The following is a 60,948-nucleotide window of genomic DNA, read 5'->3' on the forward strand; positions in this document are numbered from 1 at the left end:
CTCTGCAAGAAGAGTGGTAGCGAATGAGATGTGATTGGGTCATAACCATTCAACTTGTAGCCTCAAGCTAGGGTTTCAACATATCAGTGATTTCCATTTGGGATCCACCAGTCCACCAGTCAGTCACTCTGCTGCTTCTCTATGATTCTCTATGATGCTCTGATGGAGGGCTGTGTGGTCTAGGAGACAAGCTATCATGTTGCTCGGCTCCCAATGAAATGGGGTCAGATGAGTGATGACAGACACATTGAGGAAACAAGTGTGTGACAGGCTTTGATACTATCATCTCTACTGACAATTACCCTGCGACCAGACATGGCTGTCTGTGTGTGTGTGTGTGTGTGTGTGTGAGTGAGAAATATACTGCACCCTCTGTCACAAAGGTCACTGAGGTGATTCAAGTCTTTAAAGGATAATTCAAGTGTTTGAAAGCTTTTGTTTTATTTAGTAGCTTTGGCCATTATTACCATTGGTAATAATGACATTACTTTATGCTCATCTAGTTAATCGCTTATATCTGGGAAGCAGTAACATCATTAAAAAGAGAACACAGAGCAACAAACACAAGTAGTCAGACAGATGTTAGTGACGTATTTGACATGCTAACGTTAAAATACACTGGTTTGGTTAACGTGGCTACATTTAGCCTTTTTTTATTTTATAACCTGTCTGATTGCCAGACTGAACAAGTGTTTCTTCCCCGTTGGACCATTTTTCAGAAGGTCAGAGGCTCTATGATATTACTCATCTTCATGGCCAAAATATACGCTTTCTAGGCTCAAACTGTATGTTTGGATCGATCAGAAATTGATCAACATGGAGACTCACACTGAATAAAACTCCTGATCGTCCAGTTCGAGGAAGATGACTGCATTATCGAAAAGGTGAACCAAAAAGAGAAAGGCAATGCTACTTTTTGCAATTCTACCTTGAACAGAAATCAAGAAGGGGGCGGGGGGGGGGGGGGGGGAGAATATGGACCTGCAGATGGCTGGGAAGATGCAGACAATATGGTCTTTTCTGAGTTCAGTTTTATCTCTAACTCAGCACAGTCTCAGTCAAAGACTACATTAAGGCACAGCATGTAAAACACTTCTCCAAAAATATTAAAACAAGCTCACAGTTTGTAACAAATCTTTTGACAGCAGCCATGAGGGAAATCGGATTACAGAGCAGCTCAAACAGCAAGACAGCCAACAAAACTTCAACAAACATGCCAGAAATCCATCTGATCATCGAAGAACCACGCTGCTGATTGCACAGAGAATAAACCAGGCGTTACGACCCCCAAGGCTGGATTACCAACTGGGCAAAGTAAGTGAAATCGGCAAAGTTTGGTACCCTGAACCCCAGATTCTCTGCAAGTCATTTTCCTGTTTTTGGATTTGTTTGAGAATGTGCACCACTAACATACAATATCAACTAATGAGCATTAGCTAGTTTTGTGGCCATGTGTTGTAGAGGGACCCTGTGTTAAATCTAGTTTTTAGAGGTGTAGGGTCATAAAGGAATCAAACAACAACCAATCTGGTGGAAACTGACGAGCAATTCAGGGTTCAACAGGCCTTGCTTAATTCCTCCAGTGTCTGCTTGGCATTAGGGATATTGCCTGGCTCCCACACCACAGCAAACATTTTGGTTTGTACAATATTATTATGACCAAAAGAAATGATGGCCAGGACTATAAAAATAAAACCCAAGTTGAATGAACAACCGTTCTCTCTCCTGGCAGACTTCAGAGTCAGACAAGACTACTGGTCCAGGCTACTTAGCATTTGTAACCGCAGCCATGAGTTAATGTTATTACACTCAAAATTGTGTATTTCCCTGCAAGGCAATAGATGGCTGAACACAGTTCTTTGCCTTGAGCTAATGAGGTCCCACCAGAGTCGGTGTGATCAACATTAAGACATAAAGCAGCTGCATTACAATGCTCTCAGAGGAAGCATGAGCTCTCTTCTCTGCTTTCACTTTCTTCTTCTTCTCATTCCAGCTCAGCACTGATACTCCCTCCTCCCTCCCTCTGTTTTTCTTGTGTCCTCCTTATTTTTATTTTTTTTTGGTTAGCTCTTAATCAGCAAGCCTTGTTTAGCTCCACTTGTCACTGTTACACTCTGTCTTTGTCATGGGATGCATTTGATGTAGTTAGGCACAATGAGATTCCACTACATCTGGGTCAATTTTCTGTCTGAAGATTAATTTTACATGAACCTATTTCTAGGGCTTCCCAACACACTCGTACACACACGCGAGCACATGCATGCACAGACACACACACACACACATTGCACACACACCTATTCATCACCCAGCCAATCCAACCATCCCCCTATCAAGAAAAATGAAACAAGATGTATATGTGGAGAGCCACACACACACACACACACACACACAGACACACAAAGAGGACATCAGTATTTTACTGTTTTACCATGCAGGCAAGGAAAGAGGCGAAAGGCATCATGGTTATTATCCTTCAGGAGCAGAATAATCTGCTGAGAAGGGGGAAGCGGGCGATTTGGATGTGTAGATAATTAAATCCTGGCCTGTGAGAGGACTAATGATGAGATTTTCTCAAAGCTGCCCTACCTTATCGTTTTCATCTGAGGCATGAAAACAGCATTGCGAATCACGCTCACGCTTTTATTCATCACTCAGCAGTTCACTCCCTAGGAGGAACTCTTCTGGGTCCAGGCAAAGTCTAGATGTAACCCAGGATGAACCTGATGCTCTGTCCCAGAGTGAAGGATAAAGACAAACCAGCCGGAACTGCCCCAATCAAAATCAGACTCCATGTCTAATTATGTGGGCTTGTGGCTTGTGGGCATATTTGATGGATTCCTTCAGATTATGATGGGGTCGGAGGAGGGATGTTGCAAAATTTAGAGTTGGTTTAGAGTTGGGCTTTTTTTTTGTACCTTTGATACAGAGTCAAGAGGTTGCATTTGCAAGTATCTGATTTTCATCCACATACAAATGAGGTACAAAGACTTGGTCCTCTGTGCAAGGTTTACATCTAACGAGAGGAATTGATATTTTCAGTTTTTGGCCTCGAAGCAGCTTTTGTTCAAGATTTCCCATCTACCACAAAGCATCTCATATTCTTTTAATGAATGGGTTATGGATTATGCAATTTAAGTAAAGATAAAAACACCATTTTCCTTCAAACGAACTTTAATAGTGATCAGATCAAACATGCTGCCTCCACTACACTGACATTTCTTTTAAAACAAGATCCAAAGCCTCTCTGATAGACTGCTCCAAAGCAGTTGTCTTTTTGTGGCTCAGTGGAGGATTAGGTTTCTTTTTCCTTTATTTCAGCTACAGGGAATGCCCTTTCGCTATTTCCGCACAACATTTTTAGATTGTGCTTGGTTCGGCAATGTGATAGTTCGGGCTATCTTTATCTTGTTCCTCAGCGCTATTGATCTGCAGCTTTGCAGAGGTAGAGGGGTGGCGAAGTGGTAATCTTGGACAGGCTGATCGATACAACAGCATTACATGATTCTTGGGGAAATTGTTTGTGGAAATGTCTTCTGCTTCCCCTACTTTTACAGTCATTAGAGTACACAGGTGTCACACTAAGGAGCAGAAGTAATAATTTTACACAACAATTTCTTATACAGCTATAATTTCTTGGATTATAAGTCACAAAGCTACGCTGATATTTTCTGAAACAAGACAAACAGTCTACATGCATGCTAACATTTGCTTATCAGTGCTAAACACAAAGCACAGCTGAGCCATCTGGGAATATTATTAGTTTTGCAGATATTTTGTCATAAAGGCCAAAGTATCAGACAAGCTGAAATTTGACCTTGATGGTCCCAATTATTGAGATATTTCCGTCTGAACCAAGAGCCATGCCACTAATGTGGCTAAACATATTAATAATTCAAATGCATTGATTGGAGTTACATCTCTGGATAATAATATCCAAATCTCATCAATGAGTTTTGTGTCGATACATTAAATTGCATGAGTGATGGAGCTAATTAATGAGAAAAAACTCAATAACAGAGTAAATGAGAAAAATCAGAAAAGTATTTGTTCGACAGAGACATCAATGAGTGATGTGATGTTCATTAACCCCAAACCTGCAACAAATGTGGGTTTGAAAAATTATGGCATCCAAATATTACACTTCAGTTTGCACGCCACTCCATCTGTCTGCTTGATTGTTGACTAAATAACTTCACCTTGTGGTTGACCTATAAAATGGTGTTTATGATAGACCTTATAGGTTATAAAGCACCGGGTTTTTGCCTGGCGATAGATCTGTAAGGCACATATGGAATCTGGCATCTCAAAATGGGAGCTCAGAATGCAAAATGGCATGGCAGAAACTTCACAGTGGAAAAAAAAAATTATGAAATTCAAAACTCTCTGCTCTTGTCTGCATGACTATAATTTAAGTCGTTTATGGGCACTCTGCTCTCTGCTACGAGAGATGAGTCCAATGCTGCCTGGTGAAATGAGCGCAGAGGGTACACTGTTAAACCTGATGACAACTGGCCTGTCAGACGCAACTGTGAGAGGCAGTGCTCACACTAATGGCAGCGAAACCTGTATGTCTCATAATAATCACCCACCACTCCACACTGATTAACTTAAAAGACATAGGATCAGATCTCTTGTGCAGTCAGGGGTGTTATTTATACAGTGAAACTGAGGCTGTGGTGGCATTTATATTTTGTCACCTCACTCTTTGGTGAAAATAGATGGTGCAGTAAAATAACACAAAGTAGAAAGAATCTGCTTTAACAGAGAAATGGTAGAACATTCCCCCCATGCTTCATATTTCAAACAAACACAACCAGAAACAGAAAACATGAAATTATGCAAGCAGGCAAAACTCATTATCTTCCATCGGGCCTCTATGAATTGTGGTGTATTTGTACTTGGTGGCACAGTTGCAGGACTCAGCCTTGAATCCTTCTTGTTTCAAAGGAAGATTTGTTTTGCAAAACTAAGATTTATTTTCTCTTTATGTATTGTCTTTATGTCCAGATGGTCAAAACTAATTGCGTATAGTTTGATTTTAGTAAAGTCACTAAATCCAGCAGTGTTCAATATGTAGGAGACAGTTTGAATGCTTCAGATCTAATGGTACAGACTGTAGAATATATAATGTGTACTGTGTATGATTGTAAAATAGAATGAAAAAGCTAGCTTCATATTACAGTTTAAGACATACTGGTTGGTGGATTTTCTAAACTTTTGACAGGGCCAGGCTAAATGTTTGCCCCTGCCTCCAGTGTTTATGACAAATAACGCTAATCATCTCCAAGTTGTTGTTTCTTTGAGAATAAACCAAGAAATTGAGAATAAGAAGCAAACAATCACTCAAGCACATCTTTCAGAGTGAACTATTCTTTTAATATTGATCCAACCTGTATAACAAAGTTTGAATTCTTTAATTATGATTTATAATTATGTTTATGTATGTACACCGACATGCAATTTACATCAATTGAATTAGTTGCAGGAAACCATATTGCAGTTATGTCAACCAAATTAGTTTGAAACTTTGTTGATGAGGGAAAATTAAGTTTTCAGGAAATCAAGCAAAACTATTTTAATGCTCAAATTGGTAAATTGTGACCTCAGGATAAATTCTTCCCCTGCTGTGATATTCTGGCTAGTATTCACTATACTATGGCCGTTTAAAGGGTATTAATAGAAAAAGGACACACAAATGCCAGCTAGGTTTCCGATTACTAACAAATTGGCTGGTTGACATGGGCTTCAGACAAGGGAAAGGTTTGTAATTTCATGACACATATCCCTTTCAGAAATAACCTTCACAGAGGGTGAGGCTGCACTATTACGCTAATTACTGCCCAGACGCTGTCAGTCGGGATACTCATTATGTCTTCTGCAGAGAAGGGGGGTGTTGGGGGGGTGGTGTGAGGGGGAGTCAAGAGATAAACAGTGGTGCTAAGGAGGTTGCAGCATGGGAAATGAAAAACCTCACAACTCAATATCTGTAGCACTTTCATTAAGAGAAACAAATCAAATGGACTGACAAATGTTTAATATGCTCTGGTCATGTGTTACAGCTGAGGGTTGCTCTGTGGGGCTGGCTGGGACGGCCATCAGTTCATGATTAGCATGTGAAGGGCGGTGGTAGATAATGTCACCGGCGTTGGCACTATATAAGTGTGATACTGCATATTATTACAGTAACTTTATCGCAGAGGTCTCGTCCTAGATTCCATCCTCATATATATTTCTCCTTAATCTATCTTATTAAGATGAAGTGAGAATTAATTTGGAGCAGGGAGGGGAGCGCGGTAATGCATGCAGTGAATGGGCGAGGTGGGTAAAAAAAGGGCAGGTGAGTACTGCGCGTGAGATGAAGTAGAACTGCTTTAACAAGAAGAGGACACATTTTCAGGGGCAAATGACAAAAGGGAGAGAAATGAGACAGAACTTTAAATAGAGGCAGAAGAGGGTGCGAGGGAGAAAGAGAGGAGACGATTAGAGGCGATGTGATTTGCACCAGCTGCACATGATCAATCCATTCAAATAGCCAGGTGTCTGTGTGCAAGCACGCATGTTTAACCACTGCAGGGCCATCTTGCTGCTCTCTCTGCTCGCCTGCAAAATGCGAAAATGCCCAATCAGTGTGTCTCTGCTCTCACATGCCCTGGAGCCTTGGATATAGTTACTTTGAACTACCCCAAGGATCTTGTGTGCATCATCTGAAATTAATGCTTTGTGCCTGCAAGATTACATAATTAAATTAACAAGCATCAACAACATTGGCAAAAAGTTTTGAAGAGAAACTGTAACGGGGCTGCTGCTGCTCTTCTGAATGATCTCAACATTGGTCTGTCCAAGTACCCACACTGGAGATTTTTACAAGTAGTCAGAGCCTACTTGCTTCTACCCCCTAGTGGATGTATTTTTTAAAAGGGAACTGTCCAATCAGTGTTTTTGGTTAGTGTAATCATCAGTTGTGTTCAGGTTCAGAGTTCTGCTGTACTTCCTGCTCATCAGCGCTGTCATTTGAGTGATTGGTGACCAGGAAGAACTACAGGCTCTGTCATCTCGGCCAATCAGCCTGCGCTGCAGTGAATTTCAGCACGGACAGTTTCTGTTCACTCTTGTTCTTGTCATTTCTGAAATGTCTTCGGCAAAAACTTAAAAGAAAGAGTGGATTAGAGAGAATTTGGGGGTTGGGAGTCAACAAGCTAATTTGCAATGCATTGTGGTAAATGTAGATAAATCTGGTAAATGAATCTACTATTTGATGAGACACTTCTATGGGTATTTTTTAAAGGGCTTTGTCACCTGTATGTCCCATTGTTTTGGGTTACTTGCCTTGGACGGATGCTGTTGTTGAGCTGCAAATTACTGAATATGAAATATATGACAATTGACTGGTGGAGCAGGACGATGGCTTCAGTGTGGTGATTCACTGTGGTTTCCGGGTACTGCAGACCCCCTGGGGAGGGTAAGAGATTAAAGAGGGAGCAAGGGTGAGGCACAGAAACTGACAACAGGGATGCACAGCTAAAAGGTGTTTATATACATGTGACAGTAAGAGGAGTTTTTGAGATGTGGTCCTGCTCCTAAAATCAGCTAAATTATCTCTATTTAATGTGCCTTATGTCTCCCTAATGTGTCTGTGTGCATTCCAGCAAATGTGCATGTCCATGCGCACCACACAAGGTGTGCTCCTGCACAATTCTGTGCCACTCAGCCATTTTAGCAGTGCTTTTTCACTCCTTTAGTATTACGTTTTTGAGTGTGATTCATTTTCTCTCCAAATGTTATTTATCATCATTGCTTTCTGGAGCAGAATAAAACACAGTTTGACTTTCATGTATTGTAATTGACCTTACAGTAGGTCCCAGTTGGTAAGAAGTGTTGGATTGTGGCTTTGTACTTTCTTGCCAGCTTTTGAAAACACATTACTAGAGATTTTGCCCAGGAGCCAGCTCCGCAGAAATTGTTGTTTTGCTGTCTTAGAGAAGCAAATGGAGATGAGAGAACTGTACATTATGTCGGTCTATGAAAATATGTTATGTAAGCAATGTCATATTTTAAAATGAAGTATATGGAAAAGCTCAACTCATCAGAACATAGATTGTGATTTTGGACAGGTAATATAGATGAAAAGCGGTTTTCCTGCAATAGCAGCGGCTTCATAATGTGCTTGGCGTATTGCATTGAGTTTAGTATCAGCTTTTTTCATGTGTCCAGTGGCTGTTTGCAGTATTAAAACATGCCAAAAAAAACACTCAGTCTCAATAAGTAATTAAAGCCAACTCATTCATCAGCTGCATAAACAAGCAGGTATTTCTGATTGGACATTTATCATAATTACAACAAAGTAATGTGGCTGTGGCTGTCGCAGGCTGATATCTCATCACTTCTCAGTAGTCCTGAACATTTTTTCCCATCAGCACACAAATTAGGTCTGCAGAGGACCAATGTGTGTGCTGATAGCAGTGGTGTACATGTACGTGATCGTTGCTAGTGCAGAGCTCATACTTCATCTATTAAATGAGTGATTTGCACACCTACATGTTAGGAGAATATGGCTTTTGGGGAGTAACTACAAAATAGCTCAGAAGCAACGTCTGCGCTTTCATAAAAATGAGGATTTTCAGTCATTCAGAACCGAAGTTCCACATCTTCCCTTTTTCGATTCCCCACTGCCAGCAACACATCTCTCATGTACCGTATCGCTGTAGCAATAAAACAAAATGTGATGCATAGGATTTACAGCCTACTGAGGTGTTGCTGTGAGGAGGTCTTGCTGTATCAGCTTTTTTGGACCAATAAGAAGGAGAGTACAATCAGACGCACACTCATCTCCTGAGCCCAGGATTTATGTTGATCACATTCTTTGCTTATATCATAACTGCATTTCATGACTTACAATCCACTGTAGATTTATGGATAACAGCCGCTCTTAACCTCTTGACCCCTCAAACAAGCAGCCCTTTAAGGGGGGGGGCACTGAAGAGATACAGCTGGATCATTGCATTGCCCACGGCACTCTCTGCATCGATCAGAGAACAACTATAATAACCTTTCAAAAGCATGCTCTTGGCAAGGGGGAGTGTGGAAAAAAAAACACCTGCCCGATCCTGTCAATAGGCACCTAAATTATGTTGTAGCAGCTATGAATAGGCACACTCTTTAGGTTGTTTTATTGGTTTGGTTTTAGAGCATTTTTCTAGTGAGAGGAGATAAATCTCTAATCTGTGTAGGTGACACATGTATCTGCAAAATGAGTTACAGAGAAAGAAACAAACAAGAGAGGAAACAAATTGAAAACTCACATTAAAATTGATTAACAAAACCTATGTGACATCAGAACACATGGTGGGAATATGTAAAAACAACAACAAGATGTGTAAAATGACATGGGCAATAGATTCGAACATAGTTCAGACGCAGCGGCTGATTTATAAGCGCATTATGAAGGACTGTGCTTCACATCCATCTTTGTTGCTTCGATATGCACGAACTGTTGCTCGCCTCCATATGCGCTTTCGATCAGGGCTCGCTGCTCCAGCATGTGGCTCGTCAGGATATTTACAGATGGTGTCAAAGTAGGGAAGGAGAGCAGTAGAAACGGAGAGAGAGAGGAGAGGAGAGAGAAGAGATATGCTGAGGGCGATGCGAAACACAAAGATGATGTTAGAGGAACAAAGAGGATTTGAAGCAAACACAAATTCATCAAAGCAGTGCATCAAAACAGTACAAAATCAAAATGAATAGGTAATGAAGTAGTCTCTGTCCTGATATTACACAGCTCATCACCGAGATAAATAAATATAAGTAGCTTGGAAAGCTTCAATAGTAGTGTGATTTATTGAATATTAAAGAATGTAATCTCTTTTATAATCACCCTGTAGTTCTAATCATGAGCAAAAAGAAAACAAAAGAAAAGAGTCACAGTATGTAAATAGAGCATGAAGCACTGGCAGAAACTGGTCAAACGGTTGGGTAGATTCCAGGAACAACCATTATTTTCCATTTAGAGGAAACTAATGGTCAACTGCTCATTTACTAATGGACCCTGCCAGCACACAAAGACAGAGGAGGGTGGGGAAGCACATTTTCGCTTGTTTCAGTGCTTTTCCACTGGCCAACCAAACCTTTTGAAGACACACAAGAGCCGTTTGGCAGGTCTCAACTCCCACTAGAGACAAAATAACCCAGGATGTTGTTGCATGTGCAGTTTTGATTTCCAAACCGTAAAGGAAAGCTTCTCTGGGCATATATAAATATCACAGTGTGGAGAAGGCAGCATGAACATTGTGAGACTTGATGCTGTTCTTGGCCAAAGCTCACACGAGACGCAATGCACACGAGAAATAAGAAAAGAGAGAAATAAGGCAGTAAACTGCATTACAGGGAATCAATTTCTCTTACGTCAGCAGATCTCTCTTTTCTTTTTTTTTACGTCTCTCCCTTACTCACGCAGTGTCTAAACAGCCAATTTTCTAATCTAAGCAGTTTGCCGTGTGATTAAATATGAAATGCGATTAAGATGCTGCTGAGAAAATGATGTGTTTGTGAATGCATGCATACACACACACCCTGCGTGAGCATGTGCTTGCTTAGATATGCTCTCTTTTTATCAGCAGCTGTCCTCATTAAGATGATGATTTGAAAGAGATCAATAACCAATTGTAGCTACAGTATGTGTGTGTGTGTGTGTGTGTGTGTGGGCGATATGAACTGGTCAGGGTCATGGTTGAGAGCTGCAGCAGTCCACTAGTCTCCTGTCTCTGTGTGTTCAGTCCTGAGGCTGCTTGAAAAACATATTGAATTTGAATGTTTCCAATGACAGTGATGACAAACAGAAGGTGAAGCAGAGTCAATAAATTGAGTTGCTGCATGTGCCACTATGTTTCCAGGCAGGTTACTGGACTGGATACGACAGAATGCTCTTTGTTTTGCTTCTGTGTTGATGAGAGACATTGAAAGAGGCTAAATTCTATCATGTCTGGACAGTCCCCCACTTCAGTGGTACAACATTTGAATAGATTTTCAAAGACACAGACAGAGAAGATGCAGAGTTGGCGGCTGTGGCCCCGGCTGTGTTCCGCCTCTCCTCTAAACATGAGTTGTCTCGTTGGCCAGCAGGTGGTCTGATGGTATGGCAGGGTCTACTGAGGACTAATGAACACTGACAGGCTGGCACCTCCAGATGGAAGTGACATCTAACAGTCCTTGGTTGATTTGCTTTCATCTTCTGAACTCATCTATCTTTTCTTTTGCACCCAGTGTCTCTCCATTTACTCTAGGTGATCTCCTGGCTTCAGCTTCATATCCGTAGTGTGATGCCCATTATGGATATGAGAGCAGCACCCACCTTCTCAGCCTATACAATAAAGTAACTTGGTAACTTGGGGCAGCATAATAACCTGTAAACACAACACATGTTAACATATGTTACTTAATGTTTTTAAGCTTTTAAGTTGACAAAATAGTTGGCAAACAGTTGCCTGTAAAACATCTAGCAGACACAAAACAACACTAGCATTCACTGGCGTTTGTTACCATCTGCTGAATATAAATCAAATGTTAACATTCTTTTTAGCTCTGTTTTTGGTCTCCACTGGCTCCTTTACCAGCCACATCCTGCATTAGGTTAACCAGTTTTCTGCTAACTTCGTTGTTTGGTACTGGGATAGTGGTATGCAATGGGTTTATTTGAGTTTTTGTCATGCTAACAACTGCAGCCTAATATAGCTGGAAGCAAGGTCACGATAGATGCGGGCCATGAAAACCAAAACAGTCAGATGAAAGATGCAGAAACTCACTATGAGTGCCTTTTTCACAATACACAGTCATCCACCCATTCATCCGTCCATCCATCCATCCATCCCACATATCTCAAGGACAGGTCGACAACTGATTTTTCCATTGTTTATGTAAAACTATTCATTACTGCAGCTTTAAAGCTATTGTCTTTTTACTTAGTCAGGATAACAGTGAATGTAACAGATATCCAAAACACATCTGTCTATTCAGGGCTGACCAAGCACATCAGTGACAAAGGGAAGCTTATCGTGCCCCACCCCCCTCATACCATAGTCATTATTATGGGATCATTTTTCACATATGTTTGAGTTTTTTATGTCAAAATCCAAATAATAATTTTTTTTTTTTTTTCTGAACACAATTCTGGTGCTGCTTTCTGCGTGGCAGCATAGACAGCCGTCCATGCTGCCTGTTGGGAGTGGCCCCAGGTGTCTCTATAAGAGACAGAAAGACAAAATCACACTTAAGGCAAGCTACAGATTGCTTTTTGTTTTCTGTTTGTTTTGTAAGGCAATCTTGAAGAAACATGTTGGCGAATATAAAGCAGTGTGGTAAATTTGCATAGTATGTCTTCCTCACCACCTCGCCACTATTATGGAAATCCCACAACATTTGTTCAAATGTTACACCTCCATACCCATCCCCTCTTCTTCTTTAGGTTTGAGCATTTTCACTCTCTTCTTTCCATTCCTCCTCCTTCTCTCATCTCTCTCCCTCTGTTTCTCCAAAACAAAATCAGTATTTTTATTCTCCTCCAGTGGCGTTACTGCACTCCTCAAGGGACTGCATATTAAACCTCGCCTCACGATCGATCTCAGATAAACACATTATGTTCCAACTCCAGCCCAAAATGCATTACTGATCCCACTATAATGACATGGTACACAAGCACAAAGCAAAATAAGCACAGCTAACAAACCGTGTGTCTGTTATACTCAAAAGGTTTACCATTCAGGTCATAGCTGTTAACATACTGTAGCTGGTGTTTTGCTTCAAAGAGCAGAACACACTGAAATAACGATGCTCATGTAGATGCCAGTCCTAGTTTCACGTATTTTATTTTCTATTTTTCCCGCATCTAAGGTGACGTGATCTAGAAGGTGCTTCATGTTAATTACTGAGCATGTGGCTTTAAAGGTTGGCCAAGAAGAGGGAGACCTCCATCCTCAAAGCCAGCTGGAACCTTGGAGCCAGATCAAACGCTTACTGGTTGCAGACGGTGGAAACATGGTCTTAGCTTGCCAACATTAAGTCATTCCCAAATACATACAAATATCCATTATGAGCTTGTGTGTATAGTGCACATGCATTTTTATGTACACTCTCAGCCAAATGTGATCATTGGACAGCTCAGTGAATATCCCATTTTGATAAAATTCACTTCCATCGGAGAGACAGTGTGGCGCCTGGGGTGTTGGAGACGTGTGTATATGCACAGTATTTCGACATCATGCCTGTTTGTTTGCAGACATGCGTACATGTTGTTTTGGTGGGCTTGTGAGCTTGAGGGCTGCAGCCATGTTCCATAGCCTGCCTGCAAGTGTTTGATCTGAGTCCAAGGTTGTGGGCTTCACTAGTGGCCGTGAGGATGAAAGCCCATGACAATCAATATATCTTGCCCTTACTGAAGGAGCTAAAACAGAAATGGAAAAATAGATATGGGGTGTGTTTGTGGCATCAGGGGGACAAGTTTAGAAAGACAGAGATGTTGAAATTCGAGGTGGGCTGAGACTTCTGGAAAGCCAATGTCTTCTGTTAGTCACCTTCTCCCTCCTCCTCTCGGTGATGCTGAACTGGATGGAGTTGATGTGCACATGCTGATGATGAAGTACATCCATGTAGAGCATATCCATAATCTGTTTACCCCGTGGACATTTATGGATTACAGCACTGATATTACAATACAGGGCTGCAGAACACTCACAATAGAAACATGGTAATGCCATAATAATGATGTGATGCTGAATACAAGGGATTCAACAACATGTCATATATTTCAGGAGAGCCATCAGTGATGCATTGCAATTTCTATTTCAAGAATATGTATTCATTTTAAGTTAATTCAACTTAAAGTTTCTTTTTTTAAATTTCAGAACTCATAAAACCAAGTTCTTCTGCCTCTATCTAGGACTGTTGACTTGAAATGAGAAGTTAAATGAATGTCCTGCTCAAACTTATCTGCACGCATCAAATTAGATTTTCTAAATAAATATGATTAGCATATCAGCAGACCCTCCAGCATGCATTGTTTAAATGGTTCAGCTCTCCAGAGACGCTTCATTTTTGTAGTTATGTATTTTGTAGTTATATTTATGATAAAAACATGCTGCCTGTCTCCAGTTGTAAGTTATTTGTCAAACCGAGAAAATGTAGAAATGTTAAGTTATATCTGACTGTAATGAGTGTCAATGTAACTAAACAGTTAAGTTGATTCAACTTAATATCTTATTATCAATTAACTTGCTTTCCCAGACTGAGTGAAATTAAATCAGCTAGTTTCATACTTCCACAGTAAATAGGATGAATTTTAACTAAATTCCATAGTTGAACCATCTGCGAATATTTCACAGTGTATTCATTGTGCATATTAATCATGAAAATAGTCTCCTCCAGACAAACTGTTTACTCCAGTTTGACCAGCGTTTGCTAATAAACTACAGCTGTTTAGGGAAATGACATAGCCAATTTTAAAACTGAAACCATAAATTGTCTTTTTTAAGAAAATGAGTTTGGGGCTGGGCGCCACAGACAGGGTAGAGAAGTATGGATGTGATCAGCCCATTAAATGACCCATTATCAGACATCAGTACCATCAGAATGCTATAAATGGGGTCAGCTGGACTTACCAGTGGGCCAAAAGGTCGATATCATCGAATATTATAAACATGTCGTCATGGTAACAATAATAAACATATGGTTAATGTTGGTTAACTTTAAACACCAAAACTACTTGGGTAGGTGTAGAGAATAAGACTTTTGGTACTTTTTGTTGATAATATTTCAATACTTTCTTCCATAGAAAGATTTTGCCACCTCCTAATTGCAGCCTGGCCTCTTCGCATACAGTAACATGGCTTGCTGAACACCAGCAGATACAAAGCGACCACAAGGTGACCCTGCTGAGACTGCTCTTTACCTCCCACTCCCGTCCTCAGGGACTTCATGGTTCTAATGCCACGGAGCAGGCTTAATGTATAGACCACAGTGAGAGAGAGTGAAAGATGGCGTTACCCCACAATTTCCTGCTGCTCTTATTTGTTGAGGATTGAACCAAGGCCAGCTGCGAGAGGAGGGAGGTAATTTAAGCACCTGTGGTGGATTGAGGACCTTTTGTTTCTCCTCCATCATCCTCTCTTCTCTTGTGTTATTGCTCTCTCTCTCTCTCTCTCTCTCTCTCTGTTCTATTTCCTCTGCAGTGGTTATTCCTGTCTGCCTCTCTTGCAACAATCCCCATCTCATGAGCTGAAATGATATGTACCATCATATATATATAGCAGAGCAGAAGTAAATAGAAGCTCAGTCCCATTGTGGAGAAATGCTTCAGCGTGCGGCAGACAGATCTTCTGCTGTTGTCCGTGGGGAGGAGGGGAATATGAAATGTTTGAGATAAGATCCTTAGCTTTTTGCTGACTGGATTTCATTTCTCGCCCAAATTTCTGCTTCACTGTCTGTGTGTCAGACGATGGAGAGGAAAGTGTGAACGTCTGTGAGAGGCTTAAGTGACTGACACGGGGAGAGTGCTGCAGAGTGCTAACACTTTGAGGGTGATATTGAGAATGTGGGAGTATGAAAGATAGATTAAAGGCGACTGGAGTAATAGAGAGGGAAACTGACAGAGGAAGAAAGAGCAAGAAATAATTAGGAGAGAACTGTCTCTTTTTAAATTAGCCCTCTCTGTATTTTCATGTGTGTGTGCTTGAGCATGTACTGTATGTGTGTGTTAATGTGCCTGTATGCACATGCATGCCTAAGTAAGCCTGTACATGATTAATGATGAATGCAATATGCATTTACAGGGCAACTTCTTTTAAATATAATATTCCAGAAGATAAATGAGGTATTCTCTTCTATTGTGCACAAATCCTCTCAAGAAAGGAAGCTTAAAGTATGGATTAAGGCTTTTAAAGGAATATAAAGAAAAAATAGGCTTTCTGGTTGATACACAAAAGAAAAGGAGGTAATACCGATTATATTGTATGTGCCTGAAATAAGAGTTTTATCGCATTTCATAAGCGTGCGCTGTATTTTAGTCCCCTTTATACATTCATAATTCATATTCAGCCCAGAAGTTAGAGAAATAAATGATTAGGTCTATGCGTCATCTCTGCCAGACAGCACCCATCTGTGCTTCGCTGGGTAACATTACATTAGTGAGTGTGTGTTAGTGTGGGCTGGTGTGTCTGTATTTGTGCAAGAGGAAGAAAGAAAGAGCAAAAGGAAAGGAAAGCAAGAGGGAACATACTGCCAGTGAGCATGCACAGCTTGAGTATATTTTTACAGGCTTCCTGTAACAGGGAAGAGAGTCTGGATGCTGCCGGGTGTAAGGCGTGTTATTAAAAGTTTCACAGGCACACTGGATAGCTGTCAGAGCCCATGCCAATTAGTGCCACTTTAGGTGTCAGTCTGGTAGGCAGGAGAGACGAAAGGCGTGGAGGCTGAGAGGAGCGCTAGGAGAACCCTGCTGACTGAGCCTTCCTGCTCAGCTGAGCATCCTACAAAACATCGGCTCAGCTTGATACAAATAGAAGCAGAAGCCTTTGTTTCATCTACATGGCGTATTCCATTTTCATCTACATGGGCTATATCTATACGTCTGAGAGGAGAGGACACCCCATTACGTCAACTCTAAACAAATTTTCTGCTCTACAGCTCTGAATTGTTGCCATTTTCTCTCCGGCATGCATTCAGTTTAATTGAAATGGGGCAAAAGCATTACTGACAACATCCAAGAGTCAAAGAAGATACAGAAGTGTTGTGCTTCTGATTTATTGGCTCATATTACCTTTGCCAACTTTTTTCAATTTTCTTGGTCTGGTAAAGTCACCCTGTGGAGTTTTTGACCTCTAGTTGTGCCGCTCAGAGATGCTTTGATCAGCAGGTGCCTTTAGTGTTTGTACTGTGCTTTACGATTATGTGCACAAGGCCGCACATGCACATCACCTGAATGGGGGTGAAACCCATTTCCACAGTAAGCTGTCACTGGTAATGTGCTGTAAAAGATAGTAATAATAATAAAGGCGGAGAGTCAGAGTAAACAATGTGGGCTTTTAAATATTCAGGAAAAGGCTTTGAAAATATTTTATTATGCCTTCCGGGCAAACTAAACGTGTTTTGGTAAGAAACAAGAGTAATATAAAGCTTTGTTTGTTTACAATGAAAACTCCGCATGGTACCTTTAAATCTGTCTTAATCTGTTAAAAGGACAGATCACAGACAGGATTATAAGAGTAATAAAAGCAAGAGAAAAATGTGAGTGACTAGTATGTGCCAATAAAATCAAATACCATTGGCTACCATTGATCTAAAAACTAATGCTTCTGCTTTTTGGTCAGAACGCAACAAAACGTTAAAAAGAAATAAGAGCAGGATGAGTAATGGCAAGGATAACAAACACGTTGGAGCAGACTGTGGGGTCAAGCACGGTTTGGTAATGAGGGTGGACAGACAGCAGAATGCACAGCTGCAAGTAGCAAAATGTTGTTTCACAGTATTTTAATCCCTGTTGACATTGTACTGAAGAAAAGCACTGCCAGGGTCATGAGACTTTAGGGGCAAACATTCTTCAACAGTGCAGCCCGACAAGAGCACCAGCTGGAGGGCAATTCAGAGCAAGGCCACAATATTGTCTAGTCTAAATGCTATGTTGAAACCTAACTCTGCACTGACATCCATTATGTATACCTTACCTATTCATATTAAGGGCAATGGGAGAGGGGAATCGCACATATCCCACCATGCGCTGGGCTAAAGCTAAGACAGTGTGACTATAGGGAGCGTAATGTGGATCGGTCAGTTGGTGCAGCCACTTCTTTGGCGTAGACTGAAATATGAATGGATTGCCATGGAAATTTGTGAATGGTTTTGAGTGAAATATGTCAACAACTATTGGATGGTTGCCATTAAATTAGGTACAGACAGTCATGTCCCTGACAGGATGAATTGCAATAACTTTGATACTCTGACTTTTTATCTCGTTCTATCGTCAGGTCCACCTACATAAGGACATTCCTACGAGCCTGTGCTGTACTTTGTGTAGCTAACATGCCAAACTTAGATGAGTTACATGCTAAAGATGGTGCCGACTACACATCAGGATGTTTCCACTGTCACCGTCAGCATATTAGCACAATTTTTGCATTTAAGTATTGTAGTTAAGAATTTTCACACAATTTCAGAAAACATGAACAATTCATGAAAAGTGCATTTAAATTACACAACAACAACCTGTAAGAGAATCTTTAAAAAGTGTAGATGGTGTGTGCATGTGTGTGTTTTTAAGTTCAGGTTTGCATCATTTCACCCATATTTTGAAAACAGAAAACTTTTGAAGGGATTTTTTTGTATCTACAGTATTAATAATTTGGGTTTGGGAGCTTTTACAGAAATATTTGGGAAAAGCAAATTCACTGAAACTCACAGATAACTTTCACAGAGCATCATCAATTATAAACAGGTTTCTCCCAGAGTATTGATGGAGAGATCGTCTTCAACTGATGAAAGGTTATGAGACAGAGACACTACTGGAATCAATTCAGCGTTGTGTTTGCTCCAATTATGCCAAGCCTTCTGGAGGTGTCGCACAGATTTGTCTGCAGGCTGTGTTAGTTATTTTGTGCGTTACAGTTTGTAATACAATAAGAGACAAACTGAAACTGTGAGAGGTCTCATTAACTAAACTTTCCAGCTGTCAATGTCCCTAAGAAAAGTTTCTTTGTTTGATGTGTTGCAAGAGTACAGCAATTTCACTCAAAATCCAAGGACACAACAAGATGAATCCTTCTGAGATTACCAATTTTCTGATTGTTCCCTTAGCACCACCATGAGGTTTGCATTTGTGGATTTTAGTGAAATATCTTGACAGTTATCATATGGAATGCTATGAAATTAGCTTTGGTTATCCCCTTACTTTTCCTCTACAGTTCCACATCCATCAAGTTTTCACTTATCCTGTAAAATATCTCAACATCTACTGAAAGGACTGGCACCAAATTCAGCTATAGTGCTAATTATCGAATGTTAGCATGCTAACATTTGAAAGGTGAACACAGTAAACAGAGTGCCTGCAGGACATCAGCATGCTAGTGTTGGCACTGTCACTATTTGAACGATCTTCTGCAGCTACTGCAAGTTTAGATAGAAATATTCAGAGAGTTTTGAATTTTTCAACAGTGAGGTCATATTGCCTGAGGCAAAACCATCATCATCTCAGTCACTCATTTTAGTTTCACCTGTTCTTTTGGACATATTGGCCAACAGCTGCATCTCACTGTTTGACAAACTGTAGCATGCAAGCAGGCAGAGTATTGATTTCGAATATTAATGAATATGAGGACCATAAAACATATTGGACAGTTGATTTGCTGTGTGTGATTTTCACATTGAGCAGCAATCAGATACCTCTGCAGCTACATTTCATATTTGGATACATGCAAGTAGCAGACTGTGATGGTAATAGTGAATTTCTTTATTTAACATCATCATTCCATGCTTTTTTTTTGTCTTCTTTTTTTTTCAAATAAAGCAATTATTATATGTCAGTTCAGTCACTCACAGGACCCTGGACCTCTATTAAAAAACTAAATGACACTGAATTATACATAACCACAAGTTCATTACCATAAATATTGCTGAAAGTAATTATCTCCAGGCCGCTCAAGATGGAATTTAGTTTTTTTTTTCTTGTGTCCAATGCCATGTTCATTATTTGTACATTTGAAAATTACAAGGGTGTAAACATGACATAGAAATTGACAACATCCCTCATCCAACCATAGTGAAGTAACTTCTTACAGTGTGTTTATCCTCACATTTCCGACATCAGTACACAGACTCTCATATGTGTATCCCCTGTGAATCCTCTTATGGCAATCCATCTTGCATTTTAGATGGAACAAAAGGGAAAATGAAAGCAGTTATTTTAAGTTTAAAAGTAAGAACGATGCATTGTATGCACCAAACATGCTGTACATTAATGCAGACGTGCATGCTTGCAAATGGCACTGGCTTACTGAGCATTATACATCAATAAAGAAAACTACGCCTATGACTATGACTCTGACTCCGATGATCTGAAGATTGTTCAATGCCTTTGAAGTTGGCATTTTATTTGAATAATTTTTTCCTACTGTACCCTTGTCATTATCTATACCTTAAAAATGCTATGCTCTTGTTGGCTGCAGGGTCTTAACTGTAGACTTTATATAAAAAGAGGATGTTGCCATGGTGACATCAACCATTTGTTTGAGGACTGATGTTCTGAAGCCGGGAGTTTGCCAATAAGTACATTCATTCCGCGGCGACCCTACTTCTGATTGGTTAGTCACAAGGTAATCCCACCCTAAAGCATATCCTGCTTTGTTGTCACTTTTACTCTAAACAGGACTATAATACTAACTATAATATAACAATTTACAAAATGAACATCATTCTGTATTCAAGAAGACTCAAAACTGACTCAATAGTAAACCTAAACCGTGGCCATTAGATGCCAGGAGGCCCCTCTTTCCAACCAAGAAATAGTCAAAAAGCTATGCTAAGTTAAGATGGCAGTCTCCTGGCTATAACTTCATATTTACAGAATAGACATGGGTGGTATAGATGAACATTTTGAATCATTGATTTAAATCCAGGCTTAAACAGTTTCCAGTCAGTACAGGCTGCCTTTTTTGCGGTAGAAGTAAAATTCTTTGCCAGGGTCTTGAGATTGTGCAGCAATGTACAGATATTTTGGCACTAGAGACATATAAACCAATTATATCAAAACCAGTTCACAATGTTATTGAGGTAGTTTGCTGAGGGCTATGATAGTCAAGGGTATCACTCTCCTGCTGAGGTTATCTCTGTAAGATCAGATATATCTACAGCTGGAGGAGAGAATGGGGAAACAAGGGCTGAGGGGGCGTTCAGGTTCGAGCTTTACATGTTTCATGCTTACTGAAGCATTGATTTCTGCCATTGATCTAAGTTTTAAGTGGAAAATAATTTTTTTTTAGTTTAGGTTCATTCTCATTATTTGGGATTTACTTCTGAATATATTACAACAGAGCAGAGTGTGTGCTTATTTATTTTATTTTTATTTGTCTTTGAGATTTATTTCAGGATTGACATTACAACCCACAAACTCTCTCTTTTAAGTCCACAGTACATAATCGCTGTGAAACCTATGTTAAATCGCCTTAGTTTATTTATTGCTATCTTTTAAATTGTGCTGTTGACCTGGCAGAGATGGAGACAAACTCTGCAGACAAACATGTTCTTAGACATGATTTGCGCCATCTATTGTTGGATAAAGAAAACTAATGTATTTGATTCACTGTGACAGAATGAAATGCACACTAGGAGGAGGGATTAGGCTGATCCCCACCAACAAGAAAATGTAATGATCACAGGCATGGAAATCAAATACAGAACAGAAATCCCTTTTTTTCCAAAGGCAAATCCCACACACATACCACAAAACTTCTGGCTTATTGGATACAACTATTATGGACCTCAATGCACCTGGAGCTAGATTTGCTGTACTCTGAGAGCAACAGCGCCCTGTCAAAAGAGGCCATTTTCCTGCTGCCTCCTGGTCATCTTTGCAGTTTCAGCTCATCCTCCCCCAGACACAGTAGCCCTAATAACCTCTTAGATGCTATGTAACAGCTCCTCCCATGAGAAATGGCTGCCAGTTCGACTCGTGTGTGTGGGGGAGAGGGGAAAGGCCAGGGAATGTGTACCGAGCAGAGAAGCACATATCGCTATTACAGAAGCACACTCCTTTTCAAGGCATTTGACATTAACTTTTATTTTACTCTATGTATCTAGGTATTTATCTTTCTATCTATCGCTGTAATTTGCAAATTATAGTTATTAGAAGTCATTCCCATCTTTAGATGCACATTGATCATAATGATACAGAGATGCCATACTCCACCTAATGCATATACTTCACCACCACTTCATACTTCAAAGAGAACAGCTTCACACCCCATACAACCTCTCAATAATGGACCGGGGCCCCTTAAGTGATCTCTAATGGATGCTCTTAGGGGAGGAGGCACTCATTCATATTCCATATTTCATCCTGCAATACCACCACCACTGCTGCAAATGGGTCAAAGAAAATGCCATTGCACACAGGCTTTTGACTCTCCAGGGAATTGCCATGGCCAGAGGGGATGAGGCTGCTGGTAATCCAGATTATATTGGGATTTTTTTTCCCCCCTTTCCTAATCTGTATTAATCCAAAACAAGCAGTGTGTGGCGTAAGAACATGCCAGGGCATATGTGATAGTGTTGACAAATATAGTTTATGCATCATGCTCAGGCAGGCTGGGAAAATCTGAATAGTTTGACATTTGGAAATATGTTTCAATCGTATCTCATGTTCATTCATAGCCACTTGCACTGCCAACTTGAATCCATTCATCTGGGTGACTCAAAAAGCGCTCTACAATTTGTGTATTATGCAAATGCTTTCCTCGCAACCTCCACTGTAATTTCTGATGAAATTAATCAACACTGTTAGGGTGTAGTTAAAAGGAACTCATTGAGAATTATGACACGCTGGAACGAGGGATCGGGGAAAAAAACGAGCAAGCCTTGCTAATTAGCCACCTGCAAACCGACACACTGATCTTCCTGCTATCGTTAGCACAATGTTGTGATTTGTTTTCTCCATTAACCAGCACGTAGAACACGGCTCAAACCTAATGCTTCATAATAGACAAAACCACAGTGGCTGTTAAGCCAACATGAATGCCGTCGCCAATGTCACCGGAATACAAAATATCAGAAAGGGAGACAGAGAGTGCATCAAATATTGATGCGCTTTACAACAACATCTGCTGTGTGGCATTTATGAAATATTCAGGGGTACACACAGAGAGAGGGAGATACATGGTGGTTTGTCATGATCTGGGTGCTCCATATTTTACAGTATATGTGCTGAGCTGTGGTGCAGAGCATGAACACAGAGCTGCTGGAGCATGAGAAAAAGAGGAGGAGTTGGGGGGGGTGGGGTCCTCTTATGACACACTAAACGCCTTTTGTGAGAGTAGAGCAGCAACAAACACATCAACAGTAAACTCTCAGAGGTAATTTAGGCCAAGAGTGTTCATCTGCACTTTTATGTTGACTAATGACAGTGCCATAACAGTATCTATCTATCTATCTATCTATCTATGTTCTACCATTTCTCTTAATCACCTTTCAATCCCTTGTGCCCACTCCCTGCCCACCCCACATCTCCCCCCCCTTCCCCCCCGAGTGTATTCTGGGACCCGTTAATTCAAAGACCTAGCGCCACCTCATATCTGCGATCAGTCGGGTTTAACCAAACTCCCTTAGCCTGTCGACACATCCCGAGTTCAAAGAAGACAAAAGGAAGAGTGGCTGTGGGAAGAGTCAGCCCCCCTCCCCCTCAACTCCCATAAATCTTTTAATCATGACACTGACAGAAACTATTTTTTTCCCTTCCATCTCCCTTGATATGCCAGTATTTTCTGTTCTCCTTCTCTTTCTTCTCATGTATTTAACATCCCCCTTGCTCTCTCTCCTTCCATCTCCTCACGGCAGTCTCACCAAATAGCCGATCCTCCTTCGTCTCTCCCTCTCCATTTGACAGCACGCTACCTTCCCCTCTTCTCCCCTCCCCCTCCCCTCCTCGTTGTCTGCCTACTGTAGAGCCTTAATGAGTACACTGGCAAGGTCTGTAAATTATTCAATAACTGGGAGAAGAATCTCTGATTCTTTCCCCCCTCCCCTTTGTTAGTCCAAAAATAGACCTTCTTATGTTGGGAGTGAATCATTCACAGCTATCAGAAATTGAGATTCTGATTGTGCCCTTCTGGTGGAGAGGTGAGCAGCAGCTTTAACACCACGTTATGAAATATTGGGACAATTATGATTTTATTACTTTGCATTGCTGACATTGCTATGCAGTATGAAAATATTTTGTGGCATTAGATTAGGTAAACCCTAATACGTCATGTTATGTTGTTCAGTTTGCATGTTACAATATAAACCAACAGTCAGTCCTGACTCAAATCTTAACAGTCATTGGATAGACTGGAATTACGTTTTGCACGGACAGTCATGATCCCCTCAGGATGACCTCTATTAACTTTGGTAATCACCTGACTTTTCCTGTTACACCGCCTGCAGGTTTTTTGTAGTTTTTTAGTGAATTGCCTCAAAAACTATTGGATGGATTGCCACAAAACAATCAAAATGAATGACTCTGATGATCCCTGGACCATTAGGTTCACATTTGTGGTTTTGATTGACTCTCATCAACTTTTGGATTGATTGCTACGAAATTTGGTGGACATCCGTGTCCCCCTCAAGGTAAATTGCATTCACTTCGGTGAATCCTTAACTTTTCATCCATTGCCATCAATGGCAAACTTGTCCATTACTTCAGTTCATTATCAAATTCTAGAAAAACTATTTTCATCGGCCTCAGCTGTACTAATTAGCAAATGTTAGCATGCTAACATCTCAAACTCAGATGGTGAACATGGAACATTATACTTGCTAAACATCAACACGTTAGCATTGTCAGTGTGAACATGTTTGCATGCTCACATTAGCATTAAATGCTAATGTGCTGTATCTAACTACAACCTGAATCTTCTTTGAACAGGAAGCCATAGAGACATATTTACCCGGGTCATATTTATTCATGCATGCAAATACGATTGCTGTTGACAGGGGTCACATTTTTAGCTTCAAAGCTTAACACATGATTCCTTAACCCAACCCAACAATGATAATAATAATATGAAATAACACTGTATTTTTCTATTAAATGCTTGATAAATTGCACCAATTTCAAAAGGTAATGTTTTTAATGGTCAGTGTTTGTAATGTTGACTTTGTGGGAATACATAATCAGTTATAAGCTCTGCTAAAATCTCTGTAATAAAAGCTGGGCTAAAGCTATTACTTTAAAATCAATCAATAAAACCCTCTAAACATAATGGGTAGACGGTGTAAGGCAGTCTAAGTGGGAGATATCTGATCCCTTCATTTAGTTATAGATAAAAGCCTCGTTGATACAAAAGTTGAAAAGAGCTTCAGGGTCTAAGCAAAAGTCAAAGTAGTGTAGTTAACACCGTATGCAGGAAACATGTGAATAACTTTTCCATAGTTTACAGGTTCTACTTCATCGTGCCAAGGAACCATGTAAAGTGCAACACCATTCTTGACTCCCCAAGCTTTTTTTTAAACAATAAACTTAGATATTTTCTCTTTACCAGCATCAAAACATCTTCAACAACAACATGTTTGGGAAAAAATTATCTACAACTACACATTTGAGCTTTTCTGGGAGTAGGGAAAAGGAGAGTGACTTGCATTTAATTTGAATGACATTTGCTTACAGAAAATGGTGCACAGTGCTTGAACAACATTGCTCATAAAAAGCCACAGTGCAGGCATTGACTCTTATCAGTAAACATGACTCTGCACCTACGCGCTGATTTTTGGCAGATAACATAGAATTCAAAAAAGAGAGTGAATTACATTTACATGTAAGTTGCGCTGTAGCTGCTGTCCTGCATAGGTAATAGAGGTCAGGCACAAAGGCCTAATCCTCATCTGTGCAGCACAAGTACACCAGTCTACTTCCACATTCAAAAACACCTGCAATTTGGACACTTATAATTGGCCTCTTTGGAGAATTCCTGTCTCATTTTCTTTGAAAACTGACATAACAAAGCTCCCATTTCCAGATCTCTTTTGTGGCTCCCCAATTCTGCTAATTGGGATTCAACCTGTAGATTCAAGATTCAAGATGTTTATTTGTCATGTGCACAGTAAAAAACACGGTGGTAACACTGAGCAATGAAAATCTTACTTTGCTGTAGTCATTCAGTATGTCCCAATCTAGTTTCATTTGTCTACATTCTATCTATCTATATAAGTGGTTATCTATTCAATAACAGAATTTTAAACCACAGGTATTTAAAGTTATACTCCTTCAGATTTCCCTCCTGGTTGAAGTGGTGACTCCTGTGGTTGCTGGTAACAGTAAGTGCAGGTTAATATTACAGGTCCCACAATGCTATGGGCAGCAAAACATTCCTCAAACCACTACTTTGTTGGAATTACGACCTTTTCCATCATTCTGTGAGCAATTGTGATCTGATTTTATGTGGCACATTGAAAAGAGTTGGTTGCTTTGGAGAGAAGTTGGCGGTGAGCAGTCTGTCGCCTGCAGCTCTGCATCTGCAGCTCACTGTGGCTGCTCCTTCTTGTTCCATTATTGCCTGCAATTTTTCAAACTGATCTGCTGTCAAAAAATGCCAAAAATGGTCATTATCTTGTTTTTTAGATGCATTTTTGATAAATGAAAGTGGACAGTGCTACTACCCACTGACAAACACACTGCATTTCCTGTGAAAAGGTAAAAGTTAAGTTATGTTTTGCCAGTTGAGTGCTTTTAATTTGAAGCTGCATTACTAGTAAATATTCGGTTTGATTTAACAGTAACTTAATGAGGTTGATATTACACTGTAACTGAACTGTAATGCTGAATTACATACATGCATCATTCCCTGGAAATTGCTTGTGCATTCAAAGGCAATTTGATTTTAGCGAGGCAATGGTGGACTCTGCCACTATAATTACTGTAGATACATTGAATTGCTGTTGCAGAAAAATGCTGCTGTTAAAGAGTATCAAATGGAGTAGGATTTCATGCATATTTTAAGGATTATAATTATCACTTGACTATAACTTTTGTTGTATTCTAACATTATGTCACCTGGTGTAAAACTGCAGTTATAGGAAACAAATCATTGCACTGCCATCAGACAGAAATGCCTCCCAGAAATCAAGCTATCAAAGATCACCAAAGGAATTGACATTTGTATGGGCTCAGCGTTATCATCTCAACCATCCACCAATCATTGTACATACACACACACACACACACACACACACACATATTCACCTCCCCCACAGCCAAACACTCCATCATATGAGGTGTCAGAAGAGGATCAAGAGATGATGAAACATCTTCATGTGCTTCATAAGACACCATGCTTTTGATCAGATCCCCAACCCCCACCTCCTCTTTCTCTCCTGCTGCTTCTCTCCTATTTCCCAGTTGATGTGGGGAGGAAATGTGCCTCCTTGAAAATGAAACAGAACAAACAAATGAGATTGGGTGTGTTGACCTCACTTTGTAATCCCCCATGAAACATGACTTCTGATGCAGGCATCAGGGTGAAGTAAATATACGATGTTTTTGCTTTGTGAAAAGGCATATTTTGTTGAAAGAGAGGACAGAAAGAAATTCATAATTCATGATTGTGGGATAAAATGTATGACCTGATTAATTAGTGGAAATGGTGAGACCTCAGAGGGGAGGAGATGAAGACAGAGAAGTAGTAGGAGGGAGCCAGAATGTGATAACAAAGAAGATGGATGATACCTGGATGTGTGCAGAAGGTGAAAGATTTATTGTCTGTTCTTTTCTCTTCATTTTACACGTATATTTGCACATTTTCTAGCTCAAGTATACATCACCAGCTTTATGCATCAAAGCCTTCCCAGAAAACATCAATCACTCTATATAAACACTGTGATAACTAGGTCTACTTTTCTACTTCTCTACTTTCCTAAAACAAATCTCCGTGTACTATCTCAAATGATCTCAAATAACATCTGATATTCTTATATGTTTAATGTCTCAACATAATGTACGTCTCTTACATATAAAACTAAAAACTATATCTGCATATTGACATACCACTAGAGGCACAGAGCATGAAAACTTATTTTCCAAATCATTTGACGGCATCTGATGCAAAAATAAAATTTTTGCCAAGGTTCTGTAACATTTGAGATTTGTTTTCTGGTTTGAAGTGGAAAAAGTAAACCCTTTAGTGCAGCAAGCAGAATTAAGTTAAATTCTAATCAAAGTGATGAGAGTTCAGTATGGTCAAACCATAGTAACATCGTTCTGATGGAGTAGATACATGAGTTTTCCACCGTTAACAAATGACTCTTAAATCAATAACTTTTTACTTTTACTGTTGTATATTAAATCAAGATTAAAAAAATTGTTTGACTGCTCGTGAAGACATGAATATTTAATACTTAAAAGCCAAGTTTGCAGGGGGTTTGCAGGTCAGACAGCAGGGAATGAATGTAATCAGTGGTGGGTTCCTGTAAAGATAAAAGTTGTTGCTTTATGGATTCACTCTCAGTTTCAGTGGTATTAGTTCTTTTCTGTGACCACTCACTTTGATCACCTTCACTCTTCTAACTGCCATGAATTTGACATTTATTACTTACCCACCGTTGATTAATATCACTGTAAAATAAAGTGCAAAACTCTGCTCTGCTCCAAGCCACAGTGTCCCAGATGAGACAGACAATCAGTATAACCGACCATGTCCTGGACACCTTTTCTTTGTGTAAAGAGACAGAGACGTTCTATTTCCAGACAGAAAACATGACCTTGCCTCACCATCACTCTTTATTTGTCAGCTGCTTTGTGTATATATCATTCTGTCGTTCCAGGTCCCTGACTCAGAAATCCATACCCTGATGCTGCAGCAATATGACTCCACAGAGTATAAAATAGTAGTGAGGCCTGATTTCTGTCACTGTGAAGATTTTCTACTACCTGTTATAAAATCTCACAAAACACGTTTTTTCCAAGAAGCAGGGCAGAGATAGTTGGGAAGTGAAGCGAGAACCTTTTGCATCTGCTGCTCTGTTTGTGAATTTCAACAACTCGCCCCTTTCATGCGAGAAATCTCATAATAAATGGGCAATTTAGATTATCCAAAGCTCTTTATGAATTAGCATACTAGAGCGGTGTTGCCATCTATTAATGGCAAGATGAAATGTAGATTCCAGGATTTCTGTGCTGCTGATAAAAGAGGACGAAATGAAAGGATGAAATGAGGTAAAAACGAGGAAATTATGATTGTTCCCCTTTGCATAAGCCTGATTCTGGCAAAAAATTGCCTATTGTGCTCATTTTGCTTTGTTCATCTTTGAATGGTGCTTAGAAGAAAAAAAACAGATGCTACAAAAATAATGCATGCATATCTGTGGAGGCAACAAAGTCACTGAGCTTGCACCTGTGTTTTTAAAACTCTAGCACATATAGCAAAGCTGTCTTTTTAAACAGTCTGTACTGCATTTGCAGGTATTTGGCTGTGAGCTACATTATCTTGACTTGTGGGAGAAACCTATTTCAATTAAATTCAGTGGCTGTTTTTTTTTTTTTTTTTTGAGAGAGAATGTTTAGAGTATATTGCCATTGGTTTAAAGCCTGATCTAGGCCATAAAAAGCTGCTGCCAATTTCCTGCCAAGGGTCATTGGTTTCAGTTTCAGTGGAGACCTTGGCTCCAAGCTATATCGCACATTAATGTGTTTCTTTCTTTGAGATTAGACGAGTTTCTGGCCCCGGGTCTCTAAAGACCGTAAGAGAAGGGCAAATGTAGATCACTGATTACAGATGCTGGGATGAAATTGGAAAATACAGAGCCACCAAATAACACCCATGGTCTGGTGCCCATGAAAACCTAAACCCATCGCTCTTCTAGGATTAAATTTGCACCATAGCATTCATGGATAGTGGGAGCTAATCGAAAAGCAGCCAAATGTTATAGTTACAGAAGATCTCATCAGCTCATTTCCTGTGTGAGTTCTCTGAGTGTTGTCTCAGTTTTCACACATCAGTCTGCAGCTCTTCACGCTCACTAGTGCTTCTCTTTCTTTCCACTGTTCCTGTGGCACATTGTAAATTTTAAATTTGAGGTGTCTGAACAGATGAATCCTTAAATATCTTCTATTAGAAACAGTAAAAATATATCAAAAATATATTGTATTCATTTATTTCCACTCAGAATTGCAGAGAACTAATTCTGTGGATGAAGATAAAGAAAAATCTACACACACACACACAAATACAGTATGATATACCCTTTACATCACACTGATGTCAGTCAACTGTTGTTTTATTCATTCATCTAAAAGTGTTAGATTTTCCCATAACATCTATGTAGCTTTCAGTGATGTCAGTGTTCAGTGTGTATGCAACATCTTCAGTGGTAGCACACTGTACCTCCTGTACATTTGCTGTTTTCTCAACATATGTGACTGTAAAGTAGTTGCTTCCAACTTGACGCTTGATAATAGAAGTGTGTAAAAAAGCAAACTAAAGAAGATGGACCACAATGTTATGGATGCAAAGTGTGATATCGTTAATGCACACCATATTAACACACACAGCCATCTCTGGGGTCACACAGTTGTCCATTCTGTGAACATGAACATGTTGTAAATATGGGATTCTTTCCCACCTCCAGCATCCTCCTACAACTTGAACTGTCTGTACCAAGAGCAGCCAGTGGCTATCTGAGAGTATACTGTTGTGTGGGTGATATGGAGTCAAGTCCTGCAGCTCTGGTTGGGTACTGTTCCAAAGTTAGGGAAACAGAATGCACTCACAAGGGACAAGCAGGAACATGTGGCAAACTGCATGGTGAAGTGAAAACATTTCTGTCCATTTTAAGTGCAAACATTGAGTCTGTTTGTGCTGCTTAAGTATAGCAGCTGGTGGCACTGACTGCTTAGTTTCATTGAACATTGTCGTTTTGAAAGAGGCACCCCAGGTACACCAGGACAGAGGGGTTCCAACCTTGAGTTTGATCTTTTTTTTATTTTCTGAAAAACATCGATTCCCTCTGCTACCCATCTAATTAAAAGCAACCTACTACCCGGTTGCCATCCTTTCCCTCCTTATACAGAGAGGTCAGCCACAGTGGCAGCTCTCAGCCCAGGGAGCCGTGGGGGGTGTCCCTTAACTTGCCTTAATTAAACAAGGATAAAAGTGCACCAACTGCGAGGGAATGTGGAACAGGAAGTTAAAAAGCAGCGTATATATTCATGTCATGGTGAACAGAAAGAAATGGTTGTTCTGTTTTGATTCTTAGGCTGCGAGAGGTTGCTGTGACTAAAAGTAAAAACACCATTGTCTGATAAATGTATCATGTGGATGTAATTACCAACATTACATCACAAAGGGTGATTGTGTTGTAGTGTTTGTAAAGCTGGTGGCATCTGCATCGCTTCTTCCCATAGAGGACATGAGCAATCAGATGGCGAGGGAGCTGGAAATCCTCCTCTCGTAATCTCAAGCCAAGAACCACAAGCTGAAATCATTTCAGACCAATGGGACATTTGGGATTAACGAAACACAAAGGACTGTTTTTCTTCTCCTGTCTTCCAGCCATATTTAGTTTGCGTGTGCCAGCCATTGAGGGGCTGCATGCCAGATCAGTCTGCACAGGCCAATGGAGGCACAACTCAACAGCTCACCCCAGTGAATTTTGGGGCAAGACAAGTCCCTCCTGGTGTTTTCTGGGAGTTCTGTCTTACAAAAGAGAAGTCCCAGGAGGTCACACCGGGTGATGTTCATTGTTCCTTAGCTGCAATAAAGCCATGTTCTGTCTTTTACAGTTGGCTACATTTACAGCACTGTCACACATTTGAATCCTGCTGACACTTGCTATAAATGTTTATATTCTATTTGGGATTCCAACAACTGATCACCCTGTGTGACTTATTTTCTCCTGCATTCCCTTTTATGCCATTGTGTTTACAGACACTCACAAAACAGAGTCAAGGTTCATTTATAGGCCAGTTTTTATATTTGGCTGCTATCACTGTTAGCACCACTGGACAGCTAGGAAATGACTATTCAATTGTGTTCAGTCATTCAGGAAATTAATTAAAGGCAAAGCCTTTTCTCTCTGGGAGAGTACCTGGCACTCAACAGAAGACCAGCATGCAGTAGCTGCTGTTCAAAACACAAAAGGACGGGTTTGTCATGAGAATTACACGTTCAAATGCTGCTTTAAGCCTGCCTATTAGTTGTAAGTCATCCGGTGAATTATGAAACCAAGCTCTTGGTCCAAAAGAAAAAAGAAAACTACCCAGCAAACTGTTCAACAGCTTTTAATGTAGTAGGTTTAATAAAAACAATCTAGGCTAAGAACACTGAGGTAAAACCTGTTTGTGTATGCCAGTCCTGCCGTCATTACTGGGAGCAAAAGGTGCTTTTTTACTGTTGTTGCTCACCTTGACACTGATTTGGGTGTAGCAGCTTGGATTTGACATGAAGATACATCCTATACAAATAACTTGATGTTTACTGTAATCCTGGCACGAAGAAGATAGCGAAGTTGTTGTTCATTTTCAGCAAGATAGCACATCAGGTCCTGGGTCATGAAAGAAACAAGAAGGCAGTGAAATGGGGGAAACGCCCTTAAATCCAAGCCTTAATGATTTAAAGAAAATGCTTTACAAGAAGCAAATGCAATTGGATTTGTTTGTTATTACTAAATTGGCACATTCTTGGCAATTGCTTTTTTGTGACTACTCAAGTAACTTCTTCAATAAGGGTCTATCTGATCATATCAAGTCTCCCTCTCTTTTCAACAAGCCAGAAACATGAATAATGCAGATTGCTTTTACACCTGTTTTGTGCCTTTTATTTGCATGCTGACTTGATGAACTATCACAACATTCTCAGTGCTCTCTTCTGTAGCTGGCAGAGTTCTCCCTGCAGCCCTGGGGCTAATGAAGCCTTTGCTTGCCTTCCCACATTTTGCACATCTTTCAATTTGGGAGACTGATCATTCCAACTGGGCTACTATCTCTGGCCAACCCTAATTCTCTTTTTCTTATTTGTATGCTTATGCACCTTTCCCTAAGTGGTTTCCATCCCCTATTTTGTAGCTTTTCTTGAACAAATAAAGCCTTAACAAATTTAAATGGCTCTTTGTAGAACACGTTGTGCAACAAAATAAGCTTAAACCGTAAGGTGCCATAACTACAGCTGAAGCGGATGATAGCTCACCTACGAATTGGAGTGTTGAAGTGTTTATGGAAGGCTACTATCTTACAAAAATAAAAACACTCAGTGGCATCTCTGCTTAAGAAAACACTTACAGCTTTAATTAAAACAGCCCCTGTGTTATGGTATGTATACAGCACAAACAAAATTGATGAAATGCCAAAAGAAAAATCTAATTAATACCAAGAAAAAAACTTCAGTCAACAATCTAACATTAATAACACTTTTTTCATTTGCAGATATGTTTCGCTCTAAACAGTCAGAATGATTAGTGAACACTGAGTTTTATACTAAAGTCAAAAGTAGGATTACGTGATACTTTCAGGTTAATCTGTACCAGCTGTTCAAGTGTGCTCAGCACTTCAGAGACAGTATTTGACACCCTCAGAACTGGGGGACACCACATTTAGTGTACAGTTACACTTTTTCCTTCTGCTCCGATTCATTCACCATCACACTCTTGGTCTCCCTCTCACGTTCAACAGCACACTCGTAAAGGGGTTTCACTGCTTTTATAACAATAGTTATGTTTTTATTGCTTGTTAGTCATCAAATCACTTGTGATAACACCGGCAAGGCAACCGCCTCGTTAATTTTCTGTTTTTGGCTGAAACAAAATGATCCCTACTGTTTGATTTATTGATATAGTGACAAGTGTAATGACAGCACATTATGCCTCTTTCTGGCTAACTTTTGTGCTTAAAATTTCTCATGCATCCGTGACTGCTGAGTTATTGGCAGTATATGCCAGATTTTCAGGCTGTGCCAAGAGAGGAAATAGAAGGGATGGGTGAAATGGGTGCCGGTTTGGGGGAGATAATGGCAAGTCAAAACAGTGGTTCTGGATGAAATGCAGGGGGCTATTAGAGTGTCAAGCCAAGCCAGGAAAGAGTTAGACCTGCTCAGATAGTTACTCTGTACAAGTCTGAGGTCATCTGATGCAAATGTAAAATGCTGATGGCTGGTAGTACTGGTATTATTGCTTAATTTCTGAAACCATTAAAAAGGTTGTAAAATGAAGAAAAGGGGAACAGAGTTTAAAAAGATAACTCTTATAGTCAGACCTTTGTAAGTTCTGTGAAAGAAACTGTTTTCCTAAATCAGGTGTCCTTTAAATTGTATAATTGGAGTGCTTTTACACTTCTTTTACAAAACTCTAATAAGCTATTCAATTACTATAAATCCTAGAAGTAGATGTCCTTTAAAAGGGCAGCAGGTCACCTTATTAGCTGCCTGGGAATTGTACCGCTGAATTAGAATGAGGGATACTATGACTAGCCTGTCACAGAGGCCACCGAGGAGCATGGGGAGTGGTGGTGGGGCAGAACAGGGCATAGAGATGCAGAAGAAGGCGGCACGATGATGAGAGACAGCGACACAGTTGCTGTGTAGTGGTAATATGTGTGGGAAAAGTGGGAATGGGAGGGTGAGAGAACAGGTGAGATAGATGGTGAAAAAGTAAGAGACAGAGCGTGGGATGAAGAGAGAGAGAGAGAGAGAGAGGAGACACATCCTGGAGTAAACGATTGGAGCTGTGCTCCCCTGTTGTATGCACCAGATGGTGTTCATTGATTATTCATTGCATGCGATGGATGTCACTGTCACAAGCACACGGCTCTGGTCCATTCTGCTCTCTGCCTCAGTGCACCTGGGGGCAGAGATGGGGGTGGGAAGAGCTGTACAGGACTGCGCAGTTGCAGGGTTTTGAGACAGCATCACAGTATTTCTAAATGCAGCACACATACACACATTAGTGCATGCGGATGTCCCAAGCTCCACATTTGCATTTGCACAGATGTATGAACAGGGATCAGTGGGATTTAGACTGGAATGTGATATTGGTTTAGGATTAGTCCATCGGTCAATGCTCATTGGTGTTCCGGCATCAGTAGATAAGTCTTACCCTGCACTGCTCTATATCTAATTTTACATTGATTTACTATGTGCGTCATGTATCATAATGTTAGAATAAGGATTGGCGTTTGTCATGATTTGGAGGCTAATCTGAGATTTGTACTTTTAGAGATTTATAGATGCGCCCATCACCAAACAAACAAAAAAAAAAAAAGACACACAGCCACGCATACCAAAGAGTTCAATCACCCAGCACTCGACTCTTTCCCATGCACCTTGGCCAAGCTTGTTTCACTCCATCTCTCAGCAATGGAACTCACAATTGCTCTGTCACTCCCAATTTGCATTCTTGATGACTGAGGCAGAGACGGCGAGAGATAAAATGTGGAGCAAAAGGAGACAAGTTTCTATGAGAGATGTGAAAAAGCGTGCGATGCAACCTTAAAAGTGCAGGTCAGAGACTGTGCATGTGATAGAGGTGGAGGGTTTGAGCACATAATTATGCGTTGATGGTACAAAAGGGGAAAATTGCCTCGAGGTATCGATCCAGTTACATCTAAGGCTGTTCTCTTCACTGCTTCTGGCGAGACTTGAGGTGTCAGGTGAAACAGAGTAATCAGGCTGCGCTGACAGGACTCCTGCAGAACAGCAGCTGAGTGAAATGGATGGACACAGCGCTGAATTAGTTTCCAAATTGAAGATATTCGACGATAGGTAGGCTTTCCATTTGAGCAGGCCCGCACGGGGTTGAAGTAATTGTGATATCGACATCTTATGGTGGAGTCAGTCACAAATCAGGGAAGACAGAAAGTACTGCACTGCTGTAATGAGTCTTTCCACAGGTGAGGAATCTGTGTGGCTCCATTTAAGTCCCTTATCAGAAGCGGGTAGTGATTTTGAAAATATGTGAGTCTGTGATAGGCTCTGACACAAGTGGGGACGGGAGATTGTTCTTTGTCAGCGGCACTGTCTAATTACAACACAAACATCATTTTGAATTCCTCCCTTGGTTTCATTCCAGGTGAACAGCCGATACTGAATAATTCATCCGTGCCTGCCCTCAAATCATCTGGAAGCAGGGATTAGAAATGCCTGTACGGAATCAGGACCCATGAGTCACCCCTCAAAGGCTACTCTAGTGGATCACACCTCACCGAGGACTAATTTAAAGTCATTGAAGATCCTAATCTCAAACCTTTAGTCGCAGCTCACAGATTTTGATACAAAGGACGCGCCTGAATGACACATCTTATCTACCTCCACAAGACGCTGATACACTTTACTTTCATGCCAAAAAAAGAGAAACTACATTTCCGAAGATGAAAAAGCACCTATTGTTTTGCTGATAGAACATTTTCAAGCTGTGAAAAAAAAAAAATCAATATGTCCTGTAGACTTTTAGAAAATCAACACAAACAAGTATTAAGCCTAACAAACAACTTTCAACAACTTTCTTCCTATGTGGAGACCATGTCTTATTATCAGTGTGACTGCTTAACAGGCTGGAGCTTGTTGCTCTTTGCTTCCCTGTGATGATTGGCTAGTGTCCCTGATGAGAATACTGGCACAACTCAAATACGAACAAGAGTGTGAAATCTCCCGTGTGCACAGATGGCACACATTTTGTCACCACAGCTTGTTGGTAATACATACCCACACACAAATACACATGCATGTGCAAGTACACATGAACATGCACACGCGCATAAGGCTTGACCCCTGGCAAAAGACCACCCATATTGCCCGGGCAAAATGCTGTACGCGGCACAACTGTCATCGCTACATGTGGCCACTTAAGTGTGAAAGAAAGTGTACTGTATGCTTGATGGAGCACAGTCATGGTTGGTTACACACCAGAATATACCAGCATAAGACAAGGTTCACATACACGCAAATTATGCACCCATGAATACATAAACACAAATTGCCATAAGCCTTTTGACCGAGGTATGAAAATGGTGGGAAATCTGAACAGTGCTTTGCTCATAGTCCTCAGTAAGCCCACAGGCAGTCAGGGGTTTAAAAGGTTCAAAGCAGACTCTTCTCTAGGTCTCCAAGATTTGGATCCAAAAAAACCTAATGTGTAATAGAGTAGTTTCTATTCATGTGCTGAGAATTTTAGTGAGTGCAGTTTTAACAGGTCAGACCTGATGGAGCTCATCAGGTCTCAGCTATACTTTTTTTTAAAAAAGGATCATCAACCTTCCTTCCTGTAAAAAAAAAAAAAAAAAAAAAATCTAATTTGCATCAGCAAATCCATTTACGATGCTGAAAATATTCATGCTGAACATATTTACAAAATATTCACTGAATCCATTTATTTCCCTACAAACAGCTCCAGGAAGCTGTAGCATAATTTACATTGAGGCAACTCAAAGCACTTGATTAAAGCTGCTATAATCTTTTTTTTTATTAACAACAGATCACATAATTACTTGGACGTATAAAGGGCCACTTGTAGTAACAACCCCACAAATTATCACTTGACTCTACAGTTCTCCTCAGTTCTGTGGAGTGTTGTAGCATTTTTCAGCTCATGGTTTGGGTTTTCCACAACTTTATTGCTTTATTGTATTCTCACTGCTCTCAGCAGTCACTTTTAGTTGCAGCAGAAGATCTAAAAACCCACTGTGCTCTACTTGCGCGGCATCAAACTGCAGCTAGTTAGCAACTGCTAACTGTGAAGCATTTAGCAGTTTAAGAGATATTTCCCTCATGAGTTGGTAGAGACCAAGAAAGAACGATAATTAAATATTAAATGTATATTCGTCATGTGGCACAAAGACAACACCAAAAAAGAATATTCATTTTGCCATGTGTCTGCTGAATGTGTAGATTAACATGTTGACATTTTCACTGTTTAAATTAAAGCACAATCTTTTCCTGAACAACTGCTGCAGTAGTCTAAATTCAACAATATAGAGATGCAAACCTCAGCCTCCAGTTTTAAAGTATGCGCTTTGCATGCCCAACCATCCATCCTATGACGTCTGTGCAGTATGAGAATGTCACACTTCTTGTATCGGACAAACACGTTGCAACTGAATGTAACTGATTTATGCTTCTGACAAAGCAAACTAGTGAATGTATTTTGCAGAACTGTGGTATGTACACAGCACAGAGACTGATTTTGGAATTGGTGTGGTGATGTAGAGTCTAAGTGGTACACACAGCTGTGCATGTTTGCTCGCACCTTTCTGTGAACAGCGCATTAGCGGAAATGCTAATTAAGGAGACATTTTGTTACAGAGCAGGTGTTTGAATTGCTGACAAGGACACAATTGTAAATGAAACCAGTGCACTGAGAATTGCAAAAGGGACATCTGAGTTCTTTTTACTTTTCCTTTTTATTGCACCATAATTAAAATGAATTGTCTTTATTGCTGTTGGTTTTCTCTCTCAGTCCTATTCTTTATGGGTCTATTGATTTATTATTGGCTGTTATTCCAACCCACACTGGGCTTGTAATAGTTTTAGCTTGGAGATTGCTCCCAGCTACAATGAAAATGCAAGACCTAGGTTTTATTTCTGTTTTGTTCCCCTGCTCGTGTGATGAATCTGAATGGAAAATTTTGTAATGAAATACCAAAAGAAAAGGAAAGTGTTTGAGAAACTGTCTGGATATGTCACCTTGCATTAAATTTGAAAGGGCTCACAGTAATTGCTTCAGTGCAGAGCAGGTCCTGGGCTGTGGAAATATTACTGCTTTGGTTCTCTTGACAGTTATGTATTAATCAGGTTTTTATATCTTAAATGAAACATTTTGACCATTTTGTTGGATTGCAGAACTTAAGGGGGGAATCAAACCAAGTGTGTATCCAACTTTTGGTTCGATATGACAGAAATGAAATGAAACTGCAATTTGTATTAGAATAACAAGCATGAAGTACAACAAAATATAAATGCAGGTCTCTGAATATAAAATGTATGTCACAGACACAGTGAATTAAATTGCACTGCTATCAAAAACATGTGGATATCTGCATGCATGCACAATCAGAGACAGAAGTAACTAATCTGGGAAACCTCATAGTGGTCAGTGCTCTCTGAGAACATCAGAGGTGTTGATTCAGTATAACACAATGGCAACAATTCAGTTGGAGACAGTGGTATAAAAGGTTCTGCTAGGGAGCTCTCACACAATCTGAGCAGCAGCAAGGTTTCTGCTGATAACTCACCTTACCTCCCCTTATTTATACAGGCTGTACACTACTAGTCCTCTGAGAGCCACACAGCTGATGAATGAGCCACTGATGGGGAAGCAGGAATGATGCAGCTGATGCCAATCAATCAGCTAACGCCAGCAACTTCAATGCTCTGCTTGAAGTGAAGCTCTGCTTCATATGTCGCTGTTGCATATATGTATTTATATATGTATATGTATTTATGATCCTCGTTCTTCTTGCTGTTTTTGGTGTGCGGTGTCATGATTTTTTACATATTTCCCCTTACCGTGTTACATAATTTTACTTATACCAACTTGTCTCGCTTCTTAAGTGCAAGGCGCTGCACAAATGAGTCATGTTATGTTCAACATAAATTAGCAGTTTGTGTCGGCTTCAATAGCCATCTGACAGTTCTCGGGGCTACATAACTCAACCTTCAAATGCACAAAGAGGCCGTAGAGACGCTGCTTGAGAGTCAGCTGCAAAGGTACATTATGTAATGGTGGGGGCGGGGGTCTACAATCGTGACAACGTGTTGTCAAATTTTTTCCAGCAAAGCAAAGTGTTAACTGTGGTGCTATGCAACATTTTTGCAAGCTTCTCGCTGGCACGTATGCACCAGCTTTCTAACACTGATAAGTGGTTTTGTCCTTGGGGGGAATGATGCACCTTACAGCTGGCCCAAGCAAGGTCAAACCTCTCACTGTGTCCGTCCTTTGCTCCCAAAAGTGCTGCTGCGGTAGTCATGGCATTTAGAGGACGAGGTATGCATATGATAATTACCCTGCCACTACCCTCCTATTTAAATCTGGAGTAAACAAGACATTGCTGCAGAAATGAAAAGAGAGTCAACGTGCAGAATGATGAAATGAAATGCAACTGTCAGGTTCACAGGCGTATGTGTTGGGGGTGGGAGAACTGGGACTAGAGAGAGTGCTGCTATGTCTCTTGATGCGCCAATCACCGCTTAAAGATGCAAATATATTCAGCTCCTGACTGACAGCTCACAGTGTCATACGCTGCGAGACCTTCCGCCGAACATGTTTGTCTCTCTATGTTTTTTCTGTCTGTCTCCTAAAATTCTATCTCGAACTCTTTTTGGGGAGCGAAGCAGCTTGTGTTGGCCAAGCACTCAGAGTGAAAATAGAAGCAATCATTTATTCATCGATTGAAACATCAGAGGACTAAGAGGCAGTGAGGGAACGGGAGCAACAAAGAGCGGGAAAGATAGACTGGCTGGAGGATAAGGGAGAGAAAAAAGAGCAGCGGTGAGGGGTAATTGAAAAGGAGTGCAGAACAAAGACGGAGATAAAATTGTTGAGTGAACAAAAAGTGGACAGTTTTGCCTCACTAAGAAGACATCACAACGTGCAAATAAAAGAAATGTCAAGTCATGGGAAGGAGACACAAATAGGGGTTAGTCAGGTCCAGTTAAAACACTGCTAAGACAAAGACAGTGACAGATAAAATCACTGTAAAAGAAATGTTTAGCTGCTAACAAAACCTTTAAGCATTTGATATCAAGTGAAGAGTATCAAATGCTGCCACAGTTATTATCAGTGACAGAAGCAAATGGTAAAAATAAAAACTGTAATAGCTCCTAAACTGTACAAAGGTCATCATTGTAATGTATTTTTAAACCTTAAAGCGAGCCTGTCTTCTACAAAAGCTACACGTGGCTAACATTAGCCACTCTAAGCTACTGGTCATACCAAACCAAGTGAGGCTATAGCAGCAAAAGCCCTGCACAATGCATTCAGAAATTCAGCTTTTCATTTGCGAGAGGAAGGAGAGGTACAAAGCCTCGCTTTAAGGCTCTAAATGCTAAATACTCTTTTCCAGCAGCTCAACAAAAGAACAGCATAATCTAAAAGGCAAGAAATAAGAGCATTACTTTTGATGTGATGAAGTGTGCCGTCACATGGCAGCTTGTAGCTTTTTAAGGCAACAATCCGAGCATCAGATTTCTCTGTTTTATTGACACGAATCATTAACTATCTCATCTCAGATACAACACATGTCCAGCAAAGCGCAAAAAGAGTGAAAAGCTTTTGTCCTCAGCAAGGGTATACATTTAAACAGCATCATCCCGCACTAGCAGTGGGGGAAAACATGACATGAGACAGGATTATCCTCTGAAAGAAAACTCTCCCTACTACAGGCGCATGATGTGAATTGAAGATAGGAGGACCAGGTTCCCAGGATATAATACTTGATACATTCTGCTTTTCTTTTTTTTTTTTCCAGAGAAATGTGAGCTAGATAGATTCCTCCCACGCAGTCCAAATAAACAAATACAGAAAGGCAAAACCAGTTACAGTGATACAAGAACATTTGAAAAGTAAAATGATTGCAAAGAAATAGAAATAAACAAAACAAGAACTAAATACAAAGAAGCAGGGGAAAAAAGTAAATATCTTTGTAAATCCTCAAATCCCAATGGTATTCTACCACCCCCCCACCCCACCCCCCCCCCCTTTTTTTTTTTATAGTATCATACAGCAAAAGACATTCAGAAGAGCAGACCAGAGTGATAGAAAACACTCATGCAAAGAAAGCCTTTTCACACATAGTCACTAACACAGGAAAATCATCTCAAACAACAGCGCTGTAAACAGTCAGTGCCTTCAGGTCTTTTAGTGGATGTTGTTATTGTTGTTTGCTGTTTCTCTACAGACTTTTGATTTGCTACTTTACTTGATAAAAACAACATGACAGACGGCACCCGACGGGCTATCAAGTCTTCTGACTAGACTGACCTCCCACCTTTCTGTCTGTCCATGGGACCTGGGGATCCAACAGTTTATGACCAGGAGTCTTTGCTTCAGGACCCCCATTGACCAAAAGAAAAGTTCGGCTGGGAGGATTTCTGCAGAAGAACCGGAGCCACGGGAATGAGCTTAGGTTGATATTCCATTATATAAAAAAAAGGCGTGATGTTTTATTTTTTTTTTTGGCATCTGTTCTTATTCTTTTAATTTTTATATATTAGTCTACTTTTACAATCATTTTCTATGCGGCAAACAATTAAAGAGTTTCATTCCAAAATAAAATCTCAAATAAAATGATGGCAGCTATTAAAATAAAGTCTACTATGGATAACTATTAAAATTAGAGGTCATATTAAAACTTTTATTTACAAAACAGTTCAGTTTCTCTAATATTCACCTTTGATTTTGTGGTACTGATGAAGCATTTTTTCAATAACAAATATATCACATTTTGGAATGAAACCCTTCAACTTTAGATTTTTTTTTCAGTCTCATGTATATGCACATTCAATCCACTTTGCATTCACTGTTGGCGCAGTCTCTCGGTAAAAGTTATTTGATATTATAAATAGAATGGTCTTGCCATAGAGTCTTTTTCTTTCGCAGATATATTTTCGGATATAGTGAGATCTCTACACAGACAATATGTATTTATGTATGTAATCCATTTTCCCTGGTTACAGTTCCTCGGAACGGATAACGTGGAACAGTGTGACATTGTAGAGGACCTGGTGGCCATTGTTCCAGGCATAGAGGGCGCGGTCACGTGGGTTGTAGTCCAGCATGGAGATATGTGAGTACTTATTCTGGAAGGCAATGTCGATGTACTCATAAGTAGAGGAGTTGGTGGAGTAGGCGTAGTAGACCTTGGTACCACCTGAGTAGCCATTGGTGACATAGAGCGTGCCGCAGATCATAAAAGACTCTCCAGCACTCCTTTTAGGGTGGTTGGTGGTCCAGCTCTTGATGATCTGCAGCGTGTTGGGGTTCAGCTTGCTGATGACGATATTGCCGGCATTCTGGTTGGTGGCGTAGACAGCCCACAGGCCTCCCTCGTCCACCATCAGGTCAATGTCGGAATGGCCGCCCCAGGCGTAGTGGTACGCGTTGTTGAAGCCGGCGTAGTCGAGCTGCCGAGACTTGCTGATGGAAGAGGTACGGAAGTCGAACTTGATGATTACGTGGCTCTGGAACTTGTTGAAGTAGATGGAGCCGTTGTAGACCACCTGACCTGTTCCTGACCACGGGTGAGGCAGCCGGTGGGACGTGAAGTTGTCTGACGTCATGAAGTCCTGCATCGACCTGTACTCCCGCACGAATCGGTTGTTATGGTAACCATCCATGTACCAGACCTAAACATCATGACAAGAGGGAGGAAGGAGAATTAGAGTCAAAGACATCCTTTGTCAGTGTGCCTTGAGTATCAAAATCTTCTGCGCTGATCACACACAGAATAAATCAAATCACACCGTCACCAAGCATCCCAATTAAGTTAGCGCTGAGACTTCCATCGGACGAAGCTGAGATCCGCCAGCTTCAGAATACAAACAGTCAGGATGACAGCCAGAGGGTGGCATGAGCCAGGCCCCGCAGGGATGATGCCCATCATTCCAGATAAAAGGCCCGTCTCAGCTGCTTGGGCCCAGCTTCCTGCTGGCCCCTGCGGTGGTGGGCAGAGAGCTCTTATTCCGGAGCTGCTAGAGGCTCAAACACTTCCTTAGTCTCAGTGGGATTGAGACACCTGAAGCCCTTCGCCTATCTGCTTCCACGCACTGCTGTGATTGACTTAAAAAATGATTCACATCAAGGAGGCAGGTCTCCATGGGCCCAGAGAAAAAACAAAGTAGGGAAACCAAGAGATAAAAAGAAATAGAACAGACCTGCTCCTGTCAATTACACTCATTCGTCTTTTTCTGCCCTTTGATAACACAGCACGTCTTTCATGTGTTCTCTTCAAAATGTATTAGTTTCTACAAAAAAGGTGCCTTTACAGTATGCTAAATATAATCTTAGTCAGCAGCAAGCTTCACCCTTGCTGCTGAAAATCATTTAAAATATACGCATAATACAGCCTGTGTTGTCACGACAATTAGCCTTGAGGAGGCCAACTGCAAATTCACACAGCTGCTGAACTGTACGCTAAGTTTTTGTCCCCTTTCTTGCCATGTGACATTGAGAATTCTGTCTCTCGTTATTGTGTCGCAAGCCAGAGCACAAAGAGCATGTTCATGCTTAGCTGTCTTTATTTGCAGCTCCCTCCCTTCCTTGTCCGCTGGGCAGCTTCCTATTAATACCATATAGATATACCCCTGGCATTTAATTTTAATGTGTTTTAGTAATGAAAACAGGCTCATTTATTGAGCCAACCGAAGACCCACTCAGGCGCTTTAATCAGCTGATTAAAGGACAGTGACCAATTAACACAGACTGTTAGAGTTGACTTTCACCTACGATCAAGGTCAACTCATAGGTACTTGTCTGTCAGCTAACAGATATTTTCATTAACAATCGGCCACTGATTACTATTTCCCAACCCTCAGCTGACATGTTCAAATTGCTCATGTTGTTTGAACTCACTTAAAACTCACTGATATTCAGTTTGCTGTCAAACTGGAGAAGACTAAGAAAATCTACAAGTTAAGTTTAAGTTATTTTCGGTCATGATGACCATTTTCACATTACACATAAAAAAAAAAAGGCTTCAATAATAGGACTGGGTGTCGTTTATAATTTTGTGCAGCTAGTACTGACACGATGCCTAAAGTTCAGGTCACAATTACTTTAGTCTGAGAAAATGGTTTTCTATAAGACCTTTATTCATTCAGCAAAAGAAGCCAAACCTGCAGCCATAACAGACCTTCGCCTGAATAAAACACAAGACTCAAACTGGCAAATTTAGGATTTAAATCACAAACTGTCTGATCAAAAACAGTACAAATCTGAGAAATGAAACTGAGCCATAATTCGATGTGAGTACAGGTACTGTGGGTTTGTGCTATGGACATAGTTTGATTCGACACTCGACCGTACATTCAGTATCATATTAGGACATGACTCCCATCCATACTGTGTGACTGTGTGCAGCTGTACATACCCGTGTATCTCCTTCAGGCGCCAGAGGGTCAGTCATCCAGGAGCCGAACCTGGATCCAGACGTCTTGATGGTGATGGGATCACTGATACCTGTCAGCTTGCCACATGCTGCAAGGACAGAAGCCAGATAGGAACATCTAGACTAGAGTGACATCCATTTGGACATTTAGACTAATTCAAAATCTATCATGGGGGATTCACTTTAATTTACTTTAAATCCAAATGAATTTGCCTGAAGGATGAGGGAGTGGATGCTTGCTGCTACGTGTCTGCCTTTCTCTTTGCGTGATGTACTGTGCAAGAGGTGCTTATTATTCAGTTCACACATGCTAATGTCTGTTTTACTCTCTCTGCGTGGATGTGTGAGAAAGTGAGAGGAAGAGGGAATAGGAGAGGGAGAGCCTCTCTGCTCTACTCTGCTCCTGTGTGCTGCCTGTAAGCTGCTGTAGTGTTAATTAGCGTTGACTGAGGTGTTAATCCGAATTTGACAAACCTAGCACGGAGCTCTGTGGCCCTCGTGACTGAGAGCTGGTCAGACTAATGTACCCTTTCTAATGAGCACGGGCAGAAATGAGTGATTTTACCAAATAACAATAGTTCTCGACACCACTGCAGCAAATCCATTCATTTAAACACAGGTCACTTTTCAGAGGATATTTCACCAAGACAAAGGTCAATTGGATGATTTTGCTGAGTTAATTTTATTCTGTGAATGTAATGAGTCGTTGTGATATGCTAATTTAAAAAGTGAGACTGTGACAATGGCTCATTTCACGTTTTCATCAGCATCTTTCTCTGTGCATCCATTCACCCCTTAATACAACACTCATAGTCTCTCTTCCTTCACAACATCTATCATCCCTCTTGCTCTTCATTGTTCTGTCATTTTACTTTGAAGTAATACAATCCACATTTGATTTACGTTGTCTCATTCAGCTGTCACTCAAATCTCTTTCACTTACATCCTAAAAACGGTTGGTTTGCATATGTGTTTGCGTGTCTCTGTGTGAAACATATGTCGTGTCGGTGACTATGTGTGGGCATCACACCTCCGCGACAGCTGAGAGACAAACACATGGTCACACGAGCAGCATCTACTATTTCCAGTGGGGGTTGAGTCCCTTACGTAACCCACAGTGGGATTAAAGGCTGCAGTAATACATTGGCCATTGATTTATTTATTTCTTTTCTCTAATCATGCCTCTATCTTTAGATGACACTACTATTGCAGCCTGCTGGGGAGCACGCTGATGGATCTGCATTCTGGAGATGCACACAGGGTCTAATCCCCTTTTGGCCTGAATTCGCCGGGGCTGAAGCAGAGGGCAGAGCAAATGGAAAACCTAATGGGAACTGGAGCTGATATAACAAAAACACCATCAGCTTTTACCCCAAAATGTCAGGATTTAGATATAGAATGAAGACTCCTTACCTCAAAAGGAGGAATATTTGTTTTTTTTAAGGATATTGTTAGATTTATTTCAATGTGGGTCTAATTTTGGCTGAAATTTTATCACAGTCATGATAACAGTGTACTCACCAAAGTAACTGGTGAGATTTGGGAACAACAACAGCAATGTCAAGAAACATGAGTGGTCAGGTGATCAGAGAATCTAATAAACTAAAGCACACCCGAAATGTCAAAAGTAGGGTTGCAAAATTGATTTTTCAATTGATGAATCTGTCAATTATTCTCTTGATTCATCAATTGCATTATGAAATGTCAGAAATCCTGTTACAATTTCCCACAGTCCAAGGTGACGTGCTCAAATGTCAAAAAAGATGTTCAGTTCACTCTTAGGTGTGACAAAGAAAAGCATCGATACCTCACATCTGAGAAGCTGGAACCTGCAAACGTTTGTCATTTTTGCTAAAACAACATTTTTGTTAAAATAACTGACAATTGATTTTCCAAAAATGTACTTATTGTTGCAGCTCAGCTCTAATCAATAGTAATCACTCATTTCAGGAAAACTGTGTACACAACTGGGGCAAATATGATAAAGGCTGAAGTACGAAGTCAGTCTGATGTTTCCAGCTGACAGTTTGTGCAATGATTTTACCATTAGTCTTCCTTTTTCTCCTCCAAATAAGTTTGCATAAACTGCAGTTTTGTGTCAAAAGCCGTGAAAACTTATTTTGTCAATCAGCTTCTAACTGTGAGTGATACGGTCCTATAGGGACACACTATTCTCTAACTCTGAACAGCTTTGGTTGTTTCACATGAGATATTTCTCTGTTAGGAAAAGGTTATGTTGCATATGACTTTGCACCAATCAGAATGTAGCAACATATGAATTCAACTCTGATGGCTCTTTCAGGGGTTGTCTGGTCAGCACACCCCCACAGTCCTGATGAAGTATAAAGATATATTGTTTAAAACATATTATTGGCTTATTTAGTCACTGAAATGTATTGTTATCGAGACATATTCAAATTTTGAAACTAGGAACTTTAAAACCTGTCTGACTGCTTGTGTCTAGCATCATCTACATGCTGTCAGATAATAACAATTAAGCTAGTACTAAAAGTAATAACCCAATTATCTTTAAGATAAGAGAGAGAAAATGGCAATTAAAATACAGAGACAAGTTGTTTGGAAAGAGAGAAATATTGAGCCTGTGGCATGTGAGTCTTGCTATAACATTATGTCTGGTAATATTATTCTCTACAGAGGAGATGGAAAGCGAGAACAACGGCTGCAGAGCAGGTAGCAGAGGTCTATGTGCTGGTATGACATTCCTGCTCCATTCATCAGTATTTCATTGCAAAGGAGCTGGATTTGCCTGAAGCTCTCTGTGCCTCCACATTGCTGAGGCACGACACAGGGTGATTTATTTATTTGATTATTGCCCAGCAAGCTGGCACGTCCCCTTGATCGATGGCTATTGTGTCCCAGCAGCCGCCGGGCTGTTAGTCTCTCCGGCACAAAACAGCTTGAAGGACAGCTCTGTGGGGACCCTAGTTACTCTCCTTCACTTTTCCTGCTCGCCTTCACTTTATCACTCTCTCTGTTCCCCCCTTCCCACCACCTATCCATTTCTCTTGTCACTCCATCTATTACTCTAAACTCAAATTTCTCCTGCCCTCTCTATTTTTCCCTTTTTTTTTTCGCCTGTTGTTGATCTGCCAATGCAAATTTGGCAGGTGACCTTCGCAGGTTTAATCTCAATAACGCCAGTGTACTGGAGTGTTTATGTGAGCACTTTGCACGAGTGCCTCTGCAGTCGTGTGTAGATGAAAGGAAGAGCCACCCTCTGTTCTGCCTGAGCCAGTCCATCGCTGTGTGACCTCGCCTTTATCTCATCTGATCTCGCAAACACACACACCCTAGAGTGACTCCCGCAGTTCCCCCACTCTCCTCCCATCTTTGGCAGTCTGACCGCAGATGTGAGGAGTGGCATGTGCACTGAACTGAGAGTGAAAACACAGACAACACTCCTGCTCCAGTCCTGTAGGTAGTGAGAGCAAAGGTGGCTGGCGAAAAATAACGACTGAGGAGCTGAGATTAGGTGTCTGCTTTCTATACTCACTTTATATACTCAGTTCAAATAAAAGAACAGTGGCCATTGCAACCAAAAGCTTTTCTTTCTGTCATCTTGCACTGTGAATAATTTGAAACAGGGACACAATATACCCGAGATGGTGCAGCGTGTAAGTGTCTCTGCTCTTGTAATAAATCTTAGTCACTGCGGTGTGGGTGTGCATCTATTAGCACCGTGGGCTGTGACAGAGGTGTGAAGAGACTGAGACAGGGGCTAAAAGCAAAGATAAGACTGTGATGGGAACTTGCAAGCTGAGAACACTTGTCTGCGGCCCTCTTCTTCTGTGTGCTACCCATTCGTTTATGTACCACAGTTTTCCAGAGCTCGGAGTGGCATCATCAACTTGTTTGTTTTGACAGATAGATGGTCCAAAACCCAAAACAGTACAAATTTACAATTCAAAAAATAGAGAAAACAGCACATCCTCAAGTTTGAGGGGCTGAATCACCTGAATGATTTAATCACTTATGGAACTGGTGTTTTCTTTTCTGCTATCAACCAATGGTTTCTGCACTAGTGCCCTCTGCGTTTGCAAGAAAAAGTTAAGAAACCACAGAAGTTATCAGGATGTAACTCCAGTTCTGTGAGTAAGTGCACGGCCCTCTAATGGACTTAGAGTAGCAATGGAATAGCAATGCCCATTACAAAGCGAGCGTGTTCAAAACCATAAAGTCTAAATGAGTGTGCTATAAGACTGTAATATGCATTTCGGTGGTAGACACTCGCAGCCACACATAATGTTCCTGTGATGTTCTGAGTGATGTGAATATGCCTGAGGATCTCTCTTTGGTTGGTCACAACATACTCTACGTCAGTGGGAGTGTTTGTGCATGCACGCGTTTGAAGCAAAGTGTGTGCCAACAACTTTCTGTGCCTACCTAATTTTTGCATGCATGCTCGGAGTCTCTCCTCAAGATTTGACACTCTGTTGTGGAGCTCCTCGTAGTCATAGGCCCCCATCTCCTCCTGAAGTTCGCTTAGAACTGACGTCAGATTCTGGACCTCCTCCTTAAACTGCAATACCAATTTGGCATCGGCTTTGTACTCCTCCAACACTGGTATCAACGGTCTAAGATCCTCCATTTTCGCTTTTATGGCCTGAAAGGATTAGAATAAGCTCGGTTGAGTGTCATGCGCGACAAAAGGAGACTGTCCATAAAAGAAAAAGAAAAGAAAAAAAAACAACCTGTCTGAACCTGACTACTCTGACTCTATCCTGCCTCTCCACTGACATGAAGACCCCCTGTTTGTGTCCATGTTCAGTGTTTGTGTGAGAACAGCTGTGTTTTGTCTGTGCAGGTGTGTGTCTGAGCAAACAAACCCGGAAAATATTCTCCACCCGCTGGACGAGCAGAGCAGGTGGCTCCGTCCCGGCAGTGACCAGCCGTTAAAAAGCAAGCCCTCGGTACACCGACAACAATTGGGAAAGCTCTTTATTGGTCATCATCGTTTAAAATGCAACATCGTATTAAGGGTTACATGCTTTTACATGTCACACACAACAAAGTGTCTCGAATTGTACGTCTATAGTTTTACGTATAGATTTGTTGAGTAACCAAATATGCATAGACAAAAGCCAAAGGAAATAAAATGAATAACAGCAATAATAATAAGAATAATAAGAATAAGAATAAGAATAAGAATAAAATGTATTTACGTTTGAAAAAAGCTTTTAGATGGAAAACTTTGACAGCAGTAACATGCAGGAAGAGATCAGTGGTGGGTTGGTTTGGGAGAGGGGTGGGGTTTCTTAGTCTTAATGGTGCTAAAGGTAAATTAACTGTTTGACGCCCAAATGCTCTCAGTACTGTGGCCCAGTTCAGGGGAATCTGGAATTGACCTGCCTCTTCTTCCCTGTGGCTCTCTTTACATGTCTTAAAGTTAGCCCTGCAAGCAAGAAAACGACAAACTGTTGACAGGGGCTAGAGCTTGCTAACCTATCTAACAGACACACAAACAAACGCACACACATACTTAGTATATGCACTTGACACACTTTACAGAACAACTCCATGCATGCAGTGAATGTGGCGTTGGATGCATGAGGTATTTGAGCATGCACAGGTGCCAGGATCACACAAATGAATCGGTGCGGGTAAGATGATACAATCACTGAGGCTGCTTTTGGTTCAAAGAGCTGGATGCAGGTAAACTGAGGAAATGCTTTGTGTGTGCAACTGCAAATAGGGCTGGGTATCAATGTGTGTTCGTAGCAAAAACTTTGAAGTACACAAAGGTGGCATCGAATGTCGTATTTAATTCGTAATCTTGTTTGCGTATTCTATGATCATGACAGCTCTTGTATGGCTGCCTGTGTTTGGACAACATTTAGCATATCAGAACGTCTTTAGTTATGGAGAGCTGAAGCGATTAGTCAGTTAATCAATAGTCAATCTGCAGCAAAATAATCGTCAAACGATTGATAATTTGTTAATTGTGCAAGGAAACTTTCAAGCAAAAGTGCACTTGAGATTTTCTCAGTCTTGGATTGTTGGTTGGACAAACCAAGTGATTTGCTGATGCCACCTTTAGCTTTCAGAAATTGTGATACCATAGGTATTTTTCACTGTTTTGTGGCAGTTCATCAATTAACTTAGACAATAACCTTCATATTGATTGATAATAAAAGTAATTATTTGCAGTCCAATTTGGATGAAAAAAAAAAGATAGGACTCGTTTGGAAACATTTCACATAACGCCTCTCATTACCGGCAAAATACTTATTAACCAAAGTTTTATTTTATTTTGATTGTACAAAAAGCAGTTTAGTGTCTACTCCTTTAATCGGATTATAGTAAGGATGTGTGTCCCATGTACAGACATCTTCATTGTGTTCCCTGTACAAATTGCCAGTGTGAGCAACATTTCACTGTTATGTTGAGACAAACATCATCTCCTTATTTCCAAGTTGAATGAGATTCTATCATGGTTTTATTAAGTGAGCTGGTTTGAAATAAAGATATGAAGTCCTGCAGCTCTCTGCAGAGTTTACATATCCAATTATTTAACTTCTTTGAATATGCATGCATTATGGATTTCTTGGTATGTGGTATGGTGGTTTAAGGGATTCTCCACAGTGGGAACACACAAACACAAAATGGGTAAGGCTGTGCATAATGGGCTACAGAGCAGCTGTGACAGAATGACGGTTGGGTCAATGGCTCGAGATGTAGCTCCATACCTTGTATTGCTTGGCGATGTTCTGCTTGTGGTTCTCCTCCACCTGCCTGAACTTTGTCTCCAGACCACGGAGCTGGACCTCCATCTTCTCCACATACTGCAGGTCCCTCTGGGTTCGCTGGTCCAGCACCTGGATGGACTGGGTCATGTTCTGGACCTGAGGTGCCATATAACAGGCTGGAGTGAGCATTTAAATAAATCTCCATTTCTAACTGACTAATTAGAGCGACGAGCACGAGATGTAGAGACACCGCAACAGATTTTCAATATGTTGTTTTGGCTTGGCTTTCTTCTTTCAGTGATTCACAAACTCTGACATCAGGCCAACTAGTCAGGGGCCTCAGACACATGGTGCAAGTGTAGAACGCATACTGTTAAGACATTTGGTTTCTCCAACACTGTTGTGGTTCAGAAACTCCACAAACTTGGCAAATCTTCTGTTTATTCGGAGGAGATCTGCTGTGTCTGTATCTTTTGGCATATGTTGTGAATCAGCGAGCTATTCTTCATGATTTGTTGCATCTCCATCTTTCGTAAATGTGCGTAAATGGGGTTGTCTTAGCTCCCAGTCTATGGGTATTGAGCCGGGTTGCGTCATTAGATATGTTGCTTTGGATGTGTACTGTACAATAGAGACTCACACAGAGTGAGCGTATAGCTGCCTCCCATGATGCCTTTTGGGTTTCCAGGGAGCTCATTAGAGCATGATTCCTATTCTTGTCCAACGGGCAGAGAGGTGATTGGAAGACCACAAACACGGGTAAGCCTCTGTGTGTTTGTGTGCACGTGTTGTTGTTGTCTTTGTGTGTGAGGAACTACAGGTAAAAGAGGAAAAAGTGGGCACTGGTATGACTTTGTTTGCCAGGGGGTACGTGTTGCTGTGGAGTTAAGCGGCAATTACCTTCTCTAACAGCTGCCTCAGTTGTTTGGTGCGGGCATCCCGTGAACACATGGACTGCTGGGGCGCCACCACAGTGCAGACACACCTTCCCTCACTATCCTGGGCTGAACTGTACACCTGCCACGATTCCTCTGGGTTTGCTGGCAACACCTGAGGACAAAGGAGTGGATAAATAGAGAAAAAGGGGGCAGTTGAATGCAGATGCTAAAAAAGAGGAGAGGAAAAAACAGCTCAGACGAACACCAAAATACACAACAGGGAATAATTGACCACAGAATCCTTGAGTTTGACATGACAGAAGAGGGCACTTTGCAGCTGTGTGCCCATTAAGTGTATTGTGTCAGTTTTATGCTAAAGCTGTGTTGCATTCATCACCATCTGGACACCACAGACCACCAGGCTCCACCTGTTTTGCTCCATCATACAGCACATTTTAAAGCCACACACAGACATCATGCCGAGACAGCAGAGGCGCCTCACTGTATTCAATGGGTTTGGGAGTGCGTGAACGCTCTGAGTGTAAAGTGTGACATGTCTAACATCAAATAGAGTTTTTTTTTTTTTTTCTCAAGAGGGAGGCAACTCCAGTTACCAACCTGCTGATCGGACAAGACTGAGCGAGTGACTTTGAAAAAGATATTCATCACCGCATCAGCACAAAAGAAAAAATCACTGCTGATTTATTCAATTAGTGAGAAGGAGTGACTTCACAAAACGCAAAAGGAGCCATTGCAGCGATTGTCAGTCAGCTGCACTGCTTTCTACCAAATGATGTGCTGACAAGACAAAGAAAACCACTATCAAGCACCTGCCTTGGTACCTCACAACTCCTCCACTGATCACCGACACAGAGAATTATATCATGTCATGTCATCTCATGTAAAAATGCTTGAATCATCTCAAAACACAGCACAGTAAACACTTCTTTTACTATTCATTGTACTATTTATTTGCTTTCAACATCCATTGTTCTTTCAGTGCAAGAATTCACTTGACTGAGCGCTCACAGCGTTGTCCTGGCACGGGAAGAGCTCCCAGTCTGCCAGCAGCCTGACAGAGAAACAAAGAAAACGCTTCATCTTGACTATAACAGCATCTTGGCTTTGAGCGCCTCTCTCATTCACACAGACTGTGAAAGGGATGAGCGAGCACCCCCTCCTGATTCAGACGGAAAAATTTGAAATTTGTCATGTCAATCCCCACATTTTTCCACCGTGGGTCTCTTATTTCTATCAATATCATTAAAAAGAAAAGAACCAAAGGACAACTTTCCACTTAGTGCTTGTGTCGACAGAGGCAGCAGCCCAGTGGCAGCTGGAGCAACATCAAACACAGGAGGAAGAGATCTGTGATGCCTCTCCAAGCCTGTTTTTTTTTTTTTTTTTTCCACTTTTGCATGCGCCTGCAAGCGCGTCACGCTGACTTAATTTCTCCTCTTAATAACGAAGCGTGAAGTGAAAGCGCATACATACATGTTGTCTGTCTTTGGACTGTCATTTAACTGCACCAGTCAACACTCATTCAAAACAAAAAAAAAAATAGCCCAGCCAGTCGCAGGAAATATGCGAAACTTGCGCACTTACTCCAGTACTCCGGTCTGGGTACCCTCCCTGTGCCGCCGTGAGCTTGGTGGTATTGAGCCCCACCAGAGAGGGGAGGGTCTGCGACATCCAGTTGGTGATCATCGCCATGGTGCTGAGCACGACGCCGATCTTGAGCAAAGGCACAGACATCTTTTGCGCTCTGCTTGGACTTTAATTAAGCCGTCTTCATTCTACGGACTCCGGAGAGAAACAAGGGAGGCGAGTCATGGTGCCCAGAGCAGCTTGCTGTTTCACCCGGGACTCCGGCTCGGCTGGTCTTTTTTTGGACATCTCCAACGAAGAGGGCGAACGAGTCCGGACGCGGTAGGAGACGACCGAAGCTGGAGGATCAGGACGGTGATAAAACTGCAACACTTGATGCAGATCGAGATAAAAGGGGGGAAAAGAGCGAGAGCGGCCGCTGGAAAACGTCCTCTGGATAGCTCCTCTGCCTGCGTTGTCCCGCACACTGCTGCCTCTCCGGTGCACCGTTACTATTTCGTTCACGCCCGACGGTCCGCCTCCTGCCTTGGTGCGCTCTGTGATTAAGTGCCACCGACTATACACACGGGCTGTTCCAAATGGATGAGAGGAGGAGAAAGGAGGAGGTACTACGGATCTATCTATATCACCAGACGCAATGATGTCAGCCAGGTTGGGGTCCGCTCATGGTAAAATGTGGGATTGCGCCTGATTCGCCTATGACTGGCCGACACTGGCTGTCCCCAGAGGGAATGTCAATGAGCGGTGCGGGCTGAGGTCGGCCGACACTGAGGCTGACAGATTATTTCTAACGGTCAGTGACATTTCCTCCTCCACTGCCCCAAAAGGACAGGAGGCTCCCTGTCCAAGAGTCGAACCCACGGATCGCGCATGGTAACGCTTCATTTGAGCCATAAAACCCGGTGCAGTGTGTGACTGCACAGCCCACATGTCCAAAACGTAGCCGAAACACTTGTGCAGAATGTCGCATTTCAATGACAGCGGCGCGTTAGGAGTCGGTGTGTGTGTGTTATGGATGGGTGACTGGCTGCCTTGAGCTCAGGATGAGGGGGAGCTTTTAATTCGTGTGACTCTGGCGCCATCGTGTAGCCGATTTTGGCGTTGCCGAAATCCAAAGGGAAGGGCTTTTAAAGGAGGAAGCAGCACAAAATATGCAAAAATATACCTATTAACGATGTTTTAAAAAGCAGCTCGGTATTAAAAAGACAGCTTGTCTTAACATCACACAAGTGGCATCTTTATGCAGTGCATAAATGATCATTAGGCTTAAAAACACTATAGGTGCTTTGGCAAGTGCAGTTAAATTGTGCATATTTTTGTTTAGAATTGCTCTTAGAAATAGTCCATTTGTTCAGAGCCTAACAGGCTTGCAGGCTACTGCTCCAGACTATGGGAGAATTGCAGCGCTGCATGATACATGAGGGCCTGCATGAGTGTCCACAGCTATTTCTGTCATCTCCATAATGCATTTTTCTGGTAAACTGAAAGATGGAAAGACGAACGAAGGTTTGCACTCACTCCGCCTCCATATGTCTCCCCCCTTCTCACTCCCTCTCTTGTATCTCTCATCTTTCCCGCTTCTTCGTGACCTTTGAGGTGAGAGCACACAGTAGTGATGCTCCACAGATGACTGCAAAGTATCTGCAGGGGTCAGCTCACCGCTGGGCACTGCTCTCAGAGTCCAGTCTGCCCTTGTGGTGTTATAGTCCAGTTCAGTACAGCACAGAGGCCTCTAATGACATCGCTCTCAAAAAGATACAGCAGGTTTTCTGTGCCTCGCGGGTGTGGATCTAATTGGGTTTCAATAGAGGTGAAACACATGATCAAAAGTTGAAGTCCCACCTCTGGTATCAAGCCTTGAGTTTTAAACACAGCAGCCTCAGGAGGAACACCACAGGTGCACTGATAAGAGACGACTGACTCACTGGAAAAATCAATTAGTTATCAGACAGTCAGTCAGACTATTCATCAAAAATGGTTTCTGGAGAGATTTGAAAATTAAAACCACAATCTTTCCTTTGAATTGCCCTACAAACATTTACTGTGGGAGGACTGATTTAGAATTCTGTTTACAAGATCTCACATGAAGAAACATAGCAAAAAAAAACCCACTTGCGCAATAATCAGTTATGTACTCTGGAATAATAGTCCTGCATTAATAAGATTGTGATTTTGAGGTTTTTGATCAAATTTATATGCTCACTTTTTGAACGTGTAAGTTGTATTCACGTAACAGTATAGGACACAAATTATGATCTGAGGCAGGTGAAAGGTGTAAATGTGCCTGGAAGATCAAACTAGCTTCAACATCACACAATATAATACAATATAATAATTTGAAAAACACCCACAGCAAACAGCAGCTCCAGAAGTAAATAATAACAAATGTAGTATTTCTGACTGGGCTATTACATTGTGTTGCATTATACAAAAGACGTGTTTAGATTGTGTTCATAGCATATGAGAACCACACTGACACTCGATATCCCGTGTAATTACTGTCCAAAATGTAGCAAAAAAAACACATTTCCAACCTGAAAGTGAACTATAAAATGCACCATATCTCCACCTACTCCTCTTCTGCTTGCTTTCTCCCCCTCCCTCGCTCGCTTCGTCGCTCAACCAACCATACTGAATAATAAATAGCTTCAACCCCAGCTGCCAATCACACCACGCATATTGCAATTCAGCTCAACTCCAGCTCAGTTTCTCACATAAAACCGGATTGATATTTTTTTGGGTTTCATACATTAATAATAATTGCCTGTTTCAAAATGTTAGTAGTTTAATAGCTTAGGCTTGATGTAAAACTTGACACACGTAATCATTTAAAGCGCGCTGTTAATTGTGCATGTATAAGAATGTAAAACCTTTACGTGTGCAGGTGTTTGTCATTCTTTGCATAATGGGTGTTTGCAGGATGAGCTTTGGTAAGTAGGTTGCATGGTGTCAAAGGGCCGGCTGTGGCGGTGCCATCTGTTTTGTCAGGTGTCTGGGAGATGCTTTAGGATGTGGGCCTGAAGCCATGGGGGAGCCACTAGGTGAGGAACAGATGCCGCTCTGGCTGCTTACTATTCTTCTCCATGTGAACACCAAGCTGTAGCCAAATCCTTCAGCGGAGGGGTATAGAGGTGAATAAATGAGGGCGGAATTGAAGAGGAGAGTGCGCTACTAATCAGGTGTCTCCCTGCTCCCTGCTCCCTCTGCCAGATGTTATGAAAAGAGCCGCACTGTCTGACACTATGCGAGACTTTTGAAGCAACGTGGTTAACGTGGTCATTATGAGAGTGTCATTGTTCAGCATCAAAAGGTCGAGGCAGTGCTGCCTGGATGGCTTTTCTTTTCATGAGAAATCTGGCAATAAAAGGCTCTCCGTCTCTCTGATTCTCAGAACACCTCTCACTTTTTATACGCCGTCAATCAGAGATGAGATGAAGAGAGGCCTGGCCTTCCCTCAGTGAAATGTACTGTGGGTTTCTATAGCAGGGCAGTATAAATAGAGCCTGTCAGTGTATCTTGTGTTTCTGTTCTCCTGGAAGGGAGCAGACAGGCAGGGCTGTAGACTAATATCGACTTACCTTCAAACAGATGACACACACTTCAAGGCCATCAGAGAAAGACTGTCACTGTAACGCAGGCCCTGACCTGCACCACGCAGGACCCCGAACCGACTGTCATGAAACCCGAAGTGAAACACGGCTCTACTTTCCTCCCCCCTCTGACTGATGGCTTCCATCAATCAGTGCAAATAGCCCCATTGTTCGATTGTGTCAGCATTTTTGTGCACTCTGCAGCTGCACCGTGTGTCCAGTTCAGATTATAGGCTGCACATTTTCTGCCTCGGTGTAGGGAGATAAAAATCCAACCAGCAATAACTGTACGGGGTTACAGCTTTGATTAAATTACAAATTAAATTCCACGTGAACGTCAAAAGCAAGCTGTTGCTCCATGAATAAAAAATGTTCCACTCACAGCACCCTGACATTTCTCATAAATTTGTGGAAATCAGTTGCTGGCCTATTTTTGCTAAAGCAATATAACATCAATATTGTTCTAACACATTGGTTTTCAGGGCCAGTAGTGTTTGTAGCAGCCTACCTCCAACACATTTTATTGAGTTTGTCACTTGGAGTAGAGTATATCACCTATATGCTGGGAACAGAGATGAATTTATTGATAGTACCTCAGTGGTACTTTGATTTTTTTTTAGTCTCCAATTACCAACCCACAATTGGATTCACACAACAGCGAAGCCCATAAAATATGACTCCTCTCTGCTCATGCAAGGCCAATTAAATCATCAACTTCTTCAATCCAGTGGTGGCAGGGCCTGGCAGTAAAAAAAAGATCACTCCCCCGCTCTCTTTCCCCACCATGATGCTGTTTGTGAACATTTATACAAGCAACAGTTTAATGCCACAGTAACTGTTATATGCATTGCTGCAAATGGCCTTTTTGGAGAGCAGGAAGTAATTACTAGTTCCAGTAAGGCATCACTCGGATGCTTTTTATTGACCAGACATTTTGTTTACTACTCCTGAGCTGGGTGGCTTTACATTTGTTGGACTAAATGTTCTTTCCCCCTCGCAGAGGCAACGGTAAGTCACACTGTGGTCATTGAGCATGCTCAAAACACATTCTCAGAGACACTGCATTTGATTGTGGAGCCGTGATTTCAGAGCAGCAGTACACAAATCAACAATGGCCCCCTTTTTGTTGTTTTTTTTTTTAAGAGAAAGCTACAGGCAGCATATTGCATTGTTCCAGCCCTGCCCTGCAGCTCATTAATCTCACCATTTGCTGATGAGGAAATTGACAGATCATGCAACACATCCCCTTATATCTGGTGTGTCAGCCCCGGCGGTGGAGACAGTGAATGGGGGCTCTGCTGGATCTATCCTCGCCCGTTAAGCACAATGTATTCACATCATGTAATCCCACCCGTTAATCTGTTTAAACGGGGTAGAGGGCTAATTCAGCGGGGCTCTTTAGACGAGGTAACGGGGTAATCTCTCCGCGGATCTTAAAAACCAATTAGCTTTTAATACACGAGGTGGAAAATGGCGTTAAAAGAAACACCTACTTGGGTGAGTTCTGTGCCCATGAAGATGAGGAGAATCAGAGTCAGGAGCTTGCTCGCAGGCTGCATCTCTTGCCTCCGGTGTGTGTGGACCAGCGGTCTCACATGCAGATCGAGTCCCTTTGCGTCCCCCCGCACAACAGTCCTTTCCTCCCGGCTCTCTTTTGCGTTGATTCTTTTCTTTTTCTTTTCTAATTATCACTGTTATTCTTTTATCCCTCAGTACCCCAGTAGCAGAAAGCGACGGCTCTGTTTCACGGAATCGTCTCTGTGCATATTCATCTCATATCGGGAGCCTATCTTCGGTGCCTCTCCCCGCGGTTTCTTCGTGGCCGCACTTAATTATCGCTGCGACGCACTGGGATGACCATCGGGCTAAAGACGCGCAAACACACCGTCGTATACAGCAGCTGTAAAGCTTCACTCCGATATTGCCAAAAGTTTACCTCCCCGCCTCAAGCTGCCGTATAAGCTCTCGATGAAAAAATGAGAGTGACGGCGCTGTACATGGTGGTGAAAACGGAAGTGGCATCGAAGCGAGAGGGAGATTTAAAATTGGCAGGCAGACAAGGAGGGAGAATCCTTGCCAAGATGATGTGCTGTTAGTTAGTCCATCACGGAAAGTGTTGCCAAATCAGCATTTACTCTCTGCATTTGGTTTGGGTTTTTTTTTTATTATTATTATTGAGAATAACAGATTCAACGAAACAATTTCATGATGAAAGTTCCAGACTGAATTACAATCTTGGCTGCATAAAAATACTAGATAGATCCTGCATACACTTGGCCTAAGACTGCAAAATGATATCATCTTGAAAAAATAAATATACCTGAAAAAGACTTGATTCTTATTTGTTACAATCCTGCAAAAGACATGTTCAGGGTTTGATGTTATTTTTAGAGCTCGGTTATAGTTCTAGTTAGTTTGATTAAAAAAAAAAAAGTCAGCAGTGGTGGTAGAAGACCTGAGATCTTCTCCTTGAGAAAAGTAGAAACATTAAAAACACAGGTAAACTATATTTAAGTACAAATGCAAAACTATTACACAGCAAAGTGTACTTGAAGAATCACAAGTAAAGTTCATGCCTGATATTGGATGTAAAACCTATGCGACCATTATTAGTTATGCATTAAGCATTTTTTTCATCAGGTTCGGTTGAAGCTCATTTGAACTAGTTTACATGTTGGAGAGTTCAGTGTATGTTGTGCTTTTGTTTAGTATGTAGCAACTTGATTTTCAAAGTAAGAAAATAAAAAGTGCATCACTCCTATTTGAAATGTAGTGAGTATTAAGTAGCATAAAATGGACATTAGGCATCGGGCATTAGAATCAGGCCCAGGGTATAGAGTCACTAGGTTGATGATTTTAATTATGTTGCCTGATTAGTGCTCTTCAGGACTGTGTGGGCATGTGCAGAGTTTGACTGACATCTCATCATCCTGACCAGTTACCTTTGCTGCACCTGTAAGGGCCGGACAAATGACATCTTCATCCTTATAGATCATCCTTTTCACAGCAGACATTTTGACCTGTCAAATCAGGAAAAGCAGGTGTAAATAATCACATTAACAGTGGCTCCATTCCTTTAAATGTCCCTGTATGACACATGAGCGAGCGAGCGAGCCCCTGGAACGGGCTCACTTAGAGGGAATTCAGCCATCATTAATCATTAATTCGGCCTGTGCTTTTCTGTTTTAACAAGTCAAAATGTCTGCTGTGAAAAGGGTCTATTATTAGAGTCCGGTGACCTCATGTAGTTCACAATATACAGTTGGCTAGCTCCCCCTCCACACCCTCAACATGAGCAAAGGTCTCATCAGCCAGAATGAGTAAAAACACATGAGGGGGCTTTTATTTTAGGTTTTAGTGTTAAATGA

At 41.3% G+C, this 60,948-nt stretch overlaps 1 protein-coding gene across 2 annotated transcripts; it reads right to left on the reverse strand.

Moving 5' to 3' along the window:
* Positions 1 to 42,312: 42,312 nt before the first annotated feature.
* On the reverse strand, positions 42,313 to 59,220 carry olfm1b (olfactomedin 1b). 2 transcript variants are annotated; one of them, XM_070850389.1, is made up of 6 exons: positions 59,074 to 59,220; positions 52,405 to 52,554; positions 51,505 to 51,660; positions 49,202 to 49,421; positions 44,780 to 44,886; positions 42,313 to 43,037 (listed from the first exon to the last, which is right to left on the reverse strand). In XM_070850389.1, the coding sequence occupies exons 1-6, from the start codon at positions 59,137 to 59,139 to the stop codon at positions 42,363 to 42,365; spliced, it is 1,374 nt and encodes a 457-aa protein (XP_070706490.1). In that variant the 5' UTR covers positions 59,140 to 59,220; the 3' UTR covers positions 42,313 to 42,362. The 2 variants fall into 2 exon arrangements, with proteins under 2 accessions (XP_070706490.1, XP_070706489.1); XM_070850388.1 differs by lacking the exon at positions 59,074 to 59,220 and adding an exon at positions 53,988 to 54,137.
* Positions 59,221 to 60,948: the final 1,728 nt, after the last annotated feature.

This window comes from Pempheris klunzingeri, chromosome 19, assembly GCF_042242105.1.
Source record: "Pempheris klunzingeri isolate RE-2024b chromosome 19, fPemKlu1.hap1, whole genome shotgun sequence".
NCBI classification, from domain to species: Eukaryota; Metazoa; Chordata; class Actinopteri; order Acropomatiformes; family Pempheridae; genus Pempheris; species Pempheris klunzingeri.

Coding starts and splice junctions, on each gene's coding strand:
- olfm1b (XM_070850388.1), bottom strand. CDS start 54,137: ATGTCTGTGCCTTTGCTCAAGATCGGCGTCGTGCTCAGCACCATGGCG. Junction 51,661..52,404: donor TGAGGCAGCTGTTAGAGAAG/GTAATTGCCGCT, acceptor ATGGCACCTCAG/GTCCAGAACATGACCCAGTC. Junction 44,887..49,201: donor AGCATGCATGCAAAAATTAG/GTAGGCACAGAA, acceptor CTGTCCTTGCAG/CATGTGGCAAGCTGACAGGT.